The sequence below is a fragment of the Alligator sinensis genome, unplaced genomic scaffold, assembly GCF_000455745.1.
Source record: "Alligator sinensis unplaced genomic scaffold, ASM45574v1 scaffold940_1, whole genome shotgun sequence".
Classification (NCBI taxonomy): domain Eukaryota; kingdom Metazoa; phylum Chordata; order Crocodylia; family Alligatoridae; genus Alligator; species Alligator sinensis.
The window spans coordinates 1,334,678-1,406,123 of record NW_005842177.1 but is presented as its reverse complement, the minus strand read 5'-3'; the positions used below and the strand labels follow the sequence as shown (position 1 = coordinate 1,406,123).

The 71,446-nt window shown below is 42.5% G+C and overlaps 2 protein-coding genes across 8 annotated transcripts in view; one reads left to right on the top strand and one right to left on the bottom strand.

Moving 5' to 3' along the window:
• Positions 1-20,166, top strand: part of TEK (TEK receptor tyrosine kinase) — a 73,596-nt gene extending 53,430 nt beyond the window's left edge. For 2 of the 3 annotated variants that reach the window (XM_014521053.2, XM_025206968.1), the window contains 12 exons: positions 3,497-3,784; positions 5,018-5,317; positions 5,992-6,149; positions 7,180-7,390; positions 8,325-8,435; positions 9,017-9,207; positions 10,889-11,002; positions 12,174-12,244; positions 14,784-14,824; positions 16,201-16,297; positions 17,723-17,822; positions 17,914-20,166. In XM_014521053.2, the coding sequence (XP_014376539.1) occupies positions 3,497-3,784; positions 5,018-5,317; positions 5,992-6,149; positions 7,180-7,390; positions 8,325-8,435; positions 9,017-9,207; positions 10,889-11,002; positions 12,174-12,244; positions 14,784-14,824; positions 16,201-16,297; positions 17,723-17,822; positions 17,914-17,988 (1,757 nt within the window). In that variant the 3' untranslated portion in view covers positions 17,989-20,166. The remainder of the gene's footprint in view (positions 1-3,496; positions 3,785-5,017; positions 5,318-5,991; positions 6,150-7,179; positions 7,391-8,324; positions 8,436-9,016; positions 9,208-10,888; positions 11,003-12,173; positions 12,245-14,783; positions 14,825-16,200; positions 16,298-17,722; positions 17,823-17,913) is intronic. The other variant, XM_025206966.1, reaches the window with a different exon arrangement.
• Positions 20,167-24,376: 4,210 nt separating this feature from the next.
• LOC102374570 (RNA exonuclease 1 homolog) lies at positions 24,377-56,711 on the bottom strand. Of its 5 annotated transcripts, none has more exons than XM_025206956.1 (17): positions 56,624-56,711; positions 56,058-56,300; positions 50,237-51,675; positions 49,169-49,264; positions 47,220-47,424; positions 44,801-44,937; positions 43,909-44,046; positions 42,324-42,438; positions 41,551-41,613; positions 38,022-38,168; positions 36,849-36,962; positions 34,369-34,442; positions 33,852-33,962; positions 32,763-32,878; positions 31,215-31,353; positions 30,327-30,447; positions 24,377-24,726 (listed from the first exon to the last, which is right to left on the bottom strand). In XM_025206956.1, exons 3-17 carry the CDS (start codon positions 51,659-51,661, stop codon positions 24,635-24,637), a joined length of 3,093 nt encoding a protein of 1,030 aa, XP_025062741.1. In that variant the 5' UTR covers positions 51,662-51,675; positions 56,058-56,300; positions 56,624-56,711; the 3' UTR covers positions 24,377-24,634. The 5 variants fall into 5 exon arrangements, with proteins under 5 accessions (XP_025062741.1, XP_025062742.1, XP_006026138.1 ...); XM_025206957.1 differs by having other exon boundaries at positions 56,058-56,217; XM_006026076.1 differs by lacking the exon at positions 56,058-56,300 and having other exon boundaries at positions 56,624-56,630.
• Between the last annotated feature and the right edge of the window lie 14,735 nt (positions 56,712-71,446).

The window sequence follows — 71,446 nt, the reverse complement described above, 5'->3', positions numbered from 1 at the left end:
CTGAGAGCTGCCTCAGGAGCCCCGAATCTAGTTCTTCCCCTTGGTATGGGGGTCTGTAGCAGACCCCTACCACCAAATCCCTTTCTCCTTGACCTCCTTGTCCTTCCTTCTATTGCCTATGGGCATGTGTAGATGAAACAGGGGCCCTAGATGAAAGTGGTGGGTTTTAAAAAACACCGCTTCAATTTAGGGCTGATTAAACCCCCATGTTGTGCACACACCCCACTGTCTTACCTGCCTCTCAGTAGGGAGGGGAGGGCAAGCTGCTAGGGGGCATAGCAGTTCCTGGGCTGCAGGGAGGGAGTGGGGGGTGCTTCCCTCCACAGCAGCTGTGGCCCCCGCCTCCCAGGCAGCACCCACCTGCAGGCACCCAGCTCAGGCGGTCCTGGGGGGCACTGCAGCTGTGGAGGGAACCACCAGGCCCATGCGCAGCTCAGGCAGGCAGGCAGGCAGGCAGGCTCCAGAGCGGGGGTAAAAAAAGATCAGGCTTGTTGCTTTTCTTGGGCAGAGATGTTTTCCTGGGCTGCTGTCAGGCTGTCTGCAGGGCTTCCTGCAGAGCCATGGAGCTGCATGGAGCCCAGGGCTGTAGGGACAGCAAACTAAAACTCCTCAAAAGAGTTTTAGTTTGCTGTGCCCATGGCACCCTAACCCCCACCCCATGACCAGTCCCACCAAGCAGGGCTGGGGGGGGGACCCTGCAGCTGATCTCGCTGCCCGATCTTGTGACAGTCGATCGCTGTTGCTGATCGCTGCAGCCGCTTCTGGGAGTGACTGCAGTCATCAGCCAGTAGTTGCAGGGGACATACTGACACTCCTGCCTCCCCCCCCCGCCCACTACCTAAGCAGTGAGCGCAGCCAGTCACAGGGAGCACCAGTGCTGTCAGGGTGTACCCCCTATGCATTGCCACTGGCCACGCCTCAAGTCATTTAAGGCGCATTCCCCCACCAAATTTCCTACAGTGGCTGGAATTAATGCACAAAACACTGCTGAGGCATTCAAACACTGACACCATTAAAGCAGTGCAAAAGCATTTAGCCCGCTTTAAAGTGTAGTGCACACACGCCTCTCATTTCATCTACACACAGCCTATGTGATTTCCTTTTGATTTTGAGGCATCCAAAAAAAGTCCTTGGGTCACCAGTCAGTCTCCTGCTGTTCTCACCACTTGGTCTGAACATGGTACTGCAATAGCAGTCCTCGCCTTTGCTGTGACTGGATAACTAGAATTATGGATAGACTCAGGCCTTGCTTGGAAGTGTAAACTATTATATGAGTGATCAGTAGGGCTGTGCAAAGCTTCAGATCATGATTCAGATTTGGAGATGATTCAGATGATTTGGAGGCCGAATCTATGAATCTGAATTGAATCCCAGGAAGCTTTAGGCCGTCCAAATCGATTTGGAGCTTCCGAATCGATTTGGAAAAGATTCGGCCATAGGGTATAATGGGGAATCAATGAAATATCTATAACTTTGTTGTCTATTGGCTGATTCAGCTGAAACATGCAGGGATGGTAGCTTCTGCTGAGAGCAGGATGCATGCCAAGTTTCAAGGTGATAGGTGCAGGGGTTTCTGGGAAACTTCACCTCATTGTGGCTTAACACACACACGTGACATGAGTTTTGCTTTCAGAACCTTGGGGTACAAACTGCAGGGATGGTGCCTCTTGCTGAGGCCACAAAGCCTGCCATGTTTTAAGGAGATAGGTGCGGGAGTTTGGGGGAAACTGCACCCCAAATTCTTGAAAGCAAAACTCATGTTACACGTGTGTGTTAAACCACAGTGGGGTGAAAGCTGCAGTGATGGTAGCCCCTGCCAAGGCCACAAAGCCTGCCAAGTTTCAAGGAGATAGGTGCAGGGTGCCCCTCTGGCTGCTAACAGGCAAAACTCGTGACATAGATGATCCTGTGTGTGTTAAGGCACAGCAGGGTGAAAACTGCAGGCCTGCTAGCCGCTGCTGAGGCCACAAAGCCTACCAGCTGTCAAAGAGATAGGTGCAGGGGTTCTGGGTTCTGGGGCCCTGCACCCCTACCTGCTGACAGGCAAAACTCGTGACATGTGTGTTTGTGCAACTGTGTCTGTCTTGGGGGTTGGGGGAGGTCAAAGCTACCACAGGCCTGTCTGCTAAGCTACTGTGTTACCAATCAATCATGATTGACTCAGGGACCACCTCAATACAAAGTAGCTAGCTACTAGATAACGAGTTAATGAGCAAGGATTAACACCTATAAAACCACAGACTAAGGAGAGGAAATAATCAATACAGAGACAAACTGCTTCTGCTCCAAGACGGAGACAATCAGTTGCACAAGCACCCATGTCACGAGTTTTGCCTGTCAGCAGCTAGGGGTGCAGGGCCCCAGAACCCCCCTGCACCTATCTCCTTGACAGCTGGCAGACTTTGTGGCCACAGAAGGGCCTAGCAGCCAGGCCTGCAGTAGTTTCCCTTCCCCCATGCCCCAAGACAGACACAGTTGCACAAGCACCCATGACACAAGTTTTGCCTGTCAGCAGTCAGAGGTGCAGGAACCCAGAACCCCAGCACCTATCTCCTTGATATCTGGCAGGCTTTGTGGCCTCAGCAGGGGCTAACAGGCCTGCAGCTTTCACGCTGCTGCGCCTTAACACACACAGTGTCACCCATGTCATGAGTTTTGCTTGTCTGCAGCTTGAGGTACAGTTTCCCCCAAGCCCCTACACCTATCTTCTTGAAACTTGGCAGGCTTTGTGGCCTCTGCAGGGGCCACCACCCCTCCAGTTTTCACCCCGCTGCACCTTATCTCACACAGGGTCATCTATGTCATGAGTTTTGCCTGTCAGCAGCTTGAGGTTCAGTTTCCCGCAAACCCCTGCATCTATCTCCTTGAAACTTGGCAGGCTTTGTGGCCTCTGCAGGGGCCACCACCCCTCCAGTTTTCACCCCGCTGCACCTTATCTCACACAGGGTCATCTATGTCATGAGTTTTGCCTGTCAGCAGCTTGAGGTTCAGTTTCCCGCAAACCCCTGCATCTATCTCCTTGAAACTTGGCAGGCTTTGTGGCCTCTGTGGGGGTTACCATCCCTGCAGTTTTGACCCCACTGTGGCTTAACACATACACGTGACATGAGCTTTGCTTTCATAAATTTGGGGTGCCGTTTCCCCCAAACCCCTGCAGCTATCTCATTGAAACTTGGCAGGCTTCACGCTCTGAGCAGAGGCTACCATCTCTGCAAGTTTCATCCAAATTAGACAAAAAAACAACAGTTATAGATATTTAATTGATTCCCCATTATACCCTATGGCCGAATCTCCGAATTGAAGCGGGAAACCAATTCAGAGCTCCGAATCGAATAGCTGGCATCCAAATCAGTCAAATCTGAACCCGAATCAAATAGTTCCCTATTTGCACAGGCTTAGTGATCAGACCCAAATTATTAGTTTCATACTAGCATTTATTTGTAGGCAAATATGCAGAGGACATAAAATAAAGCTCTCTTTATCTGGATTTTTCAAGGTCTGCCCCCACCAGAAGGTCTCTCCCTCCTTCCTAAGAGCAGGACATCTCTGAATTTGTCATGGAACCCAATAACACAGAAACCAGAAGATGACATTTCAATTGAAGTGGAAGGGAGGAATGTGAATGACGACAGTGACCATATTGTCACCAAAGTTCAAGGAAATATATCTTCCGTGATCATTGATAAATTAAAACCCCGACAGCAGTACATGTGCCGGGTGCGTGTGAATACCAGGTCCCCTGGAGAGTGGAGTGACTATCTGTATGCATGGACCTACAGTGACAGTAAGTATCTGGATTCACTTCTTTCTTTTTAGTCCTTTATCTTTTCTCTAGTAGAATTTTGATGTCATCAGAGGTCTCCATAAAAATATAATCCTCTGCACTAATAGGAAAGCTCTTATGGTACATTTGTGTCATTGTTAAGATGAATAGCTATTTTTTATCCTAGGAATTTGCATAGACCAAGGAAAGGGTATCCAAAAAATTTGCAGTGACTTGAGAATATAGGTCTCACTGCCTTCTAGTGGGGCTTGTTCTTCTAAATCATGCAGGTACTTTTGAAAATCCCACCTTCATGGCCTGTTTCCCAAAAGTGATGAGCACTTACAGTACTTCTCGTAGCAAGAGGCTTTTCTGTTACTCAGCATCTCTGAAAATCAATGCACTGTCTTTGCACTATCCTGAAAGCAAAATCTAGCTGAGTCTGTCATACTGCTGCCGATAGAATCCTTAAAAGAGATTGGAAGGATCAAACCAATGTTAAAACCATTTCCTACCTGCTCCCTGTTATGGTGTCAGAGCAGACATACTTCAGGGGTGTTCATAAAATCACCATGCTTTTATGGGCCACTACTGTCAGCTTTGTGCTAACCCCTAAAGATCACAAAAGTAAGTGTTCACTCGTGAGGGCTGCAAAACTTGATCCTTAAATGTATTACAGGAGTGACAGTGCTTACAGTTGGAGGCAATATTTTCTTAGTGTCCTATGCTGATCTGCTTATAAGAATATCACTAGAATTATGTTATTCCAAGAGAAAGCTATGTTTCCAGCTGTTGCTCTAGACCCTACTCAGCAGCTCAGCCCTTTTCCTCATGAAATGTCAAAACATGAGTTTTGACACTGAATTTCCCCTTTCTGTTAGTCTTTGGTCTGACAAGGGAAACAGCTCCTCTAGCTAAGGTAAGTAAGTGTTACTGAAACCATAAAGGATCCTGATTGAGTGGGGAAGTAAAATATGTTACTTTAATTCAAAAAGCATATGGTAATACCTGACATATTCTCTTCCCTCTTCTAACCTGGCCAGATGCATGCCAAATGGCAGAATGACCTCTTCTGAAAGAGGGTGGTACTGCAATTTCAAATTTACAGACAACCTGATCAAACTTCATATCCTGTCAACCAGATCCTTATTATGTTTAAGGCAATGGGAGCAATGGTAAAGGTCTTGGCTATCTGGGTACAGGAAAAAGGATTGATGTAAACTGGAATGGTTGTTGTTTTTTTTTTATACACAGCATTCCCTCCTGCCCCCAACAACATCAAGACTTGCAACATTACAGACACCTCTGTTTTAATATCTTGGTCAACTGCTGAGGGAGAGTCCATCTCCTCCATCATCATCAGCTACAAAATTTGTGGCAAGGCAGAGTACAATCACATTGATGTTACCATCAGAAACACCACCATTACTCAATACCATCTCAAAGGCCTTGAGCCGAACACCGTATATGAGGTTGAGCTTAGTGCCCAGAACAACGTAGGATCAAGTAGTCCTAACAATTCTGTTCAATTGAAGACTCTTCCAGAAGCAAAAGGTTGGTCAGTCCACCATTCCTAACTCACCCCAAGCCATGTGAAGGTGGTCGGAGGCATTTTGTAGATTAGTGAGCTAAGGACACAGCAGGGGCTACTAACACCTGAGCTTTTTATTTACTAATTTCCTCTGAATTATTATCAGATTTTAAGACAAATGTGCACAATTTATGTAGAGACTCATGTTCCAGAATTTGATTCTCAGCTCTGCTATGGGCACATTATGTGTCTTGGGAAAAATCACATTGGACAAAATTTGCCAATGTCTCAACTGACTTTGTAAGCTTTAACTATATTAAGTTCCCAACATTTCATAGATATATAGGGTTTAAGCAGAGAGGGGTGATCACCAAGTCTGGCCTCTTGGGTACCACAGACCAGTGGTTTCATCCAGATGAGGCCCCAGCATCTTAATTTGAAAAGATTCTGAAGTCCTCCAGCTCCACTTGGAATAGGTGAGAGTAGGAGGTTCTTAGTACTTTTGAAAATCAAACCCCATGTGGTTAACATCAAGCATCAAAATATTAAATCGTCCAAAAGCAGTATTCACTTTTAGAAATCTACTCTATTTGTTTTATGTTTTATCTGTAAAATGGAGGTGCTTATATTTACCTATCATGGGATAGTCATGATTAATTGGATGCTACTAAATAACATTTTTTCCCACTTTTAACAGCTCAACATGAATCAAAAGGAGGGAAAATGCTGCTGATTGCTATTCTTGGCTCTGCTGGGATGACCTGCCTAACAATCCTCCTGGCCTTTCTTATCATGCTTCAGCTGAAGCGTGCTAACTTCCAGCACCGAATGGCTCAAGCCTTCCAAAATGTGGTGGTGGGTTTTTTTTGTCAATGTTACCATTCATTTAGGCCTCACCTATTATCTTTTCCCAATAGGCCTCACCTTCTCAACCCTGGAGTTTCCAAATAAACCCTCCCCCCCCCACATACTTATGTAAGGAGCAATTTATAAAGCTCACCTATTACTGACCCAGAGCTGAGGAAGGGATAACAGTTGTGGAATATGAAGTAGAAGGTCCACTACAAGAACAAGGCACCTGCACAGTACATCTCCCATTCTGCCTTGCTTTTTCTAAGTCCTTTCCACCACCAGGTTACATGTTCTGATATGTGCAGTGGCTGAGGGAATGCTAGACATGAGGAAGGTTAGTTTTAACTTCTCGGGCCAATTCTGTTTCCGGGAAGCTGTATTTTGTGTTGCAAAATGGGTTTAATTTGAGAACCAGTAACTGCTGCTACACAACTTTCATATGTGGAACACTAGGTCAGGAGGCAGCCAATGGCAGCCCCACACCTTTGCCAGCTCTGTGTAGGGATGAGGATTGTACAAAGCCTGGTTCTGATATACAGAAGGGAGATGAGCTATAGGGATATCTCCTGCTAGCCTACTATAGCCTCAGTATCTCTGTATTTGGCAGGCCACACCTTTTCTGAGAACTGTATCAGAATAGACCTCACCCCTGGTATATGAGAGAGAAGGACCCATGTATATATGCTGAGAGGGCTGTATAGTTGGGGCCATGAGTTCTGTCTGCATTGCTCACATCTACATGAGCTGCCCACTGTGCAGTTGTTACTGTGCAGTCATTTAGTACTTGCATAACCAAGTACTAAATGACTTCGCAGTAACCAGTATTACTGTGAAGTAGCATCCTGGCACATTTGCCTAGTGATGCTTACTGCACAGTAGCTCATTACTACTGAGCAGTAGTGTCATGTCACAGTTTGTGCCCAACAAGACAACTGTGCAGTAGTTATGAGCTACTGCACAGTAAGTGTCTCATGTAGACACAGCTACTGTGGTATAAGCCACAGCTAATAACACTTGCCTTCTGTTTGTACAGAGAGAAGAACCAGCTGTCCAGTTTAATTCAGGGACACTCACTCTGAGCAGGAAAGCCAAAAACAGCCCGGACCCCACTATTTATCCAGTTCTCGAATGGAATGACATCAAATTTCAAGATGTGATTGGGGAGGGCAACTTTGGCCAGGTTCTTAAAGCACGAATTAAGAAAGATGGCTTACGAATGGATGCTGCCATTAAAAGGATGAAAGGTCGGTGATATAAATATGTGAAATTTCTTTAAAATTGTAGCTTTTTTGACACAGGGGCATGAAATTTATCCATGCCTGTAAAGCATCTGGTGCAAGAGAATCCTGAACCTAGAGCCTTCAGGCACTACTGAAACATACATATTACTTCATATAAATGAAAAGTTAGATCATTTCTGCTGTTGCCTGGGCAATATTTGCCTCCTGGGCAATTCAAAAAGCCTGAGGCGGAATCAATATACATTTCTTGGTTTTCTGTAAGCAGCATAATTTATCAATAGCAAACAAAAGACCCCCCCCCCCGCTTGGGAGCGGGATGGTGGGGGCAAAGGGAGCAAATCCTAGATTGGGTTCTGCTATCTTTACACCAGTCTATGTGTGCTGAACTTCTGTTCTGTTACGAATATAGACCAGTTTCCAATCACTTATGCTGATAAAAGAGTAATGTCTGTACCTGTGCTAAGTTAAAAATACCACTGGTGTACTGATCTCCCTGGCCTAGGGATGGATTTTGATGTGAGTTTGCTTGCTTCACTGCTTTATTGCCCTTGAATTGGATGCTTTAAGGAATACTGGTATTTGGGGGCTTCAGCATGAAGATTGATGACTAGAGTCTTTCTGGTGACCATTTTCTTAGGCTGATGAATCCTTATATGTGTTATAGAACACATCTGGGCTTGCTATCTCCCCAGACAATAAGACAATGATTTAAATTTTGCAGTAAATTCTCTATTTGGTAAAGCTATGGAAAAAACAGGTGCCTCCTGTTTTTGGACTGAAGAGTGATATTATTATTCAAGTGAGCACCATGGAGTTTCCCTTTTTACCAGTAATTCCCCAAACAGTTCCAAAGTCTTTTCATAATTAATAGTAGCAAGCATGTGGTTACAACTGCAATTCAAAGGACTATATAAATAAATGCTTATTTGATTTCCAGAGTATGCCTCAAAGGATGATCACAGAGACTTTGCTGGGGAACTTGAGGTTCTGTGTAAACTTGGTCATCATCCTAATATCATAAATCTTTTGGGAGCATGTGAACATCGGGGTAAGATACTCTTATTTTCTGAGCAAGAGTCATTTTAGAACTATTTTAAAAGCAAGAAACTATAGAATTAGATATTTTTCCAATCCAAACATTTTCCTAGTATTAAGCAAGTTATTGCCCTCAGACCAGTTAAGAAAAAAATCTTCTTTAAAACATAAAATACAAGCAGAGGTTAAATAAAGTTAATGCTTGTAATAAACAAAAAGCCTGATATATCTAAAACAATAGTTGGTGGTATAGGAGGTTTAAAGAGTGAATCTTTTTGAAAACCAAGCAATGTGGTCATTCGATTGAGATGGATTCATAAGAGAACCTTACATGGGAGGTACATCAATTTATACCAGTTAATTATCTGGCCATGCCCTCACCAATGTGAACTGATGAATTGTACCATGTCTCTAATGAAAAGCTGTTTTTGAGCCACAGAACCACAAGAATTCTTCTGAAACTACTACATTAATCAACCTTACCTCATTGTCTTTTTCTAAATCTGATACTCAGCGCCATCCATGGAAATGCACAGACTTTGTTACTGCCCATTTTTTTTGCTTAGTAATAAAAAACTATCTGGTTTACAACAGGGTATCTCTACCTTGCTATTGAATATGCTCCCCATGGAAATTTACTTGATTTTCTGAGGAAAAGCAGAGTGCTGGAGACAGACCCAGCATTCGCTATTGCCAACAGTACTGCCTCCACCCTGTCCTCTCAGCAGCTTCTGCATTTTGCAGCAGATGTGGCCAGGGGGATGGACTATTTAAGCCAAAAACAGGTCAGTTCTGAACTCCTTTCCTTTTAAACATAAATAGTTGATTTGGAAATGCTTTGTTCTATTATTTGTTACATATATTCAGTAACGTAACAGTAATATGTGTGCCATGACTAATTGATACTTGATGGATTTCTGCAATTAATTATTTGTTCCTCCAATTTATATTTCTTTCTTTTACAATGTGAATTGATTTGACTATTCTTCTACCTGTCCACCTCCACTTATTTATCTAGATGGGTCTTGTCACTGCATAATTTGGGAACCCATGTAGCACTTCAAAAAACATGGTAAATCAAAATACGATTGAAGATCATTCCCCAAGAAGGCCTTTGGCATGTACATTTATCTCCAGAATTTGGTTTATTTTATTTTATTCTTAATGTGTATTATAGGCCATTTCATCCCACCCAGCTTTGTCTTGTAGTTCCAAATGAAAAAAAATTATCTAATGAAAGGGATATTTCCACATAATTAGGGACCTATTGAGTTCATGGCAGAAGTGGGATGCACTGTAGCTCCTTTAATCTTGCAGTTTCTCCCATGTCCCTCTCCCATGGATTGGTGGAGGGGCCCTGCTTGTGGCTCATTCTTGATCAGCAGGGAAGCAGAAACTGCAGTTTTAAATCTGGCAACATTTTTGCTTTTGCCACTGATTGGCTGAGAGGCCCCGGACAGCCCTGATGTTTGTTGCCGACTGGCGGGGGGCAAAAATGGCTCCATGTTTAAAACCACAGTTTTAGTCTCCCTGGTGAACAGGAGGGAGCAGAGTGGTCCCCTGCTAATCAGCAGCGAGGAAGGGGGGCAAGGGGAAAAATGCGCGTGGGGGAACATGCAAGATTAAATGAGCCGCCACGCACTCTACTTCTACCATGAATTCAGTAGGTTCCTACACATAATAATGTATTGCTACTTACAACTGCTTCACTGCTCCTTTGCACACTTGTCAGGGTTGTTTCATGGCCATGAATTATCACCTTTTTGCAGAAGTGTAACAAGAAATTTCAGCACCCTGGGCAAAGATCTTGTGTAGTGCCAGAGAATGGAGGCAAGGGTAGTGGCAGGAAGAGGAGTGCAGGCACAGAGCCCTGCAGGTAGCTTGTATCAAACCCCACCACCCACCCTGCCCCAGCATTTCCAGGGATCCTCGTCTGCACCCCCATTCTGACCCCCAGAGGGACTGTTATGCACCCATGGCACTAAAGGATTGTTAACGTATAATCAACCCAGAGTTTAATGCGGAATAGCCTCACACAGTTCCACTGAACTAAAATCTAACTTTTATTAATACATTAAATGTTATCTTAATAACTTTTGCATAGAGAGAGAAAAACACTACATGACATCAGTCGTAACATGAGCTCATACAGGTTGCTACTTCAGCCTATACGAACATCCATTTGCTAGCCAAATTATGTTGTGGCTCCATAAAAATGTTTCGTCAGGGAGGGTAAGTTACGAGGTGGTAAGAGATCTGCTGGTGATAGCACAACTGTCTTCCGCCTCTTCCTTATTAGACCAAAAAGTTTAAAAGAGATTTTCTTATTCTGTTGTCATGCCAAGAGTTTCCTTTGTCAACTCTTCTGCATTTCCGCATGTGGCAATAATTTTGAATGTAGCACATAGTATAAAACAAAACTCAAGGGTCATGGCTCACATGGGAATTTCTGCTTGTTCTTTTTAGTTTATTCATCGGGATTTAGCAGCAAGAAACATTTTGGTTGGAGAAAACTATGTTGCAAAAATAGCAGATTTTGGATTGTCTAGAGGTCAAGAAGTTTATGTTAAAAAGACAATGGTAAGGATTGAAACAAAGTTGTCTACTTAGTCATACTTTCTCAGGGGTCATCACTCTGGTTTTTTTAAAGATTAATTTAAGACACAAAGTTGAGATATGAACCTCCCTTAAAGTCCAAGTAGTGTTGAATTTGGAGAGACATGCAAAGTTTCAGGATGTTTGGATGCGGGGTTCTGGCCAAGGCCTGTCAGTATCCTTAACAATAAAAACTTTCATTACAGCTATATTCAGGGTGTGTATGGGTATATGTGGGGGTGCGTGAGCAGAATGAAATAAAAACTAGATTTGGGGGCAAATTTTCAAATGGCCTAATTCTAGTGATTTATGTAGTGCTATGTTGCCTATGGCCTCTCCTGTGCAACAGGTGTGACAATTCAGTGTCCGGAAAATTCAGATTAGACATTTGAATCAGGGTAAATTTTGTTATGTATGACATTACTACTAAATAAGTGTTCAATGTTTTTGGGTGTAAAAAGTCACATGAAGGACAAATAAAACAATCCTCAATTTTATTTTAATGATTATGAGCCCACAAATGCTAAGATGTTAAATGAAATCCAACAGCAACAAAAAATGGGAACGAGAAGAAAGCAAAGTTGCCACCAAGCGGTAGCATCGTTCCACAGCTAATGCAGTGACCTATTAAATAAGTGTGTGCCAACCACAGAGAGCAGTCCAGATGGGCTCATCATAAAGAGGACCAAAGTAACTCTCTATATTGTTTGTTAATTATTTAATGAAAGAAATATTTGCTTAGAATTAAGTCATTTACACATACTATTACAATTGTGAACGTGAATCCCTGTGGAGTAGGTTTCAGGTTGGTCATTTTGAAACAGAAATGACAACTATTATTAGTGTAATAGCCATAGGCGATGCATGGGGAGCCACAGGGGGCATGTGCTTCCCCCCCCAGATTTCTGTGATGACAGTGGGGTGTGGGGCTCCAGCCCAGCCCAGCTGAGCCAGAGCCAGAGCTACAGTCTGGCAGCAGCAGGGGCAGCGGCGGCATGATTTCTGCACCTAAAATGGGGCACGGGGATGCAGCTCAGCCAGAGCCAGCACCCAGCAGCAGCAGAGGTAGTGGAGTTGGTGTGGAGTTGTGCCTCCTCCACTGTCAACCTTTACTCATTGTCTATGGTAATAGTCTCTAATGCAAATGTCTTTCCAGGGAAGACTTCCAGTACGATGGATGGCAATTGAATCCTTAAATTACAGTGTGTATACCACAAACAGTGATGTGTAAGTGCACGTTTTTAGCCATTTTTCTAAGTGACAATAACATTACCTCTGCCTAGAACAGTGGTTCTCAACTTTTTTCCTGCCAGGACCCATTTGTAAAGATCCATAGCCTGTCCCAACCCACACGCCCCTGGTGCTGTCCGTGCCTGACCCCCAGTCCCCTGCCCCGCCCCCCGCCATGCTGGTGTACCTCACACCCAACCTGCAACCTCCCCTCCCCACCCCCACCGTTCCTGCCAGAGGGGACCAGATGCTCACTTCCCGCTCAGGCCAGAGCACAGTGGCTGAGGTGGCTCTGGCTCACATGGGCATGGACCCTTTTGGGTCATGACCCGCGGGTTGAGAAACACTGGCCTGGCAGAAGGTGTTCAGCCAGGGTATTAATGTCAGTTTCATAGTCATTACTTCGTGCAGCTCAAAAGATATAGAAGTGTCTATTGGCACATGGACAGACAGCTGGGGTGGACCAGAATGGATAAGTGAAGCTAAGGTTTGGTGTGAATCCAGATCTGACCTTCAAGGTCCATGGGATGCTTAGATATGGCTGCATTTCAGTCTGGATCCAGAGCTCAACTGTATTTTTGCAAGGCCCACTGGGGCACCAATCTCAGTCAGAAAACTGCGAAGAGAGCAGTTCTGTGGCAGCTGAAACTGGGATTTGATGGATGCCTGAAGCAACATTGGTAGGCCTAGGCTCTTCTTATAGGCACAGCACTGTGGCCATTTGAGGGATTCATGGCTTGAGGTAACATCATTCCCCTCTTAAGACCACCAGGAGGGATTGACCTAACTGAAACTGAATTAGAGGTGTGCTGACTAGCTTGCCATATTGTCAAGCACCTCTCCCACTCCTCTTGGGGATACTGGAATTGATGGATGTAAGAGTTGATATTGGTGCTGCTTCAGCTAATTAAGGGCTAGACACCATGATCATTAGAAAGATTCATGATCTGCCATCATCCAGGCCACCATTTCCCCCTTAAGGTCACTGGGAGGGATAGACCAGACAAAACCTGGGCTAGAAATGATGCTGTATAGTCAAGCACTTGCCTTGCTTCCCTTGGTGACAGGTTTCCAAACCAAGTTCATCTATTCCTGGCTGTGCTTTTTTTTCATCTCTCCTAACGTTTCATGTCCAAGTTGCTGTCCCCTCTGTGCTGCTTTTCTTTACAGTTTAGGTTGTAATGATTACAAACCTCTATGTCAGCCAGTTCCATGGCTGATTATGGTCTCATGACAATTGTCACTGTCCCTACTGGGTCAGATGGGCCACCTAGAACTCCAGCTCTGAATAACCTGAAAAAGGTACCCCTCAGGGTATGATAAATTGATCTGACCAAGGACCATGGCCTTGTCATAACAAAGGACACACCTAGCTGTAAGCGCTCTAATAGTCTCATTGAAGTCAATAGGACTACTCATGAGCTTTAAAGGCACACCCATGCTTATGTTCTTTACTGGATCAGAGTTCCTGGGGCAAAAGGAGAAGGTAATGTTGGAAGACATGACTTACTGAGATGTTTATATATAGATGATAGAGTTCATTTCCTATTAACGGCTGTAGTGTTTAATTATTTCCCAAATCATTTCTTTTGAGCTTGCATCCGTAAATCTTTAAATGAAGAGGAAAAAAGGAAGCACAAGATAAATCACCTTTGAATAACAATTTTCTTTGGAGTCAGATAAATGAAATAAGAGAACATAAGTAAAATTATAAAACCCTGAAAACATTAATGGGACCCATTACAGGCCAGTTTTTTTCCTACATGAATAGTTGGATTGAAGTCAGTGGGTTTGGTTCTGTCCTCACGTACGTGGTTGTAAGCCAGGAGTGACTCTAAAGGCAATAAAGCCATTGTGGATTTCTCTTAGTGTAACAGAGCAGAATTTGGGACCAGAGAACTTCATAAATGATTAACATGATCAGGATTCACCAACAACTTTGGTCAAAGGAAAAAAAGCAAAAAACCAGGGGAGAGGGGAGTCCTAAGCAAGCTGAGGCATTTAAAAGAATTCAGAATTAGAGTTCATTAATAAGAAGGAACAAAATGGGCGATTCTCTGGAAGACTGAAGTGAAACTAGGCTCTTTGGATTTGAATTTCTCTCTGGCTTCTAGCAATGGAAACCTAGGGTAATTATATTGACCTCAGCAACATTGCCCTGCATTTACACCATAAAACTGTAAGAATTTGGTGCCTGCACAGAGCGAGGGAAAAAAAAGGATGGAGTTTACAGACTGGACCTTTGGATAGCATAAAGTGGTCCAGCTATACTAAAGTCAATATTGTTTACACTGATTTAGGCCTGCTGAAAATCCAGCCCCTTATGTTAGGAAGTCCAAGTTCCTGCTATTAAACAGCAAGTTATGTACAAATAATGAAAAGAACTAATCACATCTTGTGTTCTTTGTGTATGCTCAAACGTGTCATTGACATTTTATGTTTGAAAATATAATTATACTTAAATTATGTTTTTAATAACAAACCTGCTCATTGTTCCTGTTGAGCTCTGAATGCTTTTCCTTCCTCCCTGTTGTAGGTGGTCATATGGTGTCCTACTATGGGAAATTGTTAGTTTAGGTAAGTATTGATTTTTACCAGCATACAAATAAATCAGCTTGGAGAAAGCTGGGAGAGAATATTCGAGGCTCTCAGCTGTGGGCTTAGCCCACTAAGCAGTTCCTTTCTTTCAAACATTTTCCAATGTTTTCTTTTGATTCATTAGCTAATCATGGTACCCTTATAAAACAGACATGATCACATTTCCAAGTCCTGTGCATGCCCCATGTTACAAAAGTAAAGATATGATATTTTCACTTTCAAACATTAAAGAATTTAAAATAACAATTTATTTTTTAAATAACACACTTTAAAAAGTAAATCAATTTGGAATCTAAAAAAATAAGCATATCATTTGACTTAGAGCATGATCAAAATGCCTTTGCAGCTGATGGGCAGTATTCTATGTTACATGGGCTTTAGATCAGACTCTTTGAAGAAATAAAGACAATTATTACAGTTTAAGAAGTGTTACATTTTACATTTAGAGGGTTTTTTTTACAGAGTTGTACTTCAATTTAAGCTCCCTTTCATCTTTTCTAGGAATTTTAATGGACAGCTTCTAAAAGTATTATTCAAATAATATTAAAGCCTGAATCCACAAATACTTAGTGCTTACAGGGACCCACTGTGAATGGTCACACTGGCTCCCTGTCTCAGGTGTGTTTGTTGGTGTGCCCTCAGTGCCAATCTAAGGCCACCATGTTACCTCATTTCCATGATTTGAAATGGAGGGACTGAAAAAAAGAGGATAGAAGAGTGCTGAGGGAAGTGCTACTAGGTGTGGCACTAGGCATGTTTTAACAGAGCACACATAATAAATACAATATTTTTTATTTAGTATGGTTACTCAGTGCATTTTTCTTTCTGAGCTGGGATAATCAGCATTGCCTGTCCTCCTCAGATATTTCATCTTGTGCTCCTCAGGACTCTGGCTGATGTGCAAGTAAAGGTGGCATGGGATCTGATGCACAATCTGCACAATAACGTTTCCTGCTATGTCTCATGTGCATGGCAGGAGGCATGATTATGAGACTGAGCATCAGATCCCATCACCTTTTTGCCAGTGCAGAGAGAGCCTGGGATTTTGATCCTGGGCTCCCCCTGCACCAGCAAGTAGCAAGCTCACACAGCTAGGAGCCCCATCAGCTGATGGGTTTCCCAGCCACAGAGGGAGTCTCTGCCTGGCCACACATTCAATTAAGGGCATGATAGGAACCAGCCACAAAGTTATTACACATTTTTTGACATGTGACCAGTAACAACTTAAGATATGATGAACTGTTTAATCATGTCTTAGGTGTAATGTATGCCAGGGGCCTGAATCACAAGTTTCTTTCCTTCATGACATTACAAGAAGAATTTGCTTAGCATAATATTAAAATTGTATGTTTTAGGTGGAACACCATACTGTGGAATGACGTGCGCTGAACTCTATGAGAAATTGCCACAAGGATACAGACTGGAAAAGCCTCTCAATTGTGATGATGAAGTGTAAGTAAACAATCTCATGTAACCTTTTAGGATGCCTACTAAGGGTGACTGGTGCCTTCTGACTCGGGGGGCACCAGCAGCCAATTGCCAACCGGGGGGAGTCCCTCAGCGGCTGATTGCCAACCTCAGAAGCACCGCTGGCAAAACTGGAAGTACTGCTGGTGCTTCACAGGGGGTACCGGCTGGCGCTTCCCACTCCCTGGCCAGTGAGGGCCAAACTCAGGGGGGTATGTGTCCCACCCCTGTGCCCCCTCTATGCATTGCCTATGATGCCTAGAGATGTTCAGGCACCCTCTCAAACGCATGGTGCTTTATATAAAGCACCATAAGTTAGAGCCTGCCCCCACCCCCCAGAACCAAACAGATGTTTGCCTGTTGGGTCAGGGGGGGATTGAGCCTGCCTGCATGGGCCCTGGCCAATAGGCGGGGGTACTCCTTGGAGGATGCCAAACTGGAGGTGGGGAGGATGGAATGGAGCCCCCTCATGCCCCCCTCCCCCCCCCGACTATAACAGCTGGGGTAGTGAGGGGGAGCCAGCCCAGGCCTGTGAGGCAAGGGCTGTTCCAGCATGGCTCAACATGCTGTGGTCCTGGGCACATGTGCAAACAGTGCAGGCAAGGGCAATAACCTCCAGAATGTTTATTGCTTCATATTAATATGCATGTGTAGACATGCCCAGGTTATGGTAACTATTGAGGCCTTTTTCATACAGTAAGTACGGATGGTTGGAAAATTGTAGTGACACTTCCCCACTTCTGAAGCATTCAACTTATTATGAAGTATGGGTTGCCTCCATTTTGCAAAGAACTTAAGTTTTACAAAACAGATGCCATTTCAGATAGAGATCAGCCATTGGAAATTTAAGCCCAAATAGAAAAGTTCCTGAAATTTGACTGAGTAAAATAAGGAAAGCTTTAATTTAAATGTGTTTATAGCAGAAATGAGTAATGCTGGTGCCCAGTGTAATTATTACTGCAGTGACTGAAGCAATGGAACAGATCATTAGCCCATATATATGCCACACAACCAACCAAACCTAGCAGAAGTCTCAGGTGTAGAGCTTCTGCAGTAACTGTTATGTCATTTTCCTCCTGGCCTCTGGTACAAAGGACACAATTTGCTTGCAAGAGGATGGCTAGGAAGTTCCAACACTCTCCTGATCTTTGGATCTTAGTTGCCTTTTTGTGTATAAAGGTCTTATGTTTGGCTACTTCTCTTTCATTTCAAAATTGAGCTTTAACCTCCATGTTAGGTATTTGGGGGTCAGCTTTCCGAAGAAGCCTAAAGGACTTAAAATCCTTAGTTTACTTTGGAAATCCCAACCTGCAACTATATGATATTTATTCTATTTTTAAGATGAAACCCTCATTCACTGTGCTGAGAGAGGGGCTTCCAAGTCATAATGGGTTTGCACCTGACTTTTAGGTATGACCTAATGAGACAATGTTGGCGGGAGAAACCATATGAAAGGCCATCCTTCGCTCAGATATTGGTGTCCCTGAACAGGATGTTAGAAGAACGAAAGGTAATAATGTACCACTGGATAATTTCTCTACAGCTTGAGGAGCTTAAGAAACATTCATTCCATCTTACCTTAACCTCTCTCATTGTTTCAGACCTATGTGAATACAACCCTGTATGAGAAGTTTACCTATGCAGGCATCGATTGCTCTGCTGAAGAAGCTGCATAAGACAGAAAATCTTCATGTAATGATTATATATTAAACAAAATTCAAAACCAACAGGAGTCTAGAATTATGATGTGCCGTGTAGAATTGTGTATAGCTCTCTCTGTATAATATCTGTAGTTGTTTAACTACAGATACCAATGTGCATATCTTCCCGGAAATTCTGCCTCCATAAACTGTAGGAGTGTATATACTGTTTTGACTAGAAATGAACTCGAGTAATGAACTCTGATATGTTTCATCCACAATGTTTTTTTTGGAAATGTGATCAATTCTGTATGTTGCTCATTGGACACAATTATTGTAATGCATTGTGCATTGCCTCCTAATTTTTTTATGTGCGCCAAATTAATAATAAGAATTTCAGTATCTCATAAGTGTTATCCAAACTTTATTGTGATTCAAACAGAAATGCTTTATGTTTGGTACCAGTGATAAAACAGTTGCTTGCCTACACAGTAGCAATTTCAAAAGATAATTAGTTATTATAACTGCTCTTTGAAACTGGCAGTAAAAGTGAGCTATGAAAATAATTTGTTACTACAATTTTTGAACTAACTGATGCCTGTGAGAAGAAGGTAAATGCTATTTGTTCTTTTGTTAAGTTTAACAGTCAATGTCTGTATTAAAATATCAGTGTTTGTTTAACTTGAAAGTATATATATTAATGAGTATGTTGCTATTTTAGGAAGAAAGATGGCATTTATGGACATTTATAAATATGTTAAACAGTGTAGAACACATTAGTCTGGGTAGAAAACTTCTTCATTTTCCATTTGAGTTTAATAACGTAACGTATAGTTATAGATTACTTTCCGATTATAAACAGGTAAGGTTTACCTAATTTCTTCTCCCTTCCCTGTCCTTTATGGGAAAGGATATAATTTGCTGTGTGGCTTTTAACACATATTGTACTAACTTGTTGTACCAGTTTTTCTTCAATGATTTTATATAAAGGTTTTCAAATCTAGACAACGATCAGTTAGTGTATGTAATGTTCAGGAAGGCAGGACTATTTTGCTCTTCAACAAAGCAACTTTGAGAGGTTGTGTCTGACAACTGAATCTACTAAATAGGCTCTCAAATAGATAGATGACTGACAGTAAAGAAAGAAAGAAAGGGCAAGCTACCATATAGTGTCTATGACAACATTGTTGTCAATAGTTGTATGAGAAAGGTAAATTTCAATACTTTTAAGAATATGGGGGAGAAACTATTGGTATTTACGTGACATGTATTATTTGTACTTTACATAAAGGTCCTGCTAAGAGCAGCTCTTCATTGTGTTAGGCAGTTTACAGACAAGTAGCAAGAGACAGCCCTATCCTGAGGAGCTTACTAACTAATTGGAACATACAGACCAAGGGTTTGTAAGTCTGCCCTGTAGTCAAAGCTATGATTACACCTCATGTAGAATGGAGGCATAAAGATGAGAGTAACAAACTTACAGAGGAAGCCTGCAGCTTATCTAGAAAAATGATCCCAAACTTCCTGAGGCCATAGTACCATACAGAAAAGACTGTTACCATGACCTGATCAACAGACCAGTGACAGAGCACATGGATAGCAATGGGAAGTCCCTCAAAGTCACCTTTTGAGCTTGTGTGCCAAAGGAGGCAAGACTGTGATGTTTATGGAGCCAGAAGGAGTTCCAAGAAGCAAGTCCAGGGTGAGACGACATATTCACGGGGGCCTGGTACCTACAGCACCTGCTGGCATATTCCATTTTTTTCCCTTTGAGCGAAGTCTGTTGAGTGTAAAATGCCAACTATGCTAGCCTATTTCCCTTAAATGTGACACTATGGCTTTGGTTGCCTCTTAGGCTTAGATGGCCACTGACTCCCCACACCTCCAGTCTACCCTTTCCAGTTGGACTGGCCTGAGGAAGAGCATGTGACTGGAGAAGCAGCTGCAAATCCAATGACCTCCTGCCATGAAGAAGACTCAAACCCACATCAGTTTGCTCCCAAGTATACAACTAGGCCATCAGATTACAAGGGCATACCCAACAAGTTCAAGCCATGCTACTAGGCTTGGAAGTCAGGAGGCCAGAATGAGAGCAACAGCAAATAGCCCAGACTATGGTCTAGTGGTCTGGCCCTTCACCTGACAGCCACATGTCCAACGGTCTGTTTTTCGGCCTGCCTCTCTGCTGTTTTGCTAATGTCTATGCAAGGTAAAAGACACATTTTACTACTGTTTCATATCTGGGTTTTCCCTCGCTCTTCTGGAAAATGTGGAGTTGGCATTTACCCATGCTTATGTAACAATGAACATGTAAGGAGGATTTGAACTCAGTACTTTAACATTCAAGGAGAGGGCCCCATCCACCAGGTTATTGGCCGACAGAGACTTTTCCAGGCTCCTCTTGCTGCTCTGCTACCGTGCAGGTAGGCATACTAGATATGCAGGAAAGAGACAGGCAGCAAAGGCCGTTACCTCTGTGGTCCAGCAGCCCAGCCCTTGGCCTTTCAGCAAGGCGCTGACTGCTGCCTCAAGGGCTTTGTTGTTGCTCGTGCCAATTGTCCAGAGGTCCCTTCCAGCTCTCCACTTCCACGATTCTCTGAAGATGTAGCAGCTGCTAGTTTATCTCTCTGTTGAACTGATTTACACAGAGGGCAACTTCAACAGTTGGGAACCCCCATTGTATTCATAGTTTCATAGTTTTAGGGTCGGAAGGGACATAATAGATCTTCTAGCCCGCCCCCCCGCCAGGGCGGGAGAACAACAACAAAAAAAACCCCCTAAAAACAAAAACGGGACTCAAATGAGTCCAGCCAGGTAGGTATCCAGCCTCTTCTTAAAGATCCCCAGGGTAGGGGCCAGCACCACCTCCCTTGGAAGTTGGTTCCAGCTCCTAGCCGCCCTAACTGTGAAGTAGTTTTTTCGGATGTCCAATCTGTACCTCCTCTCCATCAACTTGTGCCCATTACTCCTTGTTATGCCAGCGGGGGCTAGGGGAAACAGCGTCTCCCCCAAACCCTTCTGGTTCCCCCTAGTGAGTTTATAGACGGTCACCAGGTCCCCCCTCAGCCTTCTCTTGTGGAGGCTGAATAGGTTCAGGTCCCGCAGTCTCTCACTGTAGGGTCTGCCCTGTTGTCCCCGGATCATGCGGGTGGCCCTCCTCTGGACCCTCTCCATGTTGTCCACATCCCTCCTGAAATGGGGCGCACAGAACTGGACACAATACTCCAGCTGCGGCCTGACCAGCGTCGCATAGAGGGGGAGGATCACCTCCCTGGCTCTACTCGAGATGCACCTGTGGATGCACGACAAGGTCCGGTTAGCCCTGCCAACCATGACCTCGCATTGTCGGCCCATGTTCATCTTGGAGTCAATAATGACACCAAGATCCCTTTCCGCCTCCGTGCTCTCAAGTAGGGAGTTCCCCATCGTATAAGTGTGCTGCTGGTTCCTACTACCCAAGTGCAGCACCCTGCACTTGTCCGTATTGAAACACATCCTGTTCCTGTTTGCCCACCCCTGTAACCTATCCAGATCCTTCTGCAATCTCTCTCTCCCTGCTAGCGTGCTCACCTCCCCCCAAATTTTGGTGTCATCAGCGAATTTAAACAGGTTGCTTTCCACCCCAACATCAAGATCGCTGATGAAGAAATTGAACAGCGCAGGCCCCAGGACCGAGCCCTGGGGGACTCCACTACCCACCTCCCCCCAAGTCGAGTATGATCCATCCACCACCACCCTCTGAGTGCGACCCTTCAGCCAATCTGCAATCCATCTGACTGTGTAGGCATCTATGCCACAGTCGCCTAGTTTATTAATTAGGATGGGGTGAGAGACGGTGTCAAAGGCCTTGCTGAAGTCCAGAAAGACTACATCCACCGCGACACCTGCATCCATGGCCTTTGTGACCTGATCATAAAAGGCAATCAGGTTGGTCTGACATGATCTCCCCCTAATAAATCCATGCTGATTGCCCCTGAGCATCATTTCTGATGCCGGCCCATCACAAATGTGCTCCTTGATGATGTTCTCAAAGAGCTTCCCCAGGATTGAGGTAAGACTGACGGGCCTATAGTTGCCCGGGTCCTCCCTTTTCCCTTTCTTGAAGATGGGGACCACATTAGCTACCTTCCAATCGTCTGGCACCTGGCCCGGGCACCACGATCGCTCGTAGAGCCATGCCAGGGGCCCTGCAATAACCCCAGCTAGCTCCCTCAGCACCCTGGGGTGGAGAGCATCCGGACCCGCTGACTTGAACGCGTCCAGCCCTTCCAGAAGCTCTCTAACCCGGTCCTCCCCAACCTGAGGTCTGAAGGCGATCCCCTCGCGTCCGGCTTCTATCACAGCAGGGAAGTCCCGGTCCCTGCACAAGAAAACGGAGGTGAAGAATTGGTTAAAGAGGTCCGCTTTATCCTCCGACACAACCACCAGATTGCCCAGCATATCCTGCAGGGGCCCCACATTACACGGCGCCTTCTTCATCCTCCCAATATATTTGAAAAAGGACTTTTTGTTATCCTTAATCCTGGACGCTAATCCGAGCTCTATATCCGCCTTGGCCTTCCTAACAGCCCGCCTGCAGGCCTGAGCAGAGGAGGTATACTCCTCTTTTGAGTATATAGCCTGCTAGCTACAATACCTGCTTCCAGCACAGGAACGGTGCATATTTAAACATAAGTCCAATGCAAATGACACCATATGCATTGAGGTATTGGCTATAATGCAAAGGGAAGGTGGCCTGGCCTTCATCCCCTCCTCCCTTAAAGAAAAAAGGCTTATGTGTGCTTAAAAGCTTAACTGCAGAAGGGTTGGGGAAACAGGGGCAGGTTCCATGTTTGAGGATACCAAGCAGAGCAAGATGCCTCTCTCCAGCCCAGACTTGAGCATTTGATTACCTTTGGGTCATGGGGTGGTAGGGACAGAAGACAGTGTTAAATCCCATCATGCAACTTGCTTCACAGGCTGGGTCCCAGAGGAGTAACATAACTTTTGCTACCCTGAGCAAACCTTTGCTGTGGAGGGAGGAGTGACGGGGCAAGACCAAGTACTCCTTTGTCACATCTGGAGCAGGCCTCAGCTCCATGGCCATAGGAGCCAAGCTGAAGCAGCCCCATACCACCCAGCTCCAGCACAAAGCAGGAACAACCCTGTGCCCTACAGCCCTAGAAGCTGAACTAGAGCAGCCCTGTGCCATCTGGCAATAGCAGAGTCTTATCTAAATTGCAAGACACCCACTGCTTCTTACACCCAGTGCCTATGGTCAGGCAGAGCAGGGCTTCTGCAGCTCAGCTCTTCTAGCCAGAGCAGGGCAGGGTTACTCCAGGCACAAATAAGACTCTGGGGGAGGTAGGCATGATTCCAGTCCTACTTTTAAGTTAACTCCAGTGCCAATTCCCTCTCTAATCCCCCACACCCCTTACGCTATGGCTGGGTTTCATGTACCCTATACTTATACCTCTAACTGTGTGCCTATAGGTACCCAACATGCCTAACTTAGGAGAATGGTTAGGCTAAGTAGTAGCATAGATGTAGAGTTAAGAATTGCAACAGCTAAATACCACTGCCACATATACTGCTAAGTTAGTGAACACCAGGTAAAAGTACGTATTGTCCTGTAGCATAGCATCATTACAAGGGATTGGCATGGTTATTTTCATCTTGGGTTTAGGCTGAGATCAGTTTGCCATTTTCTTCTTTATTCCTTAACACCATGAACTTACTAATGACAGCAAGTCTAACCTTATTTTTTTTCTTTACATAGTATACATTCAAATAAAATATATTTTCTCTCCCCCCTGAACTAAAGGAATAGACAATATGAACCCTGCACACAATAAACAAACACATTTTACTCTTTTTTTTTAAGTTCCTATAGGCAGCTGGCAAAATAAGGGGTTTCTTTCCCTTTGTTTTTTAAAACTCTTCTTAATTACAAAATGAACTTACAAAACATCTTTGCAAGGTAAAGTTAACAAGGTGCTAACTAAACAAACATAAATCACTAGAGTACAACTACATCATACCACTTTAAATTACCTTTAGAAACAGCTTTGAGGTAAGTAATATCATAGAATTCTTCCACTTTTTTTCTGCTCGAGGTCTTTATTCCACCCTGTAAGAGAATGTATGAGGGGAAGGGTCCAAAGAGTTGAAGGGAAACCAATTCATCTGCTGCCTAGACAGCAATGATATTCTGAGGTTAAGAGCAAGGTGACATGCAGTAGTGTATGAAAGAGTTTGGGACAAGCTTTCAAAAAACTGAAAAACACAGATATTACATAAATACTTCTTTTCAGTTTCTAACTTCTGACTGGTTTAGATCAGTAACAATTTCAGCATAGATTTTTGTTTAGTTCTATCAGCTACACTTTCATGCTAAAAAAAAAAAAAAAAAAAAAAAAAAAAAAAAAAAAAAAAAAAAGCGCATTTCCTTAAGAGTCAACACCCAAAGCTTTAACATTCTTATACAGAAGTACTTATAGATACAATGAGTAAGTTACACATGGGATATGAAGCATAATTACAGCATTTTGGTCTTTTAATACAAGTTTCAAATGTGAACAAGTAACAGAAAAAAAGGTTCTCCTAGTATCATCTGTTGCCCATTGCATGAGGGAGTGGGACTGGAAAGTTATGGAAGAGTAAGTAGTTTCACATTTCTTCTGTCATTCTTGAAGTGAAGAGATCACCACTTTCTACCCTTATTATCTTCTTTTACTTTCCAAAGTATTAGTTCCATACAAGCAGCAGCATCTTCACTAGAATCATGACCACCAACTGGTAAGAGACAAAATCATATTTAAAGGGAGAAAACCAATATTAGGGCAGCAATACTTCTCCATTAATGCCATCATAAAAATCAGGTAGGTTAGAGGAGGAAGTTAACTATTACACTTTAGAAAAGTTTAGAACTGACCAAGCAAGCCTGGTGACTTATGGCATGGTAAAAGTAACACCATACCAGACTACAAGTTTACTGTAACTGGAATATCTAGGAGTATACCAACATTGCATTTAACCCTAATTGAGAGTATAATACAGCTGTTGATAAAGACCAACCAAAAAAGCAGGGGGTGGGAGGGGAGAAAAAAAAATCTCAGGGGAAACGGGGTGGGATCAGATTATGCAAATGGCATATTTCTACCACATGAAGTTTAGGATTTGTAAGTTTGGGGACAACAACTGATGACAGACTTTCATTTAGACACTATTTTCCTACTACACACAAGGTGTCATCCCAAAACATTAGTAGACCCATCGGGGACATGAAAGTCACGTTGGGACAGAATTGAGGAAATTAAGTACTAATATTAGAGTCATTGTACTTTGAAAATAAGCCTTGATTTTTTTTTTGGCAAAATTCTTAATGTGTTCACATAACTAGTTTATGTCTTTTTTTTTTTTAATACACATTCAAATTTTAAAAAAAGAAGCAAAAATCAAGTGGCTTGTAAGAAAGCATGTGGCCATTTCTTTGAATTTTCTATTTCTAAAGTTTGCATAAAAACTGTTGGTCAACTGTGGCAATTGCATGAGGGGAGCCAGACTTTTGAAGCAGTATTAGGCTGAGATTTATTTTTTATATTCATTCATTGAGAGAAGTTTTACACAGGTGCCTATGTATTTTGCTTTTGACTTCTATACAGGTATATTCATCCTAGAAAGTTTAGCAGAACAATTTATTAAAAAGGCACCCTGCAATCATTTCCCCACCCCAGGATGTAAACACAACTGATGAATTCCTGATAGTCAAAACTAATTTGTTCCATCCCTGCTCTCACAGCTACTTGTGCTGTTGAGTTATGCAACTCCATTGTAAAATAAGATTCAGCTATGAAAGAAGAATAGGGATTTCACTGCTTTTTATAGAGCACTTAGTTATCCCCCCGCCCCCCCATTCCATATAGAGAAAAAGAAAATCTGTAACCAAAGTTCTTCTAGATGCATCATTAGACAGACAGACTCCCTTCTGAGAGTATGCTTAGGTTCCAAGTCTTTGGTTTAAAAAAAGACCAACAACAACAAAAACAACCCCCCCCCCCAAACCTCAGGCTTTCACAATATTCAGAAGCTGTTTTCATAGCAGTTTTCCATCCTTCCGATACCAAAAGATAGTGGTTGTGCATACATGTTGCTCTTAAGTTTTTCCTCAACTGCAAAGTCACTAGAACTTAAGACTGAGAAAGATAAGGGAGAGGGCATGGTTCAAGTATGTATGGGGATAACAAATCTCACTTGTGGGTAAACCTACACCTCCAGAGGTAGGTCTTAGCATGTGACTGGTGCCTCCTGGGTCTGGAGGGGGCACCTGGGGTCCCCCTGCAGCTGATCACTGAGCTGAGGGGGTGCAGGTCCCCCCCCCCATGCTCCCTGGTGGACCCAGAAATGCTGCAAGCACATGGGGAGCCCGCCCCGCGCTCCTGTGGGATGCTCCATCTGCCGCAGCATTCATGAGCCACGCCTGGTGCCTTGAGGTATGTAGAAACAACATTTAAAGTTGTGTCTATGTCTAAATCAGCATCAAATCTTTAGATTTGGATTCAGCCAAAATGCATCAGGGACAGTTATCCAAACTGCTGTCCCCGATTGGGGCCAAATCTGAATTTAATATGGCCTGTTTTGCACACCCCTGTTGTATGTCTGTGCAAACAACGTTTATCCATCCAAACCTACATTAGCCAGCACTTGAACTGTCATTCTATTCCTCCAAGAGGAAGAATGTTCCTACATGGTAGGTTGGGGTGGATACTTGAGACACACATGGTTTAGATACTTACGTGGTGAGGGTTTATTTCAGAAAATGTTAAGGTGTGTGATGCTTTCATCACACACCTTAACACACCTTTTACTCTTCAAGTGAAGAAGAAAAAGTTTTTCTTCTTCTTCACTTCCCAGGCTAATGCTTTGCTTAAGCATTAGCCTGGGAAGTGAAGAGGAAAAAATTTTTGGCATAAAATAATAGCTTCCAAAAAATTGAAACAAAATACTGGACACATTTTAGAACACAGTACCATTAGATAAAGAAAGCACAGCTACAGAGAAGACGGAATACAAGAGGTTATCAGCATATAAGAGTGTAATCTAGCTTCCTTTTGCACAGAACTGGTTCAATTCACTGAAGCCAGTGACACAACTTCTACCCACTTAAAATGAAAATAGAACAAGATCTTGTGGAAGCAGTATTCCATTCCCCATAATACACAGTATTATAAATTGGAGCCAGCTAAGGTAAAATACAGGGCATTAGTAACTGTATGAGTCCCAATGACTTCCAAAGAAAGAAAATGCATCTCAGATGATGAGCCAAAATATTAGAGGTCTTTCATAGCTCCTCCACATCACATGTAAAAGCATCTTTATTTAAATAGTCTTCATCATTTGGCAGACATTACAGCAGTATTTGAACTACACAATATCCTTCCATAGATACTATGTGCTGGGGCCAGGAGTCTCGTGAAGCTGACCCATTTCTTATTTTTCCAGTGTAACAGTGGTCTGCTTCATACTTATGACTGGAAGGTATGTCAGGCACTCAACTAATAAAAAACAACCTTGGCAATTACAAGCAGTGATACAGGCAGCAGAAACTCCCAACTAATCCCTTTCCTGCAAATAGAGCTCCTAGAGAGAAATGCTTACTGACAAAAAAAAAAAAAAAAAAAAAAGTGCGCTTCAAGCTGATACCAAAGTTCAGAGTTCTTATTCACCTCCACATCTGTATACAAGATTTTAAAAAAAGGTTCTCTCTCTACCTCAAGAAGAGTCAGAGAAGCTGGGCAATCCTCCTTCCCATTCTTTTTATTTAAAAAAAAAAAATCTAGTAAGGAATGAGTTGAGACAAAACGATTAAAACTAATTTAACTTTGTGCAATAAAAATGAGTTCTTGTTTATATTCTAAAAAAAAACCTGTAGTAAAAGCAGCAGGTGTCCATCTCGCAAGATTTACATTACTAGAAAGTTTAAACAGGTGTTTTATTTTAATTACTTTATTAAAAGTGTTACTCTAGAATAGCCAAGAAATAGTTATCCCAGCAAAAACAAACAAACAAAAAAACCCACACAACCCTGGGTAGAGCAGAACTAAGAGCAGCTAGAGAAGCAAATGAAAGAATACACCTTGGGGGAAAAAAAAGAAAAGAGCTGTAAGCCATGATAAGATTTAAGTGGCATTAATTAATATGCAACTTGGAATGTTGCTAGCCATCACTATTTATCAAAATACAAGCATTTAGTCTGACTCTACTGAAATCTCACTTTTGTCAGAATAGTAATAGAACCTTTGATACTGAATATCAAACTACATACAAACTGTTCCAAAGTAGTGAAATTTATGTCCATATCTTGTTTCCTGCACAACATAGCAGTTTCCTGTTCACATTTATAGCCTCCCTGCTTAGGTTAGGTATACACTTTTGAACCCCATGAAAAGTGATTTGCTCACAAAGTCTATTCTAAAAATGTGAGCTGTCTGCAAGATTCATTAAGACTTCACTGCAGAGTCAATTTTTTTTTTTTTTTTTTTTTTTTTTTTTTTAGCAGGGCAGGAGTAAGGGAAGCAGGCCCTTACCATTTGACTCAGGGGCTGCTACTACCTGAGCACAAGCTCTGTGAACACACTGCAGCATTGGCATTAACAGTGGAGGCTCCCTGGGGACTGCCATTCTGATACCCTTCTAAAAAAATCAGCACCCAGGGTTGGTGCCCTCTTTCTCCTCTCCTCCTACCAAGTTACATTTTTTCTTGCTTATGAAAATTTGCAGCTTCAAAAATGAATTCATTTCTAACCATTTTGACTTTTGCTGGCAGTTTAACTGGCAGGGACTGTAATCAGCAGGTAGTCTCTGTAAAGGCAAGTAAAGAAGAGCTTTAAACCTCTAGAACAGAGCTGTCCAACTTCAGAGTAGCCAGGAGTTGCACAGGCTCCCTGGGACCCCTCCAGTGTACAGCACCCACCCCCCTCCCACCGTCATGTGAACCTCTCCCCGCCTCTAGCAGCACAAGGTCTCCTTCCCCCTCCCACTGCTGCCCCCACTGCCACTGAGCAAGCTCCAAACCAAAGCCTCTGGCTAGCACTGGCAGTGAGCTTGCTGAGCCAGCCATGTTGCCTTGCTACAGGCACCTCAGCTGCCACAATAGTCAAAACAAATCTTCCGTATAATATGGCTAAAGCTTGTATCTAGTTCTACTTAAGATCTTTTTACTTCCTTAAATCCCTCCCAGCACCCTTGTTTTTCATTAAAAAAGACTGCCAAAACACAGGGGTGTTCAGTCCCCAGTGCCATGTCATCTGGCGCACAGGGCTTCTCATGGCTCCAAAGCTGGGCGGAGGCAGCACAAGGGCCCTAAAGCTTGATACTTGCTTGTGTGGCTGGGCGAGGGAAGCGCAGGGTTCCCAGAGCTTGATCCAGCCCATACTGGCCCCATAGCCTTTAGCTGGACCATAGGGTCAAAAGGTTAAGCACCCTACCATAGCAAACAAACAATCCAAGGTTGTTACAATGGGTACATGGTGATGTAGTATCTGATGCACCCAATGCAATGTAGGCATGTGGCATATGCTATGCAAGCTAGCCTGGGGAACTGGAAGCAGTCTGTGTAAAACAGAAGTCTGCATAAAGCTATTTCACTTCACTGAAACAATCTGGTTTGAGTGCTGCAAAACATGATAATATTATTGCTTACAGGCATCTACACATTGGAGACAAATTATATGAAATTAAATTCTAAAAATTTACTTTAAAACTGAACCCTGGAAAAGGAAAAATACCAACTATTGGATTAGAAGCAACCATCTCAAGTAATATTATGCATCAGAATGACTAAAGCCTAGGCACAGAACCTGCACACACACACAAGAATATATAAGATGCTGATGAGAGTACTCAGATCTGTACTCTTTAGGCCACTCCAACAAATAGTTAACAACTTTAAGAGCAACAACTTCACCCCAAAAATCAGTGGTTCTCAGCCAGAGTATTGGGGCACCCTGGGGTGCCACCAGATCCTTTGGAGAATGCAGAAAGGAGGAGATAAGCAAGGTGGATAACACCAGCACAGGATTGTCACTGCCTGAAGGATTTCCTAACCTCTCTGCTCAAAACACCTGGAAGGAGATAAGGACCATAATATATAAATCTGTTTTTGAAACTGGGTACCACTCAATTCACAAGAGTTATGGAGGGGTGTGTCTTGAGTCCAAAAAGGTTGAAAACTACTGCCCCACATCTTCATTTTCAGCATTCTTTCCTTACTATGGAAGAAACAGCAGAGAGACAGAAGTACTTACGACAAATGACAAGCTTTTATATTACTCAATTAATTTAGTACTTTCCCTTCATTATGCATACCACTTATATAAAAAGTCAAAGGCTCTTACCATCATCTTGAATAATTCTTCTGAGATAGTCAGCCGTTAGATTTTTAAGTGCTCTTTTATGAGGCAAACCTAGCCGATGAGGAAACACTATCGATGTGTCCACAACAGTGTTATGGAATAGCTAAAAACAAAAACAACAACAACAAAAAAAGCAAAGAATACCTTGCATTGGCTTGCAAACAGTATGTTTTCAAGCTTAGAGTGTTTCATATATTTCTTTCACTATTCAAATGCTTATGGAATAGCAAAAGGTTCCTGCCTTGCTAACATTGGATCTATAGTGTGATAACTTCTCCATTCCATGGTAACAGACAGATGATGCACTTGTCCTGGGATAAAATGGCTTATCCAGGGACAAGTGCAACTGTTCAGGGACCCATAAATAAGATAAATGAGACATCCAAAAAATGGTTCATGGGATAAGCAGCACAAGCAGTTTATCAGAGGACATTGCAGTGTGCGCCTGCCTGGTTATTCCAGGATTACATAATTGAATCAGTGGCAGAAGAGCAGTAGTGCATTAGATACTTGCTACAGCCTAGTTAGAGTGATGCGTGTACTCACCAATTCCAGGACATTTCTGTCCTAGGACAAACAGGCATAACTTGTCCAGGGACAAATACAATGTCTGCTCCTAGCTTATATTAAAATGATTAAATGGCTTGAAATAGTCATGCTATATTTTATTATATGTTTAAAAGGTATAACATGGGCAGTTTAATCTGAAAAAGTGGAGGTGCACGTTTTTGGCCGATTTTTAACTGGGCTATAGTACACACTGTAATAAATTTTCTTCTTAAAAACACCCAAGATAGAAGTTAAGAACAGAACAAGTTTCCAACAATCTTGGAGACCTTGCTTCACAGAACTGATCCCTGCATGTCTTACCTTAACAGCATATAAATCACTTTCCAAGCTGTGACCAATTAAAATAGTAGCTGCACTGAACAAGTTTAACAAGATGGCCTGTACATCCCGAATAGTTGTTGTAGTGTTCTTCAGGTCCTCTTCTGTGACTCCAGAAAATCTCGGATTAAACACAAACAAGCAAATCTCAATAAAGTGAGAAAATGTACAACATATCCAATTCAAATGCGTGTGGACAGCTAAAATTATTCAAGTCAGGTTTGGAAGCACCATACATTCATTTCAGACAGACAAGTAGATTTTTTTCTTTCCTTTTCTTCAGGGATGAGTTCCACAGGAGGCATAACTAATCAGGGGTTGTACCCTAGGCAGTGGCAGCAGCAGCAAGGGCTGGGCTGGCTGCAGCTGTGGCTGCCATTCTTGGACCCCCACTAAATGGGCATCTGGGGCTGCTGCCTTGGTCACCCACCCTTCATTATGTTACCGTGCCACAGTAGATGTAGAGACCTGGGTTTCAGATCACCTACTGAGGACAATTGACTCGAGCTGGTTCTCATGAGCCCAAGACTGATCAACTAAGGAAGTGAGTACATAAGCACTATGGACAGAAAGATGTCAGAAGAGCCAAATTCTGAACCACTTCCTCCTTTTTATGGTGAAGCAGCAGCTAAAAAAAAAAAAATTAAAGGCCTTGAAACTTATGCCCTGCCCAAACACTTACTGCTTCCTCAGCGAAAAGAGTAACCAAGAATGAGTTGCATGAGGAAGTGGGAGAGCATGAAAGCCAAATTATTTGTATCTAGAGTATACACCTCGTGCCCAAGTGACAGCTACAGTAGCTATTAGTAAGTCTTGATAAGATGCCTGTATTTCTGTATGTTCTAAAATACTGCACACTGCCAAAAAAGAATGTTGTCCAAAATGACACTACACAAATCTCTCTCTCATATATACATATACGAGAGAGTCTCCCTCTCCCTCTTTAAATAAGAGCTAGGTGTGAAAGAGCAACTCCCCCATTTGGGACATCTATAGATGAGGTTTTACCAGCTTAATAGCCTAGCCTTTTTTTCTGCATTGAAATATCCATCCAATGGCCAGGAAAAAAAAACCTCTTGGAAGTATAAAAATAAAAGTGTTGAAGTGATGTAACTGAGCATCTGAGAAATTCAAGCAGTAGGAATGTGTCAATGGTATCTCTCAGACCAAACCACAGTTGGGATAAACTGTGAGACCCAAGGAAGGGTATTGTGATATTCAGAAACTTGCCTAAAGTATCCCAACCAATAAGGAGAGAAATCAGTCACAAGAATTCTTGCCTTTCAAGATAGAACATACCTACTTAAGCTATGAGCTCTTTGAGTCAGGGTGTATATCTTTTTGATCTGTATTTCTATAGTGCATGGGAATAATGTGGTGGCATGATTGGGACTCTTCAGCATCATATAAATACACAGTAATGTAGAAGACAGTCTCAAGAAAAGTTCATTCAACTATAGTCAGTCTTACATAATAAAAATTGCACAACTTTTAAAAAAAGAATAATGATATTTTCAAATATATGGATACCTTGTGTTGTAGTCTATGATGTCATTATCAGGTTTAACAAATGTATTATAGGCAACCTGTAGGTTGGGATCTACCACTGTCACTCTAGTAAGCTCCAGGCCTTGTGTTGTGTAACACTAAGAAAAACAAATACCACAAGTGGTAAAGAAAGATTCAACATTACTGTTTGATCTGTTTATATGGATCGCTGGCATGAAGGACCACACAGGCACAATAGGTCCAAGTGGTTTGCGTTTTAGTGGCTCCCAAAAGAGTACCGTGACAGGGGGCAATGAAGGATGCTCTAAAAATCAGTGGTGTTCAACTTGTGGTCCATGGACCCCTGGAGGTCTGCAAATGATATCTAAGGCATCCCCAAAACATGACTTATCAAATCAAAAGTATGTGACCACCCAGACTTACCATTCAAAGGGGTCTGTGCTTCCACACAGTTTTTTAGTGGTCCGCAAATAAAAGAAGGTTGAAAACCATTGCTCTAAATATTCAACTTTTAGGAGTTATTCCTGTATACTATAGTAAAAGTTATTAAAAAATAAAAGCAAAAGTAAATGTAGGTTTAAGGTAGCTCTCTAAATGAGGTCTGTACAAAAGCTTTGTATTTGCCTCCTTTTGGGGGTGGGAGGAGGGAAGAGAGACATTGACAGCATACAACTTTGGCAAATCAGGCAATATGCTTCCCTCTGTTGGAGCCTATAGTAGCAGCTATTCCTCAGTTCTAATATAGTGGAACAAAGGCTATTGATCAAATTGTCCAACCTTTCTGACCGTTATATTTAGTAACGGGTATACCCCAGAGCAGGGCTGATTTTCCCCAAAGGAAAAAAAGAGCAAACTAATAAGAAAATTCACCAAATATTACTTTTTAAAAATTGTAAATAAGGCTCTGATGTTGTGAAAGCAGGTAACTTTTAAAGTAGCAACCCTCAGTTTACTGCGTTCTGTAGGAGAGAATACAAGCCAACTCTTAGCCTAAATATCTTGTTGGTAGAATGGATTTTCATGTTGCTACCAGCAGTCAATTTACAGTATTTCCTATGAACCTGCACCCATCTTGAAATTAAGTTCAGAATATGAAAGAGTTAACCATACCATCTCACAGTCCAGTGCATACACCCCATGGTTCCCATCAGGTGGAGGTGGTTTGATAAAGGTCTTCATAAAGCCTTCTAGGTTTTCCTTTCGCCCATCATGGACATGGAGCTGTAAAATTCCCAGTAGTGTTAAAAATTGAGTACAATAGTATTTTATCCAAATGGCTGGGTGCTTCAGTAAAAAAGCCCACCAAAAACAAGTTTGGTGAACAAAACAAAGGAAGACTACTTATTAAGTATTGTTCATGCAACCTATTACATCTAATATAAAAACAGGAGGTTCTATAATAGACAATTATTTGACAAACTCATTTTCCAAAAATGTATTAAAAGTAACTAAAACCATATAATAACTTCCAACTATTTTCATGAAAGCAACTGTCATTGTCACAGGGTTGTTATATGATCATTACTAGAAAGTTATACAGCGTCTCAAGGCCTCGCCTGTTAAAGTATGATCCAATACCGTAAACTACTGCAAAACCATGAGAGGCCCTATTACAGAACGTTCCTACCTTTACAACTTGGCATCCAGGAGACCCCACAACTCCTTCACAACAACTGTAGCGGGATTCCATGCCACCAGGAACTGCCATACAAAAATTAAAACATTTTAACGTATTCTACCAGTCACTAGAAAGTTTTAATGCTTGTAATTAACTTTAAATGCAAGTAAAAAGCTGCAAGCTAAAACATTTTTAACAATATTGTCTGTCCCTAGCCAGGAAGTCATTCACAAAGCCTGAGCCTGAAATGATTCAATTTTTGCAGGTTAATCTAACCTGACTAAGCTGAACTGGTTTAAAACTGGACAGACATTCTCTCCGAATTGAAGAAATGCAGGCACATGCCTGCAGTGTCTCAGGCTAGAAGCTGGGGAGCACTATAGCAGCCCTCCCTTCCACAGGGAAGTGAGCTGAGGGGGGTTTGGCCAGGCCCTGGCAGGACTCTCTCATTAGTGAGGTCTGCCCTCACGGTCCCAAGCTTCTCTCTGCTGGCTGCTCAAAAGGGGGGGGGTGGGAAAAAAGATGTACAGTGCATACATCTGTTGATGACACTGAGCTTTTCAATCTCCTTCCCTGCTTCTTTACACCGTCTGTAGCAAACTGACAGGCAAGCAAGACAGCCAGGAACCAATAGGAGTCTTTAAATCACCCAATTAACAAAACAATGGCCTCTCTCCATTCGTTCAAACTTCTTAAACAGCTTACTGGGTGATCTGTCAATTAGTTCCAAAAGCCCTAAGCAGTCACTGTTTTGTCTGCCTATCCTAGTGAAATCGGAGACACACACACACACCTCTCTGTATTAGCTAGCATACCACATGCTGGCTATGGTCCCTACTGTGGCAGAGAAGAGGAAGGGATCCCTGCTTAAGCAGCAAGTGGGGGTGGGGGGCACAGGAAAAAAACAGCAGACCCTGCTGTGTCTGCTGTGTCTAACCTCCAGCTAGGAAGCAGAGGGGGGGCCCAGCTCTGCTGTGGACCAGAGAGCCCCACCCAGCCCAAAGAGCATGCCAGGATGCTGGGGGAGTCCAGTTTATCTTAAACCAGAAAGGGGTCTGGGACAGACCTTGCATAAGCCAATTTGAGCCAAATCCATTAAGTCTGATACTACATTCAACCAGGTTTCTCTCAAACCAGTTTCATTTGTTTTGAAACTGGTTTATGTGCACTGAACACCTGTTCTGTTACAGGTTTAAACTAGTTTCTGATCACTTAAACCAGTTTGTGTGTAATATCTGTCCCTAGCCCTTATGATCAGTATTGGGCACATGATAGAAGGTTTAATAAATTTTAATTTCTACATTGCTATCTACAAAAAGCCCACTTACAGCATTTTAAGTTGACAGATCATGGAATGGCAACAGGTAAGTTTCTTTTGAAGTCTTAAGTCTGCAACCTGGTACATTCAGTCTTGCTATACATACGTTCTACTAGCTTTTAACTTTGGGAGCAATTCAATTTGCAATTTAAAACTGCATTATTTAAGATAGTAGAATATTTCAGGAAATAGTGTTTAAAACTACTCAACTAAATGGGTCACTACCAGCTCCCCCTATAGTGACACTGTACTGAAGCCAACTTTCCCCATTCCAAGGGAAACATTAAGAATGCAGCTGGATTTTCTCTCTAAATAGGAGAATTCAGAAGAACATAGTAGGGCTGTGTGAGATGGCATTGTTCCATTTTGACAGAACATTTCATTTTGATTTGAAACTGCTGTTCCGTTTCATTGAAACGGTTTTGCTGTTTCAATGTTTTGTCCATAGGCTATAATGGGAAGCTCAAAAACAGCCTATAAAACTGTGTCATTTCTGGACCAATTTGGATGAAACCTACAGGGATGATAGCCCCTTCTGAGGGCATGAAGCCTGCCAAGTTTCAAGGAGATAGGTGTAGGGGTTTCAGGGAAAGTGCACCTCTGGCTCTCAACTGACCTCAAGGCACCAAGCAGGGCAGTTCAAACAATGTTGCCTTTTATGCAGTTTTTCCATCCCTCCCCCAGAGCACTGGGATTGGAAGAGATCTCTGGAAAGGATGACAGTCATTGTCCAGCTACATAGTCACTAATGAGAGTAGTCCTTTGCCCCCCCCCCAACCTTACTTTAGCTTCTGTTTCCCTATAGGCAAGCCCAGCTCGAGCTTCAAAATGTTTTCAAAAATTTTCAAATGTTTTGACTTGCCTCATTTAGTTTCAAGGCTGTTTTGAAGCTCTCCGTCTTGAGCTTGAAACGAGTCAAAACAAAACTGCTGGCGAAATTTCGCACAGCCCTAGAACATAGCTTCTTTAGGAAGAGAGGTTGATAGATTGCCAGGTAACCACAACCACAGAGAACAGAAGACAGTCCTGGTTTTAACTGACTCCTGGCGAGAGCAAGACTTAAAAAGGCTGTAAATAAGGTCAGAACAGTTAATATTCAGTAACTGAAAGCAAAGTCTTCCCTTTATGGATTGGTAATGATGGCCTATTACACGTCAACAAGTATACTTGCCTTTATGCCTCTGTACTCTACCAAAATGGTAGTTGCATTCTTCTTTACGAATATGCTTTCCTGAAGAAGTTACAGCATATATTTTTCCACATCTACAGCATGTTCTTTTGCAAGCTGAAACAAAGTATGATAATTTCATGATCAAAGTTCAGCCTTAAAAAAAAAAATAAATAAATAAAATAAAAAAAAAAAATTGTACTTTCCACATGGTCAGCCAGGAAGAAGTTATTCAACCTGAAGAACTGAATTAATTAGATTTTTATCATTAGGGTAAACAATGAGCAGGTAATTACTCTACTTAAACAAATATACACTCAGTACTGTTTGCAAGGCTTGTTGAAACTATGACAAAAAAGCAATCTGTTTCAAGGTGTATACAATACAAAGGTATCATTACAATATGAATTCTTATATCAATAGTGGCATCTACTAGAAGCATTAACATTTTTACTCCTTACACAAAGGGCCTCATCCAGATGAGCACAGTCACGTGGTATGTGGCAGTGCAGACACATCTGCACCACTACATGCTGCACATTCGAATGTTCTCTGCACTGCAAATGGAGCAGTACAGAGAGTTTAAGAAAACCCATGGCAGGAAGGGGGTAGGAAAAAAAAAAAAAGGCAGAGCGGGGCTGGCTAGAGCCACGCTGCAGATGCCAGCCAGGATTGCTGCTGCTACAGCCCTAGAAGGCCCCTCCACCTGAAGGCTGCTGGGGCCAGCCCAGTGCTGGCCCCAGCCTGGTAACTTGATGTGCGCCAAAGCACAAATGGCACATGTTCCTCAGGGACAAGTAGCAGCGGTACACCCTAGCTGTCTCCAGAAACTAAGTGTCTACACCAAGGTCTTTCAAAGATACAGATGACATTCTGCCCAAATCCAAGTACTTGGGTCAGTCTTGAAGCTTTCTGGTAAGCGGCATCAAAGATGTACACAATTCTAGTTCTAGAACATGCTTAGGTGTACTGAAATCAGTTTGTGAACACTAGTTTTGGAAATGTTCGTAAGGAAATCAGGGCCTCAGTAGCAACATGCTTTATCATAATTTAAGCAGTTTTTACTTTAGCAGATGGGAAAAATAGAAAGTCCAGTGTAAGAGTGTTCTTTGAAGTTCTATTCTTATTTTAATTGTTCTGGATAGGCATTCAGAAATCCTAGTCTCATTTACTCACAGTCAGATACAGCTGTTTTTGTAACTCCGTTCAATATAGCACTGCCAGGCTTTTCAGGATTTGGTTGAGGGAAATGATTTACATTTAGTTGTTCGTCAGTCAGGATGTAGTCTTTCAGTAGTCTATAGAGAACAATTCCTGTAAGATCTAGTAAAAAACGTATAAATAGGTTAAGCATATATAGCCAAAATGAGCTCTAAACAAGTGTGTCACTTAACCATCTGCATTGTACATTTAAGGTTTTACTTCAATTGTGGTATTGTTTTGCAGTTCTAAGTTTACTTGATTCACCAGGGATCCTGGCTTCCTCTTTAAAAATTCCAAATTCTCTAGCTAAAAACCCCAACATTTACTTTTTTGCAATTAAAAAGAAAAACCACTATGTATGTATGTATTTCATGCAATGTTTTATTGATATACTTAATATTTTAAAGCAATTTGAAAGCCTACCAGTGCCTTAATCATAATAAAATAAATTCTAAACACCTATATTTTAGATTTTTTTTGTTTGTTTTTATCATCATGGAAAAAAATCAGAGCTCCCCTTGCCCCCTTCACTCACTAGGATGTGGGTCCAACTGCAGCTGCATCTCCTGCCATACTGCTTTGTGAAGCTATGCAACTCTGATGCGCCAGTGCCCTACCCCTGTACGTGCTATTGCCCCTCACTCCCAATGCAGTTCCCTATTACACCCAGCCCTGCCCTTGACCCTCACTCCCAACCTGCAGCCAGCTTGTTCCCCCCAGCCCTGCCAGAGGGGGCCTGCAGCTGCCCCCACCCTGCCAGGTGATGGCTATGGCACTCCCTACCCCAGGCTAGGGTTCCTGTGCTGTACCAGGTAGCCTGGCCATGGTCTCCCACTTCAGGGCAGCATCTCCTGGCCACTCTGCCCTTGATAGCACAGGCACTCGCCCCTGGTGCCAGCAGCCTGCCCTGGCAGCTCCCCACCACCCCCATAAGATGCCCCTGCCCCCTTGCCCCACTGGTGGGGCAGGTGCCTCCAGGTAGGGCCTGCTGGCAATGGCACATTACTGGGATCACTGGCAGCACCAAGCACTACTTCAGATCCCTGCAGCCCCAGCACCCAGACACCTTCTCCCTCCACCCTGCCTTCTCAACACAGTCTCTGACACCCACAGCCCGCCCCCCACCCCCGATAGTGCCCAAGCCCTGTCCCTCCAACTCTCCTGCCACACCAATAGACTTACCTGTATCCAGCTGCCAGAGCTGCTCCCCCCACCCTGCCTGGCTGTATGCTGGTCATGTGCATGTACATGGTGTCCCCTGCCTCCAAAAATCACCCTCCCTCCAGCCCCAAGCAGCTACCTGCAGAGTGAAACCCCCTTTAAATGAGAAAATCCACATTTTTCCACAGCAAACAAAGCCCAGATCCCTGTTGACTCATTTACCTTATCCATTTATAGTATCTCTGACAACAGCCAAAACAAAAGAACGGCTCAGTTTCAGATATAAAAAATACCTCAAAGTGCTAAATAAATTGAACCTAAATTTGAAGACCATACTGAAGAGCATTCCCTGTACTAGAAAGTCAGTATTTTCCTTCAATTTGAAAAGAGAACATACTTATTGTTAGCCAGATTTTTTTAAAGATTTGCTATCTATATGCACATTCCTATAGTGTATGTGCATGTACTTCAAACACTTGGGCTTACATTTTTACCCTACAGATATCCTTGGAGAGCATCTGCACCTTCTGCTGACATTCCATGCTGAAAACATAAAAGATGCCTCATCAGTTTTGATGCTGTGTTGGCAAAATATCACTTTTAAAACTTTACACGAGTGGCACGCTTCAATAACACTTTTGAGAAGAGTTCCGTGTCCTGCATTGTATTCACGAAAAGACACCTTGTACTAAGGTTTTAAAATTACAAGCCATGCAAAGTCCAGCTGATACCACAACTTAATCAGTGACTGTCATGGTCACAAACCCTATCAAGTCTTAAGGCAGGGGGAAGAGTTCATGGGGTGTCATGCAGATTTTCTGGCATTTGTTGTATTGATATGGCATGTGTAGTCTCCTTGAAAAGCCCATGTTATGGTCTACCCATTTATGTTGCTTTCATCTCTATATGGGTTATGTTACATAGTCTGTATGTATCTTTATGATTTTGGGCATGGTTCAAAGGAACAGAGGGATGCATGCTTAAGAAATGGAGTAGATAACTGCTAAGTATCTCTTGTCATTGTGTTGTTAGGCCAAAAGCTAAACCACACAGACATTTTTGGGATAGGCACCCCAGTTATTATTTACTTGTAATGGGAAGAACATCTGAATGAAGTGGCAACCAGATGTCCTAGGGAAATAAATCTCTGGAGGATTTTATGACTTGGGAGCAATTTGGACAATGCTGATCGGAGGCAGAGGCTGTATTTTATTTCAGAGGCTTCCTGTGTGACAAGCCTGGTCTTCAGATATTCCTCAGGCTTTGGAGGAGGCCTGGTTCCCAGCAGTCAGGGTTGGTAGAATGAGCAGGAAGGCTGGTCTCAGAAGACACTAGCAGGACTCCCAAGGGGCTAGGTGGTAGCCAGATGAGGGAGTAAGAAACATTACTTGTCATTTTGTTCCATTTCCAAACTTATGGGCTGTTTTTCTTGTTTTCCTTTATCCTATATAATAAATGCTTTTGTTGTCCGTCTCCTTGCTGACTGCCTGTAATGAAGAGTGATCTCTGGGTGAGTGATTTTCCAGGGGGCCCATTCTCTAAGGAAGAAGGACCCAAAAATCTCTTTTACAACCCAAGTGGAATCCACCTAGAGATTGCCTTGTTGTAGCTATAAATAAGGGCTGGTATAAGGCCAGTGGAGCTGAGGCTTGAAGAAATAAGGAATTATCCCAGGATAAACCTTAGTCTGTTCCTTGGGACAAGCAATAAGACTGCCAGGAGAAACTTAAAGGCTCTGGAGGTGTACCCCATGAATGGGTCTATAACCATTATGAAGAGTGAAGAGAGAAGATAAAAATGGAGTCACACTCAGCTAGAGAAAGTGAGCCATTCAGGCCATGAGAACCTCAAATATTCCTGAAAATAACTGTCCCTGAAAATAAATAAATAAATAAATAAAATAGTGTGCAAGGGAGAAGGAAAAGAACATTACCCAGAGAAAGAAAGAGACACTCTAGGGCAAGGGCAAGCATGCAGTCTAGAACAGACACTACCCTCTGGTCAATGTGATTGAAGGGAAACTGAGGAATGGGAACCTGCACCACCTTATACACTCAATATGAAAGGAAGCATGCATTCAAATTGTGAGGTCAACAAGTTTTCCCCATCTCAAAAACACTTAAGGTATGTTTGTACCCCAAAGGAATGTGGACAAAACCCTGAAGAAAATAAATAAATAAATAAATGTTAGTCATGAGTGGTATTTGTGTGCAACAAAAACCATCTAAGAACTTAAAACCAGAAGTTAGGAAAGAAATGGCTTTCACCCTGAAATAAGGTTAGCTTATTTTATACAGATATATGGAGGTAAAGTAAGGGCATTCAACACAACTATTTTTACCATTTTTCTCTTCTGACTTTCCGGATCCATTTGCATTGGTAGATCTGCTGCCACTAGCTTGCCCTAAACATAGAAACATTTAAAAATATTTTTCTAATTGCATTTGCCAAACATCAGATTTCCTGTAACCCAAGTTTTAAACATAAGGTCTATTGGCTGACTGACCCATGAATCTCTAAACAACTCCATACACTGGCCCTGGCCTTACATGGCTTGCCTGTGCTGGTTCTAGGTCTCCTGTGCACATTGGGTCAAAACAAGGTGCAGACTGGTCACAGGCTGGACTTGGCACTGCATGCAATAGGTGGTCCAGGGAAGAGATCAGCTGCATGTAGCACCCCAGGCTGACCTCCTGTCCTACTTGCAGTGTCAGGTCCAGCCTTCACACTACAAGCAGTGCACACCCCATGCTGGCGGCACATGCACAGCAAGCTTTGGGGGCAATGCATTTACCATGTGGGCTAGATGTGGTACCATGGGCACTCCCCATGGGAATGGTCCTGGTCTGGCTCAACAACCAAGCCATGGGGCCAGATGAGTTTGAAACCCATGCTGTAATCGTTACAGCACACACATGCTCACTGTAAGGATTACAGCGTGGGTAATCTTTTATATTACAGCATACATATACACACACGTCATACACTACATTAAAAGGAAAAGTTTTAGAAATATGTTTACTCCAGAAGAATGTAAAAAGCAGCATAATTTCCCCTACTGAAGAGAAACAAAACAATAATCAGATATTGTTCCTTCCATCTGAAATGGCTTACCATTGGAAGAGAGGCTACCGTGATCCCTCAGCTTTTTAAGCGTGTTCACAGTAATATTCAGATACATATTTTTACTGCCACAACGGTCATAAATTGCCTTTTCCTCAGCCAATGCCTAGGTTAAGAGGGAGAGATCAATATAAAACAAGAAGGAAAATGACAAAAAACAGTTTAAAACTACAAGCATTAGAAGACAAATCGAAAGTGAGGAAGACATTATAGCCAAGTACAGACAATCAAAAAGCCCATGAATGGATTCAATCTTTGCAGGTCAGTCTAAGCAGTATAGATTGAACTGATAAGCAAGTGACATTCACTTTTGATTCCAGAATTGCAGCCATGTGCCTGCAGTAGGCCAGACCAGAAGCTGGGGGGAACTAGGGCACACCTCCCTGCTTGGCTGAAGCAGACAGCTTGAGCCAAGGTTAGCCCACCCATCCTGTGAGGTTGTTTGTGGGACAGGTGCAAAGAATCCTGGGGGACTGCAAGTTAACTGATTTAGGTTAAATCAGTTTATTGAACTTCTGTCCCAGATCCTCTCCAGATTCAAGTCAAGTCTCATACTAGATCCATCCAAGTTTATCTTAAGCCTGTTTCAGCCATTTTGAAAGTGGTTTATGTCTAGTGAACTTCTGTTGTTACAGATTTGAACCAGTTTCCAATCACATACTAGTTTGTATATAATTTGTCTCTAGCCTAAAAAAAAATAACACCACCACCACACAAACAGTAAGGATGTCTGAAAGAAACAGTATTACAAGAAAGTGATTGAAAAGGTAACAGAGGGAACAGTTATTGAACAATTAAAGAAATATATATAGTGGGAATACACACTGAAAAAAGAAATAGACTATCTTATATAGTTTGTAAATAGAAAAAAAAAGTAAAGCAACAACAAGCAAATAGTTATTTCATTTAAGGGAATTAAAAAAAAAACAAAACACCCTATTAAAACCTTTAATTAGAGGTCTTAAGGTTTAGTTAGATATTAAAATTTTCAGGCTTTTACTTGTGAACCTCCCAAAAGGTCTTCATAGAACTCAGTACTCAAGACATCTGTTCAGACTTCTCATGCTTGTCACTCACATGGGGAGACTGTCAATTAAGACAATTATTTGGTTTGATATAAACTGTAAATAAGCCTCCACTGCACACAATCAAGTGTTGTGGGTGCTTTCCAGGGGAAGATACATTTCCCCAAGCAGGTGATTACAAAACTTCAAGTCAGCAGTCTTAAATTTCTCACCAGACAATGAAATAGTCAAGAAGAAAATTTTCTTGACTACTTCAAAATCAAATATTTTGGCAAAGTCCTTTTCTTTGGGGGTGGGGGTTGCACTGGAACAGCAGATGGGAAAGGGAAAGGAAAGGGAAGAGTAAGAATAAGCAGTTGTAAGGTTTGCCAGCTCTTTTTTGTCAAAGTAGCTCATCAGCATTCTGAAATTATTTCAACTTTATTTATTTATTTTTTAATACACATGATATTTACCTTAATTATGTATACCCCTGTATGAAGAGATTTGCAATCTGTATCATTCTTTGCATTTACTTCAAGAACAAAAAAAAAACTGAAACAGTTACAAACCTTGTCAAATGCTTCATTTACTGTTCTACAAATTTTCATATATTCTTCAACAAAGAAGTTGACATATCGTTGCCTTGTGTCATGTGATACTTTGGATCCGGATTCTGGAACTACAGAAGGCCGCCTCCGTGTAGAAACCTTAAAAAAAAAGTAGATTTTTTTAAAATTATTTTTTGGTAACATGCTGCATAAAAGGGTTTGAATAACTTACAGTTGAAACATTTTTACTTAACCTATAAAAATGAATACCTTAGTCCAAAATTACATAGAAGCTTTTAGATCAGAGATGCATGGGAAAGAGGTAGGAGGCATCAAAAAGCCAAATCAGAAAACAATAGTGTGTTCAGGTCTCCAAAGCAGGAGTTCATATTAACTGCTATTATTTATAGTCAGTAATTTGCCTCTTTGGCCTTTATCTTCCATGTATTTTTTATTCCACCTGGGATACTGAATTGGATTTTTTTAAAGGGACTTGTTATTTTGATATATTCTCAAGATTGTTACTTAGAACAGAACAAAACAGTTTGGTTTTATTGTGTGTAAGACTCCACAGGTTTCCTATATATTTAAAAAAAATTTTTAAAGTTCTATTAAAAATATTAGCTCACAATTTCCTTCTCAATTTTTTTTCCTAGCTATGACAATAAGAATTCTCATCAGTATATTTCAAAATACTGCTTAAAGTTGTAGTGCTGAAAAATGTGACAAAATAATATTAACTTACTGTTATAACAAATTTCAAAGTAGCATACATAGTACAAGAGGTTATTTAAAACATGGATTAATATTTATTATTAGATGCCAAATTATGCAGTATTTAAAGCAACAGCCTTTTACATGGCAATTACAGAATTTGGGCGCACAAATGCTTGTTTTCGTCCTGCTACAGTACCTTCATAGGCATGGGTGCAGTCCTTTTTACCGAGAGAGTAGAAGATCTGTATGGCATTCCCATTACAGGATTTCCTTGTAGAACCACATTCAGTTGACTGGTTGCAACAGGCTGAACTTCAAGCATATTTAAAGAGACTGAAATAAGAAGGAAAAACAAAACAAAAAAAAAAGAAAAACTGTTTATCATGGTGAAGAGTTAAAAGTTACTAGCTCAATCTACTCCCATTGAAGGGAGATGCACATAAAAAACCCCCCCACCTTTCCTTTGCTAACCAAAGTGGGTTAGCCAAGCTTTAGGAATAGCCAGGGTCTAGGTAGCATAAGAAGGACTTTACACTTGCTCACTAAATTTTATATGGAAGATATGTAGATATTACAGTAATATCAATGTTTAAGAGAAGTGACTAAGTAACTGGATCTGAAGATTATTTTAAAGCTTTTAGGCAAGTGCATGCTCAAACCGTAAAGTCCAGTAGAAGAAAAAAAGTAGGAAAGTAAAGAAAAAAAATCATTCAGTTATATCTTAACTTCACAAACCTTTTACACAAATTTCACTCAAAGCACTTTCCAACCACTAATTCTTTTTAGTAATATGAAGCAAGTAAAATGCAACCTCAGAGACTAAGGAAACAAGTTGCTAGACACAAGCCTTTTAATTCAAAACACTACACTCTGGACATATCCATTATACTTAATACGAGGGCTGTGCGAAGCTTTGGTTGCTGTTTCTATTCAGCCCCATTTGGCGGCCGAATGTCTGACGTGAATCAGGAGACCCATTAATCTCTCCAAATCGAATCAGAGGCTTTTGAATCTTTACAAATCGACATTCGGCCATAGACACAGCTTAATGTTTTTTCTACATACCAAAGTACCAGGTAGCTCATGAATGCCAAGATCGTGGGGCAGATGAAGCATCCCATGGGAGTGGAAAGGGGGTCCCCAGTGTGCTTGGTGGCGAACTTGGAAGTAGACCAGAGGTACTTCTGGTCCACTTCTGGGTCTGCTGCAGAGCATGCGGGGGCCCCTCTCCCCACCCCCTGGCTCAGTGACTGGTGCCTCCTGGGCCTGTGGGGGGGCACCCAGGGTCCCCCCCCCAGCCAATCACCGAGCTGGGGGACATGGGAGGAGGGGTCACCCCATGTGCTTGGCAGTGGACCCAGAAGCAGATTGGAAGTTCTTCTGGTCCACTTCCAGGTCCTGCTGCCAAGCATTTGCCGCCACCCCCTCCCCTTCCTCTTGTGGGATGCTCCATTCACCCGACCATCTAGAGTGTTCATGAGCTGCGCCTAGTATCTTGAGGCCTGTAGAAAAGAAAAACTAGATGAAGGTGCGTCTATGGCTGAATCGCTGTTTCTCTGAATCAGCATCGAATCTTCAGATTTGGAGTCGGCCGAATTGAAATTGGGACAGTGATCCGAATCAACAAGTTGAATCACTGTCCCTTGAATCAGGCTGAATCAGAATTGAACACTTCGCACACCTCTACTTAATATGTATGCTTGGCACAAGCAATGTACCACTTCAAAGGGGAAAGAAAGGGAAATAGTTACACAACATGAAAAAGTAGCTCAGTCTGTTCTGAGGCTAGTTTGGTTTCCCCCCCACCCCCTTCTTCTCCACACCTGAAAACTCACTAAACATTACTTCAAATACAGAGTAAAAAACAAACAAACCCCAAACTAGGAAAATAGTAGTTCCCTCCCTCCCCCATAGTTACTTATCTAAAGTGTTTCTTGAGTGTTTTTGTTTTGTTTTTTAAGCCAGAGTAGTTAATGCAGCTACTTAACTGTTGTGGAATGAAAGGGGGAAAACCCTCACATGCACAGAAAAGGGGACTGTAAAACCACACCATTTATTTACATGATTAATTGAACTTTAATCTTTAAACAAAGTCACTAGACTTGTAAAACTATTATAGCACTATTTTAGTTCCAACATCAGCATGAAAAAAAAAAAAAAAAAAAAGATAAAAGGTGTTTTTGGTCTTCTGTCTTCTTGCAACAGAGAGAGTTGTAAGGAAAAGAAAAATAAATTCAGAGGGGGAAGCAGCAGAAAAGGAGGTATCATACTACATGGCTTTTCTAAAGTCCTGCCCACTTAAGTGATTACTTGCAATTGGTCTAGATTGTTTCTTCTTCTAAAAACAGTTTCTAAGCATTTTAGTACAAGCTTCAGCTAAAGACAAATGCAAGAACCTTTGTAAGAATGCCATTATCCTGACACTTAATATCTTGATTATGGGTAATATTTTAAATAATGAAGTGAAGCAAGAGAGTTCACTGGAGCATCTAACATTCAAAAGTACGCTCATTTAGGAGAAAAATTTTCATAAGACAGATTTCAAGCTGATCCAAGTGAAAATTGTATTAAAAATAAAAAGAACTGGTTTATCTCAGTTTCTCAAGTTCTCATACCCATTGATCCTACACTTTGACTCTGAGTCATTGATGATCCAGACACATTTTTCTTCTGCCCAGAAGTTGCAGCAACAAAAGCTTGGCCACTCTTAACAGCAGCTATCATCTGCGCTGCCTGGTGCTGTACCTGCAGGATTCTGGCATTGGCCTGCTGTGGAGGAGGTGCTTTAAAAGGCACAATTATTTCTTTGCTAGTTTGTACCTGGTAGACATGAAAACATTAGAAGTTAAATAATTGATCTGTATATTCTATCTGTCAAACAGAGTTTCAAGTTACAAGGATAACTAGTATGCCACATATTTACAAGATGTAAACAAATGCCATGCTCCCATAATCATATTCCTGCTCAAAAAGGATTAAAAAACCCCACAAGACCATATCTTCAACGGGCATAAAGTGACATAGCCACATTGATCTGAGTGGAGATACATTAATCCATATTAACCGAGTTTCAGACCCTACAGACTTCTTTTTTTCTTTTAAGTGCGTTTCCCCGCCCCCTCCACTCAAGCAACTGTACATTCTTATTATTTTCATCCTTATCCTCATCCTCTCCTCCCACAACACTTTATGTAGTTAGGATGACAACAGAAGATTTCTAGGCTCAGTATGTACAGACAGTCAAAAAGCCCAAGGCTGAACCAATTCAATCTTCACAGGTTAGTCTAAACTGCATAGACTGAGTTGATAACCAAGTGAACAGACACTAACTTTTTATTCTGGAAATATAGCCACATGCCTGCAGTGGCCCAGACCAGAGGTCACTACAGCATATCTCCCTGCTTCACTGGAGCTTGGGCCAACACTAGCCCACCCATCCTGTGAGGTGGGGCATGTGGGAGAGATGCAAAGCATCCTGGGATGCTGGGCAGCTATGAGTTAACTTGAATCTGGAAGGGATCTGGGACAGAAGTTCAATAAATATCATTTTAACCTAAAGCAGTTAAGTCTGATAGTACATCCATCCAGGTTCATCTTAAACCAGTTTCTGCCATTTTGAAAGTGGTTTATCTGCACTGAACTTCTGTTGTTAGATTTGAACTGGTTTCTAATTACTTATACTGGTTTATATGTAATTTCTGTCCCTAGCCATAAAGATTGAGTTCCTACTCTGAAACCGCTTATTTTGTGAAGTTTTCCATGTCCACATAAATGTTATAAGACAGACATTTAACACTAGACATCTAAAAAAAAAAAAAAAATATACAAAAGCCATGTACAAAATAATCCTATTTTGCATATTGCATAAAATGTAAATTAAAGAACAGCTTAGAACCAAATGCATTTCTTCCATAAATGTTCAGGTACTGCATGTTTGTCAAGGGTATATAAAAAGGTAATATCTGTTAAAGCTATCGTGATAGACATTTTCGCTTGAAGAATAATTTAATTTATAAAATCAGGGCTCCCAGCACTTCAGATAAAGGATGACTGTTCTGCGCTTTGAATTGCTAGTTAACATAACTGATCTCAGGCTTATACTTAGACAAATCACATTCACTGGGACCACACTCATTTGCTTACCATTTTGCAATTGACTTAATTTTTAGCTCAATAATGGAGGGGGGAGGGGAAGAGGGCGTGTATGCAGTATTTTAGAAACAGCTGTACTGAAAAAGGTAAAAAAGTGATTCATTTTAAGAAACTCTACTAGCTCACTATGGACTCTTGCTTTATTGAAATGGAGCAAAGCTTTGAGTCCTACTTTGTTATGGTGAGAGTTTCATTACTGAAAAGTATCTGAATAGTACAGCTGTCCATCATAGAACCTTTCCGGCACAAATGAGAACAGAATTTAGAAAAACTGAATGAATCTATTAGTTTAATTTATATCTCACCTTGCACCCTAAAAGGTATTAACCTACAACGAAGAAGATAAACTAGCACATACACACTTAATATGAGCAAAGCGCAAATGCTCTTAAAAGTTACCAGATCAACTCACATCAAACTTTGCAGTATGAGCAATTCTTTTCTTCTGCCCAAAACCTGTATTTGTCTTGGAATCCAATGCCTCAGCTTCAGTATTTATTCCATGGGCCTATTAAAAATAGGAATAAGGAAAACTTTTTTTTTTTTTTTTTTTAATTACAGGAAGAGTGTACAAACCCATATGAAGTCCCTAAACTCTGATAGCTTGCTCAATTTCCTACTCATAGTTGCAACAAATAGAAAAAAAAAAAATCTGGACATACAAAAAAGTCTAAAGGTACCCTAGGCAGAAATATATGCATTCCTGTATCATAGATCCATGGTGAGAAATTCATGTTTATGCTTATGTTCAAGAAAAAGTAGAACATTTTCAAGGCTTAAGACATTTCTAGATATGAAATACCATGAACATAAAAAACTTCAATTTAATTCATACTCAGCTAATTGCCAAGTTTGAGAAAAAGTCATTTAAAAAAAAAAAAAAAAATACACAATAGCATAGTCACAATGTAAGGTCGCCATATATCAAATTTCAGCTCCAGTGCCCAAAGGAGTCATTTAGAATTTTTCTTCAGGTTTGCTAATAGACACAGCTCCCCATGATTTATAGGAGATGTAGACATATCCTAACAGTACACAAGTGTTGCCATGAAAAGATGCCCCGACTCTGTCCCTTCCATTCAGGCTACATGCCAAAACACCTAGTAATGTAGCTGCTGTTAGAACAACATCGGGTACACAGAAATAAGTGTTTCTGAGATTGCAAACAGCATTGGGTACTAAAGGCATTTTTACATGTGCTCTGGGAGGTTGGGGGTGTGGGGGAAGAGGGGTGCGGTGCTTTAATTAGAGTAGCTGTGAGAGCCCACAGCATCTCATGTATCAGCATCTCCATGCACCTTTGAGCATTTGAATGTGTTCATCAATTCTGAGCACGGAACGCTAAATTAAGGTCTGAGAAATATACAGTTGGACACTAGATCAAATTACATGATTTGACATAACATGGAATATATAGATGATTCTTCTCCCTCTTTTCCCACTCACTAGCACCACAAAGTGTGGAAGCAAAGGAAAGCACCTGGTTAGCCATCTTCTCCTTCAGTGCTTCACTTTCAACAAACTCATTGAAAATTCTCCGGCATTCTTCTGTGGGATCATCTGATTCAGAGACTGATGAATCCTCTTCACTATAATCCATCTCTTCAGAAGAAGAATCTAATACAATTATTTCACTTTCTTTGATGTTAGCTTGAATCCTACAACTATCACTTCCTTCCTTAAAGTTTTTAATTAAGACACCTGTATCAGGACCAGTTTCTTTGAACAAATGTAATTTATCAGATGGATGGCTAGATATGTTGTCCAGCAGTTTATGTCTCCCATTTTCCCAGCTACGCAGAGCTTCATTTGTATTTTCTGATAATTTCTTAGGAATACCCTGGTTTACTGCAGATTTATCTTTTAAAATATCTTCAGAACACCATCTTCTCTGCACCATACTTCGGGTGCTTGGGAAGTTGTAATTAGTATGTTCTTTAACATTAGATGTTTTCACGGATATTTCAGTCTGTGTGTTACCTGTATTCAATGTCTCTTTCTGCATTCCTACCACAGTATGATAAAGTGAAGGCATGTTATTTTCAGTAGAATTAGTAAGAGTGTTTCTGTGTTCCTGGAGGTTATTAGAAACCTTTAAAACATCGATTTTCACATCCAGAAAGTTTGTGCTTTGAGTTTTTGATGACATTTTCAGTGTTTCTTCAGTGTGGCCTAAACCCTCGTTATCTTTCTGTAGACCTCCACTGCCCAATGTTCTTTTTTCTTCTGCATACTTGCATTCTTCTGCTCTGTCTCTGTTCTGCAGATTATCTGCAAGGGTTACAAAAGCACATTTTTCTTCCCATTCCAATTTTTTATAGCTCCTACTTATTTTTGGCTTCTTAGTGAGAGTCAATGGAGGAACATCAATTACAAGAACATCATCATCATCAGATTCTTGAAGGTTTATTTCAAGTTTTATAGGTGAAGAGCTCCTTGCTCTCTTCTTTGGAGAACCAGGTTTGTTTTCAAATACAGTCTCCAAAAACATCTGTTGATTGTCACAAGGAGATGCTTTCACTTGCTGAAATTGCTGTTTGTCATTTTCATCCTCTTTTGCTAAAGAAGAGCTAAGTAAGCCTGCAGAATAATTTAGCAATGGATCATATTCAAGGTCAGTTGCTGGACAACTATGGTCAAGAACATATTTACTGGATGCAAAAGGATAGGCATTATTAGAATGTTTAGATGATGAAACAGCAGGCTGTTTAAGTACTTGAGGAGGGTTACATTGATCATCTTGGTCAGAGGAAAAATCGTTTCCCTTAAGATCTTTTGGAATCAAAAACAAATTGTTTTTAGACATTTCATCTTTTAAGTTATGTTGTAAGAATCTCTTCTGTTCGTCTTTAAGTTCTGTCTTCACTGACTCTTTCTTTTTTTTAGTTCTTTCCAGTCCTTGCATATTTTCACCCAGCCCTGCTGGTGGAAAAAAAAAAAAAAAAAAGTTTGTATCACTCACTGATCTCACTCACATGAGTATTAAATTGTAAACTACAAGAAGTTCACCTGAAAAATACCTTCTAGCTCATGAATGACATGACCTATGATAAGACTCTACAAACTCAGGTTTTCCGTGGGCTTGGCAACCAATTTTATCTAACCATTTACTCAATCTTTATTTTGACAATGGCATGTCATAAAATAATATTTAAATAGTCATATTGTCATCAGTAAAATAACTTCCAGATAGTTCTGAAAGCATGACTAGTATGTAATTAACATAGTTTACACAGATAGTTTGATATACTGATCCTTACCTTTTGAAAAGGAAAAAAGAAGAGGGCAAAGGGGGGTAAAAAGAAGGTACCAGGTAACATGGGGCCTCTACAGGACACGCTAGGAAATCTGGTTATTGCACCAGACAGCAAAGCTAACCTATTTAACAATTTCTTTGCTTCCATTTTTCTGAGTAGGGACCTGGTCATCCCCACCACTGGGACCCCCGTAGGAGGCACACCCAGACCTAGGGTCAGCAAGGACCTAGTCAGGGAACTTCTGGAGGGACTGGACATATTTAAAATCAGCAGGTCTTGACAACCTCTACCCCAGAGTGCTGAGAGAACTAGCAGAGGTTATTGTGGGACCTCTGGCACAGCTTTACGAGCATTCACAGTACTCTTGTGATGTGCTGGAGGACTGGAAAAGGGCCAGTGTTGTTCCCATTTTCAAAAAAGGGAGGAAGGAAGACCCAGAAAACTATAGGCCTATAAGTCTTACCTTGGTCCTGGGGAAGCTTTTTGAGAAAATATTCCTGGTACATGTCCCTGAGGGGCCAGCATGGGAGACTATGCTTAGGGGCAACCAAATGGGTTCATTAGAGGCAGGTCCTGCCAGACCAACCTGGTGGCCTTCTATGACCAGGTCACCAAATCCCTGGATGCAGGTGTCACAGTGGATATAGCCTTTCTGGACTTTAGGAAAGTCTTCAACGCGGTCTTTTACCCCATTCTCATTAAAAAGCTAGGAGACTGTGGTGTTGATGCCTACACAGTCAGATGGGTTACTAATTGACTGGAGGGCTGCATCCAGAGAATGGTGGTGGACGGATCTTATTTGACCTGGAGGGATGTGGGCAATGGGGTTCCCCAGGACTCGGTCCTCGGGCCTGCACTGTTCAACATCTTTATCAGCGACTTGGACAAAGGGGTAAAATGCACCCTGTTTAAATTTGCAGATGACACTAAAAGGTGGCATGAAGTGGGCATATTAGAAGGAAGGAATAGGCTGCAATTGGATCTGGACAGGTTACAGGGGTGGGCAGATGAGAACAGGATGAGTTTCAACACTGAAAAGTGCAAGGTACTGCACCTGGGGAAGAAGAACCAGCAGCATACCTACACGCTGGGGAACTCCCTTCTCATCAGTGCAGAGGCAGAAAAGGATCTTGGTGTCATTATTGAGGCCAATATGAACATGGGCCAACAGTGTGGGGATGCGGTCAAGAAGCCAACCGTACCTTGTCATGCATCCACAGATGCATCTTGAGCAGGTCCAAGGAGGTGATCCTCCCCCTCTATGCAACATTGGTCAGGCCGCAGTTAGAGTACTGCATCCAGTTCTGGGTGCCGCACTTCAGAAGGGATGTGGACAACATGGAGGGGGTCCAGAGGAGGGCCACCCGCATGATCAGGGGGCAGCAGGGCAGGCCCTACGAGGAGAAGCTATGGGACCTGAACCTGTTCAGCCTCCACAAGAAAAGGCTGAGGGGGGAAAATCTAGTGGCAGTCTACAAACTAGTCAGAGGGGACTAGCAGGCATTGGGGGAGTCCCTGTTCCCCCAAGCACTCCCAGGAGTGACTAGAAATAATGGACACAAGCTGGCAGAGGGTACATTCAGGCTAAATATCAGGAGGCGCAACTTCACTGTCAGGGTGGCTAGGATCTGAAACCAACTTCCAAGAGAAGTGGTGCTGACTCCTACCCTGGGAGTCTAAGAGGAGGCTGGATGAACACCTTGCTGGGGTCATTTGACCCCAGTGCTGTTTCCTGCCATGGCAGGGGGTCAGACTTGATGATCTGCTCAGGTCCCTTCTGACCCTACCTACTATGAAAAGTTGTACTGCACTTAAGCAGAGAAAAAAAAAAAAAAATACAACTTTGAAACTGCAAAACACTTAATGTGCTGCAGTCATTACACTGACATCAGTATAATGTTTCATAATGCATGTGAGGGGAGGGAAGTGGGGAGGAAAGTCACCTTAACATTTCCCTGGAACTCTATACTAATCATGAGGGTTACCAAGTTGAAAAGAAAGTTCTCTCTCCAAATTAACTGACTCTCAGAATACAGTCTCTGATATTAAGGTTTCAATATAAATTGGGGGCATTTTCCTCAGAAAACAGTAATGTAGGAAAAATTAAAGCTAGATTGACAATTGAAAACTTCTAGGCCTCCCTCAGAAAAGGAATGTTCCACACTTTAATGTATCAGATGTAAAAAACTAGTTTTAAAATTGAACTTGGAACTAAACAGCTAGTTTAGTCCCTTTATGACTGGGATTTGTGTATTATTCCTTTAAAAAAATAAAATAAATGCACAAGGAATATAAATGTTAACCCCAAATAAGAGTGCATTTAGATAAGGGAGCTGGGGGGGGGGGGGGGGGGGGAAGGAATCAGCTGTTCATCCTCTCCTAAGGAGTGACGCTACAATCCATACCCAAGAGTGATCAATTTATTTTACTCAAGAGTGAAATAAAAGCCATCACAAAATACTGTTTTGCCACAAAACACTCAAGATTATTCAGCAGCCCAAGATATGGGATTTGAGTCACAGAAATAACAATCAGTGCAGGTTTTGTGGTTGCTGCTGGGTGGGTAGTATTTTTAGATCTGACAGAGATCAATAACCAGTTTCACAAAAGTCATAAATCATTGCAATACTGCAATGTATTAAAGTCACTGTGGGTTAGGGGGATGTTATACGTTCACTCACAACATCTGCAAGTCATTGGGATGCAGTGACCTATTAAAAGTGAGGACATGTTAAGGAGATAATCCTTGACTGAAGGGGAACAATTTTGCAACACTAAGAGGGCACTTAACAGGTACCAGACTGCTTTAAATTTTGACTGCTTGAGTTTTCACTGCACTTAGTAATCATTAAATTGATCGTATGAACACCGTGCTAAGACTGGTATTCGATTAGAGTTGTGAGGGAGAAGTTTGACTTGGTGGGAAGACTGTTCTCTTCTGCCAGCCCACTCAGTATTTAACTCTAGTTAAAAGTTGCTTTAATTCTGTTGATTGGCTTCTGCTGGGTCTTGAAAGTGGAAAGAAAAAGAAGTTTCTACTGTGTAGAAAGAGAGACTATATGCAGCATGAAGCCACTGCTGTGTGACACTAAACATGCCTGGAATTGCAAGTCATTTAGGACCCCAAATTAGTTCTCTTTAAAAACTAAAGACCCAAAATGGAATTGAAAAAGATAGAGCTGTACCTCTTTTATTTAAACACTGGTTAGTATCAGCAACTCTTAAACAGGTAGATTTGAGAACAGGAGAGATTTAGCAAGATATGTAGTAAAAGAATATAAAATATTGAAGACTACAATATAGAAGACTATTGATTTCACTATTTGAAGGTCAGTTATAGTATAGGTCTTGCCAGCTTTTCACTTCAGTTTCTTATCCAATAATCAGCTATAGCAAGTGCCAGATACCCTAACAGGAACAAAGCTCATTGGCAAGAGATGCACCAAAAGGAAAAAAAGAAAGATGTGACAGTTCTTAGAAGTATCACTTGATATGCTCCTAGAAAACACTCCTACTAAGGGATGAGAACAATATGCAAACAATATGAAGCCACATGCCTTTCGTGTTCTACTGAACTTCTAAACGGACACATCTCCACCCTCTTTTCTAGACAGGAACACTTATTTGTAAGACTGGTAACATGTAACAAGAACAACTCCAAGGACCAGCATGGGTTTAAAAAGTGAAAAGACAAACATCACATTTTAACATAACGCCTTGAATCTGGCAGCCTGAAGTTTCCTCGCTATACCAAGAGCTTCAGAGATTGAACAATTCTGAAGAACAGCTTGTATTTCCTGAGCCTTGTTGCATGCATCATTTCATGCTAAAATAGCATTTCTCTCCCACCAAAAGCTAGCTTACACACACATTTTTAAAAAGTGCTATGAATCCCCCCCAATAAAACAATAACAAAAAAGTCAGTTTATATTTCATTTCATCCTTTAAGTCTTGTGCACAATGCCATAACATACACAATACTGAAAAAGTCAAATCTATTTTAGCTTCCAGACAGAGGTATTACTTAGTATAATGGAAACAAACCTGTGGGTCTCCTTGCAACTGTTTGACTTAAAGGCCTACTTCACAAGCAGTGAGAAATGCTAGGTGATCACCAGCTTACAAGGGCCACCTGCAGTTGGCTTGTGTAGAGGCTGCAAAGCTTCCCGGCCCTGTCAGCAGCTGTAGCAAGTGGCTTCTCTTACTAGAAGGAATCACTCCAGCTCAGCCCCTAGCCCTGTCCTCAGACAGACACTTCATAGGTGCTAAAGGATCCAGATCAGGGCACTGCTGTGGGAGGGACTGATTCACTCATGTTTAAGGAGTTTAAGAAGCAGAGACCACCCCCAATACCTCCTCTCCTTATCACCCTATCTTGCCCCCTCCCCATCCAGTCAAGCTATGCTCAGTTCTTCCCACTGAAGACCTGCCCTCCCCCCATCCCCTCCTCACCCATACCAGGTGGGACACTCAGGAGCAGCTTGCTCCCTGCTGCCTCGTACTTGTGCTGGCAGCTGCCACCTGAGGTACTGTCAAAAGGGCACAAAAGGTCCCTGCAGTAACCAGCAGAGAACAGCATTCACAACCCTCCCTCCCCCTAACACACATACCCCAGTGACTGCTAGGAGGCTATGGACCCCAATGCCTCACAGCATGCCAACCCCAGCACATGGGGCCAGTCACCCCCACCAGAACCATTTCCACTACTGCCAGAGGAAGTAGTGAGGCTTGCAGTATTTATAGCAAGCTCCCTTTGAGGGGTGGGGCTTGAAGTTTCCATGAAGCCAATGGCAGGGCAGGATTCCTAGGAGCGAGGACTGCCTGAGAGGGCTCTGTGGGCCTCCTAGGTATGACCCCTAATGCCATGTGGCTGGCTAGTGCCTGCAGCATCAGAGTTAAGATTTGTTTTTGTGGGGGTAGTGCACAGTCTAGCAGTCTGTAATAGTAGTAGAGGCTCTTATGGATTTGCTGTTAGGCTCCTATTTCCAAATTATTTTTATTTACTGAGTTAATTTTTGTGTGTGTAGCAATATGAAGGTTCAGGTGTCTGCCAAACACTGCTGTTATTATTACTATTAATGTTGTCTGTGACTGCTATTTTGCAGCTTCCTGTTCGATGATGAAGCTGGGTACTCCTGATTCACTGTTTCGTTCAGGAAGGAAACTGAGAAGGGGCTCTTGATTCAGTGCTTAGAATTAGGTTGGCCCTAATGGGGCCTGAGGAAAGTGCTTGTTATGGCAGTTTAGATATTTGCTGCCTACAGGCCACTAGCTGGGAGAAAGATGGGCTGCACAATGTTTGTGTTGTGGGGGCACGGTATCTCAGGACCAAGGGTTATTGTCACTAATTTGCACTAAGTAGTACTCTAGGGGGTGTTGGTTGTAGCTGTGTTGGTCTAAGGACATAGGCAGACAAGGTTCTTTGGGTAAATCTGATATCTTTTATTACACTAGCTAAATAGCTAGAAAAACTTATTTGCAAGCTATTGGGTACAAACACTTTTTCAGGCAGAGGGAGAGTTCGCAGTTGTTTTGTAATACTCTCAGCATTCAGGGCTGCACTGTAAAAAACAGGACTAGTTTTTAAAGGTTGTTAAGACTCAGATAGACTAAGTCTTGGCTGGGATGGTCCTGCTTTGAGCAGGGGATTGGACCAGATGACCTCCTGAAGTCTCTTCCAACCCTACTATTCTGTGATTCTCTGATTTAGCAGTAAGGTGCTAGCTCCAGGGAGGAAGTACTGTAGAGTTTGGTCCTCAATTAACAGTGAATGTGAAATACATTCTTTTGCTCAAATGTTAGGTCTTGATTTTTGGATGTCTTCTAGATAAGTACTGAATTAAAAATTGGGAGTTGAAAGAAGAACAAGGAATATGTGGGATTTGTCTTAATTGTGCATGTTTGCTAGCAGCAAGCCTTGCAGAGAACGGTCCATCCGGTCTGCCAGTCCACACAAGTTAACCACAGGCACGAGTGTTCAAAATGGAAAAGAAGGAGAGGCAAAGAAACATCACTTTCTGCATGTTTAAACTTTGTGATGCAAAATATTTTACATCCCATTTAATATTTATTCATTTTTATAAGTAATTAATGTTTAAATATTACATTTACTATTTTAAATATTATTTCAATACTGTTTAACCATTTAATATTTTAATATTACATTCATGTAATATTTAAATTAATCTGGGTGGCTTTATGCTCTAGGAGATGATTCAAGGCTCACTGAACTGAAAAGATTTTGATAGACTAAATTAGACTTTTGATCAGGCCGGATGTGCTGTTGTCAAACTATTTGTTTTAAAAACTTGTTGTTTTGCCTTCAAGGGTTAACTTCCATGTGGGGTTGGTGAAATGCTGAGCCTTTTATGCCTCTTCCTCAAAAGTTCTGTATGAGACAGCCTACACAAAGCAGAGCATGCCTATGTACTTGCAGTTGCCCATGGCACTTCTCAGCCCCTCTTCACAGCAGTGTCAGTAATAGCAGCTGCAGGAAACACTACTTGTTACTTCTAATTCGCTTCCACTCATCAGTGGCTGGCTCAGCAATATGGGAACAAGGGGCAAGTAAAATGATGTTCACAGATGTGGAAGAGAGGCAAGAACAGACTGATTCAAGGAAAGGGAAATTGGCTCAGTGGCAATGCCTGTTAATTTGGGGACCAAAAATGATTTGTGGTAAAATCTGTCATTCTCTTTATAAGTCTTATTAACGTAGTAGGTTTTTTTTTCTCTCTTTCTCCTTGAAGAGTAATACATATTAAAGATTTATCATTGTGTATAAAGAGGCATTTGAAGTCTAATTTACATCCTTTTCAGAACATGCTTTTTAATATTTTAAGAGGGCTCTGGAGAGAGAACCTTTAGCCGTTTTATAGTTCAACATTTGAAAATCTGAGTTAATTTGGTGTGTGAGTGAAAGCACGTACATACACACACACACACACACATGCACACACACACACTGTCAGAAGATCTGACAAACTGCACTGTGTACTTAGCTTTCCTGATTTTAAAAAATGGGTATTAAGAGAAAATGTTTTATTTGGAGGATCCCAAAATGTGTTGACACAAGTATAGAACCCACTGAGTCTAGTGAAGCTGTACCTGCAACAGGGGCCTAGATACAAAAACCCTTCCTTTACTACTGAGCTACAATCATAACTTAGAGAAGTGTTAATTGAACCTGGATGTTCTTATGTCTTAGATTCAAGAGGTATTTTACCAGATTCTCCAAAATCTCAGAAATTATGTTAGACCAACAACTTTAACTGAGCAACTATTCTTCGAAACATTTTTTCTGAAAGATTCTTTATTTCTAAAAGATTACATCACTACAATGTTTTACAGTGTATAACCCTAAAAATCAGATTGCAGTTCTCAATGTCACCCTAATGAACAAAAGTTCTGGAGAAAGGCTTCCTAGATCTAACTTTTACTTCTGTAAAGCAATGTGTATAACATTTAGTTCCGTTCACCTTTGATTAGGAAGCAGGTAATATATGCCTGTAAACATTTATGAATCAGATTTGGTTTCAAGTCTCTTTCATGTTGGAATTTAAAGCTTGTTCTGCCCCTCCATGAAATTGCAAGTTGTAAAAATAATAGATAGCAAATGCATGTTATTTTGATGAAAATAGCTGAAGAATTTTTATTCTAGCAGCATAGGGGTTCAAGCTCCTGTCAGATTATGGGGTGTGTACAGAAGTGTTCCATGCATGTTTTATAGAGCTGTAATTCAGAACACCTTTTTTTAGCACTAAAAAGTTACAGTGCTCTTAAACATGACAGAAGTGCAGTGTTTATTGGGGGGGGAGGGGGGAGCTCTGATCCTCTCTGCATGTTCCAGGCTAGGGGCAGGGGGTGCTCTGCAGCCTCCTGGGGCTGCAAGAGACCGTGGACAACAGCAGACCAATGGAGAAGGTGAAGCTGGGCACAGAGTAGGGGAACTGTAGGGGCACAAAGAGGGAAAGGAGGGCTGATAGAAGTGGAGTAGGGGGTTGGGGGGCAAGAGGTGCCATTTCAGCCCTGGATCCCCCCCCCACTGCAGGTAGTGCCCAGGCGCCGAGCGCTGTGCCAGGCTCCCTGCTGTGGTTGCTCTGGGGCTCTGTGGTCTGTGGGTGTTTAACGAATGTGTGTCCCCCTCCCCACCAAACTATGCCAAGCCCCCACACTTCCCTGACTCACCCAGGATCACAGAGGTCCTTCCCAACTGTAGCATGCCAGGAGTGGGTCCCCAGCCGGGCAGGACAGCATGGAGCCAGTGCCACTACTCTTCTCCCGCTTGGGCTGCACAGAGCTGAACCCACCCCCTCTTCCCCCAGCGCTGTGCAACCCAGAGCCTGCTCCAGCTGCAAGCCCCCCAGGCACCGACCCAGCCCTTCCGGCTGCAGAGTGAGCTGTGCTCCTGGGGGCCAAGTTTTCCCCCCCCCCAGTCCCATCTAGCCCAATCACCGCAGTCTCAGCTGGCTGGTGGGAACAGGGTGGGTTGCCGGCTTTTGCAGGCTTGGCTAGTGCTCCCAGCTGCCTTTGGTGGTGCCGGGGAGCACTAACCAAGCTCGCAAAACCCATGGGATACTGCCAGAATCGCCAGAAATTTGACCAGTGTACAGAAGTTATTTAAAGCGCTGTAGGTTGTTTAAGTGCTGTAAAATTCAGTGCTTCAAATTTAATACCTCATTTAACACGGGTTAATTTAAAGTACTGTACCCATTTTTGAAGTGCCGTAAAGCCATGCACTTTTGTTAAGTCATGGCAATAAAGCACTTTAAATGGCAAAAAAGCAACTTCTGTACATAACCTTGCTCTTTCCTGACTGGTTTACATTTCACTTTAGTCTATGTCTGAAACGTTAGGTAGACCTACAGACCTTATAGTGGATTCTGGTTTTGTTTTTGTGTGTTCAAGTGCTCCATATCTCTGATGCTGTTTTTAGTTCCCATAAACTGCTGTCTCCAGCTGTGACAATGTGTTTTATTTTTAGGGTGTCTTTCAGCTCGACACCTCTCTCCACTTTTCTACTGCTTGTCTACTGAGAACAAATTAATATTTTCCTCTGGGCTAGTCCAGGAAACCTTAGTTCTACTTGTCTCAGTTTAGGGTTTACAGAGGTACCAATTGCTTTGAGATCACATTTACCACAGGCAATCAGTAAGGTTACACAAGCAAGACAGATCATACAAACAGAAATAACTGTAGTTGTTGTGGCAGGTTATGGGTTTTAGTGTAGTATTTCTGTTTCAAATGTGCTCATATGTAATAATGTTGTGTGCCTCAGTTTCCCTGACTAAACTGTACCCAGGGAATGAAGGGTTAATAAAGTCCCTAATAGGTCCCAGACCTTCAGCATCAACAGCAACTTCAATAGCTTTGTTGGTACTTCATTAAAGTTGGGATTGCAGGTGACATTTGGGAGGGCCTAGGAAAGAGAGAGAAAAGTAGGATAAGGGAAGAATCAGAAGCAAGGAAACAGCCTTTGGGGTACCTGGAGCTGCATGGATAGAGAGAAAACAGCTGAGCTAACTTTGGGGCACCCAGAGCTGTGTGGAAAGGACTGGGGACACAGGGACTGCTTCCCCATTTTGAAAATGGTCTTTGCCCCCAAATCTGCCTTTACTAAAGAGAAACAGTTTGCTTGGTTGCTTGGAAATCTGGGTTGCCCTTCTCCTGATCAAGGGGTAAAGTCCCTCTTTAGGAGCTAAACTGGAAAGTAGCGCTCTCAGGTAGGGCCAAGTAGTGCAACTAGGGTAGGATAAGCAGGGTGTGAACCTAACTTAGAGGAGGCACATCACAGGGAACCCAAACCCTGTTACCTGTGTGCAATGGAGGGAGGGGATGGGAGCAGACCCCCTCCTGGGAACAAAAGTTTTGGGACTCACAGGGGAAAGGGGGTGCAGCAGGAACCAACTCTGTGAAAAGATCTGACAAACTGCGCTGTGTACTTAGCTTTCCTCATTTAAAAAATGGGTATTAACAGAAAATGTTTCATTTGGAGGATTCCAAAATGTGTTGACACAAGTATAGAGCCCACTGAGTCTAGTGAAGATGTACTTGCAACAGGGGCCTAGATACAGAACCATTTCCTTTACTACTGAGCTACATTCATAACTTAGAGAAATGTTCATTGAGCCTGGATGTTCATACATCCTAGATTCAAGAGGTAGTTTTTTTACCAGGATCCTCCAATTCCCTGGCCTGGCTAATCCGAAGGTGATGATGTTAATAGCTCAAGGCCAGCACATGTGCAGTAGGACAATGTTTTGCAGTGAACTTTTCACCTCGGAGGAGGGGCTGACCTAAATACACACATTAGCATGCACAGTAGAGACCCGGCAACAGGGATCTTGGTGCCAAAAGTGGTGACCACTATTCCTTGAGGCAGAGTGGATGATGATTGGTCAGAAGTGTGAAAAGTAATGTTTGTTTCCACATGTTGATTGATGGATGTGCCAATTGGAAGAGTGTTTGAGTGAGAGGTACGTTACAGATGTGACTGGATTGTGAATGTGGGGTAATTTTGAGGGTTAATAAGGACCTGTGCTCCGCTCCGGGTGGGAAGTGTGAGTCTTGTGTGAGTTTGATGCACGTGCTGAGAATTTGTGCGTCTCCGAGGAGAGAGACTTGAGTTTGAGGCCTTGCATCTGAAAAGAGACTGCTTAGGTCTAGGGCAGTGGTTCCCAACCTTTTTTTTTCTGCACCCAGCTGCTCGGAGTGGACTGCGACGGTGGTGGTAGCCTGGGGGCGGGGGAGCTACCAGCACACAGTGCTGCTCCTTTTTTCTGTGTGGCCCTGCCGGCATTGCCCCCACAAATCTCATTTGATTTGCAACCTAGGGTTGGGAACCGCTGGTCTAGGGAGTCTGAGACTGGATGAGATTAAGGGTGTTTGGTGAGTGTCTAGTCTCTCTGGAGCAATTGGAGGTGAGTGTGTATCCCAAGTAGAGCAAGACCCCTGGTGATCCCTCTGGGAGCGCAATCATGGATAAGCCTGCCAGTGGCCAGCACTCATGGTAACGTGTCACCCATTCTCTGGACTGAAGGGGAGAGAGTACCCCAGAGAGGAAGATCTGCTGGGCAGGTGGGAAATCTGCAGGTCTCATTGTCAGCACGGGGCCTGCGCGCCTGTAACAGCCAGGCTCTCATCTGTACTAGTGTCACTTCCAACATTGTTTGCAGCTCTCGTAGGGAGGGTCTGCACTCTGCTCTGTTTTGGTATCTCTCACTGGTTTCTTATGCTTGTATACAATCTTGTAATCGTTGCAAATATTGTCGTTGTCTGTTATCATTAATACAGTCCTGTAGTTTACAGTTTAATTGAGGAGTCTGCTCCTTTGTTTTTGTGGCAGGGTAGCGCTGGGCTGCAAGCGAACACCCTGCTTAGTCGCCCGCTGTCTTACAAATCGATTCCCTGGGCTGGATTCTGAGAGGAGTAACGCCCTCATTTGCTTAATGAAGAGTCCTTAATTAAAGTCTAATAAAAGGTATCCTCTCTGAACCAAGAGTTTTAGACTTTTGAATTTCTTTTTGTCTCAGACTAACACACCTACCAAATACATCCCCAATTAAGAGTCCAGCACTCCACAAAGCTAAAAGAGACTCGAGGCTAGAGTGACTAAGGAGCTGGGAAAGGCTGCAGAGCAGGGGTGGCCAGGCAGCCTATTAAGATAAGTAGGGACACCTGGACAGCCCTCTTCCCCAAGGCAGCGGCCAGTGACAAATGAAGGCAGTCTTAGGCCCCAAGATGGGAGGGAGAAAGGTTCTAGGCTGCAGGCAGAGGGTGTGGGTATAAGAGGAAATCCCTGGAGCTGGAGAAGAAAACCTCAGCAGCTCCAGAGGAAGGCAACCTTTCCTGTGACCCTGGAGGGCTGGAGTAGCTGGTAACATGGTGATTAACCCTTTCTGTTCTGATTTGTTGTTTTGGATTTATTGCTTAAGGGCCAGAGGCCTGGCAGTGGCTGTAGGGGTGGAGGAGACCATGAGCAGAGTACCTGGCAGGCACCTTTTGCCTCAGGGCTGAGATCTGGAGAGCTAGGACCCAAAATAGTGGACCTGAGCTAAGGGGTCTCAGCTGGAGGAAAAAAGGGCCAATGCTGAAAAAGCCTGAACAAGGTTTGGGACCTGAGGGGCCCAGTGCCGATCATGTAGAGGGAGAGAAAGAGCCAGAGGGAGAGTCCCTACAATGGTGCAGATGGAGAGTCATCAGCAAGGTGTGGGCAAAGCTATGGGGGAGTGGGGATGGCAAGGAGGCCATGATAAGAACCCTAAGGCACCAAGAAAAGGATTACTGTAATCTCAAGGGCAGCTTCCCTCTGAATCCATACTGATTACCAGTAAGTTATGGCAGGCAACAAGCAGGGGGCAGACTAGGCTGGGGAATACGGACAGGAAGAGGTGGGGACCAAAGCCCAAACCTGTCACAGGGCTTCAGCAGCATTCCTACCCCCCACCAGCCATGTTGGTCCTAGGGTACACCTGGAGATGTTGTATTTCCAGACTCTCTCTCCTTCTCCTTTGATTGGCTGTATGGGGCCGAGCAACACCCCCGGCAGCCAGTTGAGCATGCATTCTCTTTCAGCCTTTTTCTGGTTCAGAGCAGGGCTGGGCTAGGGACTTTCCCTGTGCTTGGGGTTGGGACTGTATGGCAGGGAGAATGGCGATGCGATTGCCTTGTCCCTCTGAGTCTCAGAGTGGGCATGCAGGAAGGGAACCCTGAGGGCACTTGAGGCAGTGGGAGGTACAGACTACTCTCTGGGATCCTTGCCCCATTTCTCTGGGGAAGCAATAGGAGGCCAGGGAGCATTAGGGCTGGGATTTCAGAGTGGGAACAAGCCACAGTTTATCGAACCCAGACCTGGGCTGGCTTCAGGGGGTCATAGACTAGCCAAAGCTGCACAGGGTTCTAAGCAAGGCTCCCCAGCCACCTCCTGTGACAGGTGGGGAAGCATAATACAAGAAACAAATAGACAAAATGAAAACAAACTTCCCCTCACCTTTTTTAAAACTGTTTTTAACTAGACAGGACTCCTTAGAGGCTGTCTTCAGATGCATCTCCCAGACAGCATCCCTAGGTGTCAAATTACTGACCCAGTCTTTGCCTGACTGGGAGTCTAAGCCACTACCTAAGACTTGGGGACTTCTAGGAAAAAGAGTTTTCTTCAAGGCAACTCTTAAATACTTTGCTTTCCTGTTATATCCTTGGGGAGTACGTATACGTATGGACGACTTACTCTTCCCAGTTACACATCTGTCTGACAGGCCAGGTGTTATTCCTGATTCAGTACCATATCCAGGGTGGTCAGAGATATACATCTTTTATACCTGTCCTATCCTCCCAGACTTTTAGTTGTATTTTCTCAGTTTCACTTCTATTTGAGAAGTGGAAGATATCAAGATGCGCATGAGACTCCTTCCAGGTGTTTGTCTGCTGGAAACGGATACTTCTTTTCCCTTTGACATTTAAACAATTGTTGAGCAATAGGCCTTTGCTCACATATACAGGCCCACCTCCCTGGCTTGCTGATATGCAGAACAACTCAAGTGCACTCTCAGAATTGCACCTTCTTGGATGAGTAAAAAGTACATTTAATCTAACATTTTATGGTCTAATGCATGTCAAACCTTGTAAAATGGTAACATTACATTTGTACGCAAAACCATGATTCATACAAATATAAAAGTGATAAAACTGAGCACAGATTAATATTATATGTAAATAGAGACCAAACACCACAGTAATAAAGGGAAATACTTATGTAAAGAACATCTAGGATGAGGCCTGCCAGAGTGTCTTCTAGACCTCTTATAGTAACTGGCTGAACCTCTGAGTATTTAATGTCCAGAACTGATTTTAATCCTTTAATTCAGGTACCATTTCCACTTGTTCCTGTGTCACTGAAATAAAAAGAAGGATGCAATTCTGACTAAAACTCTGTAACTAATGTGTCCCTTTGCAGACTTGACATTCTATGGCCTGGGGCCTATTTGCTTTTGAACTGAGTTCTTTTGGTAACAGGACTGACATTCTTTATTTCAGTAGATGTCGTCCTCCTTGTATCATTTTAAACAAACTCAAGGAAAGGGGGAATACATCAAGGGGGCATGCTTTCTGGGTAGGCACTCAATATGTAAAGTGTTTCTAATAACAGAAATGGTGATATATTTTGTAGCCTCTTTATTACAATCTAGCTGTCAGGAATGGGGACAAGAGTCAGCCACAAAATCATTCCCTAAATCCCCCTTTTTTTAAAAATTATCATCAACATTTGCACAACTTTTAGTTATGGAATCAATTTATTCTCCAAAAATTCAGACTTTGACATGCAATAACCATACCTCATCTATTTAAAACAATACGTTTTCACTAAGCAGTTTGAGGTATGGCTGAATGCAGCTAACTTTTCACTTATGCAACTCACACTTTTCAGACTTGAAGATTTTGAGATTTGAATGAAGGAGAAGACTCACTGGGAGTGAAAAAGTTCCTAACAAGCCTTAGCACAAGTGGAACTACAAACTAACTGTGAATAGCCATGTGGAGGAAACAGTTTTAGAGTGCCAAGATAAGTAACATGGGGAATGGATAGATATTTTTTAATTTCAGTTTTCACGTAGTCCTTTAATCAGATACCTAATCTGTTTTCCAGATAGAGTCCTCTACTACAGCACTTCCATGTAACAACCTGCTATTAAAAAGTAAAAACTACTTTTTTGATGGCAGTTATATAGAATAAGGACCTTAGAGAACTAGGAATACTGTCATAGCACAAACTGCAGTATATAAAGGGCTAAGTACAGACAATCAAAAAGCCTGAGGCTGAATCTATTCAATCTTCTACGGTTAATCTAAGCTGTTTAGATTGAACCAATAAGCAAGTGAACAGAAGTTCATTTTTGATTGCGGAAATGCAGCCACATGTCTGTAGTAGCCTGAGCCAGAAGTCAGGGAGTGCTCAGTTGGAGCAGACAACTTGGGCCAATGCTAGCCCACCCACCCTGCGAGGAGGGAGGGCTTGTGGGGGAGATGCAAAATACCCTGGGGTGCCAAAGGACTGAGAGTTAACTTGAATCTGGAGTGGATGTGGGATAGAAGTTGAATATATCATTTTAACCTAAATCAGTTAAATCTGATACTACATTCATCCAGGCTTATCTTAAACCAGTTTTGGCCATTTTGAAAGTGGTTTATGTGCACTGAAACTTCTACTGTGTTACAGATCTGAACCAATCACTTATATTGGTTTATTTGTAATTTCTGTTCCTTGCCAAGGTGTTCAGTAGAAATAGAATGAAGGAGAAACTACCTTCTGCCAGTGTTCTGGAGCTAGGGATAAAACAGATATAGAAAAGGAAGAAAATTAAGTTGGTGCTTAATGCGACTCTAGAAATCTTGTTCTGTGGGAATAAACCAGGAGCCACAGAATCATTGAATCACAGATGCTGGAATGGACCTCCGTAGGTCATCTATTCCAACCCCTGCCAGAAGCAGGATCATCCCTGTTCAAACACTCCCAAGCAAATCCTTGTCTAAACTATTACTAAAACTACAAAGGTAACTCTTCCACAAAATTGCAAAGCATAGCACTCTAATCTGCCACAGCAGGGGGACAGTGTCCTGATGCTGCGAGAGTTATTAAAATACTCTTGAGATCCAAGGAAAAGGGTTACCTCTCCCACTACAAAGGAAGGCAAAAACCCTCACAGTTTACCAGTTTAACTGGGGGTAAGATTTCTTTCTGACTCCAAATGTGGTGATCAGTCTGACCCTGAGTGGAGAGACAAGACCCTCAAGCAGGGAAACTTCAGGCTTTAGTCTCAGCAGAAGCACTGGCACAACCCAGTTAAAATCCCCAGCCTTGGCTGCAGCTACCAACCTATGCTTCTGAGAAAGACAAAATATATATATACCTGTAGCTACAGGAGGGGGGTGGGAATTCTTCCCAGTCCCAACCAGCAAAGCCCAGAAGTATGGAAAATACTGAGCATCTTCCATTGCTCTGTAACCCAGGGGCAGCAAATATAACTTACCACATCACACTCTCTAACTTAGAGGTAGGCAAAGTCTGGCCCATGGGCCAGATCCAGCTGGCAGTGGACTCCATTTCCCAGCAACCCCTGCCCACCTGGCTGGGGCCAGTCTCCATGGAGACCATAGCTGCAGTGGAGTGCAAGGCTGAGGTTGCCATGGAGACTGGCCCCAGCCGTGCTGGCAGGGCATAAGTCAGGGCAGGGGGCTGCTTAGGAGCCCTGGGATCCTGCGGCAGGGGCCAGGGCAGAGTTGCAATCTGCAGCCTGCATGCTCAGAGCAGGGGTGTGCAGGCAGCGGATCGCAGCCCTGCCCTGGCTTGGGACCACACTGTCACTGCTGCAAGGAGCTGGGGCAGAGCCAGAATTCGCTGCCTGCACACCCTGCTCCAAGTGTACAGACTGTAGATCACGGCTCTGTCCTGGCCCCAAACCAAGCTGCCCCCCGCCATAAGATCCCAGGGCTCCAGAGCAGCCCCTGTCCTGCCCTGCACGTGCCTTGCCAATGTGGCTGGGGCCAGTCTCCATTGTAACCCCAGCCTTGTGCTATCTCAGAGTAGCTGCGGCTGGGGTCCCCATGGAGACTGGCCCCAGCCATGTGGGCAGGGGCTGCTGGGAAATGAAGTCCAACTGCTGCCTGGATCTGCCATTTTGCCCAGCCCTGCTCTAACTGGACAACCAGAACTCTCTTTTGTAGCCCCTCTGTAAATCTCATCCCCGCTCCTTTAATTTTCTTTCATAACTAAGACTGATTGTGGAGTTCTGCTTCATTCTCCTGCTGCTGGGCATGGTACTCTTGAATATCTACCTGCTTTCAGCCCAGCAATCCATTTAGCAGCATGTGGGGAAGCTCCTGGGCTTCTAACTCTTGCTTTTTACAGAGCACTCTAGTTATAGTTACTGAAGTGCATAGATTATCTCTGATCAGTGCTTATCTGGCCTTTCCTTGCACACTTTCAGTGATGGAGGTTCCACAGCTTCCCATGGCAGACTATTCCGCTTTTCGTTGTTTTAACATGGGAGCACTATAGAGCCCGAGATGTGAACAAAAGATATTTTGCCCAGAAGTAATTCATTCTTTGACAACCTTAATAAAAATTTAGGGTCCAGTTTCCTCAGATGTATGAACAGCAACCTATACAGGGAAAGCAAAACCTGTGAGTTTCGGTGTGTGTTTTTCCCATAGAATTCTGCTCCGGAGCGGGGTCTTGTGCTGTGGAAGAGGCAATGGTTTTCTTTCGTGGGCAGCACTGTTTCAGAAGCCAACCAGGGTTTGCTCCAGAAACCTCCTCAAGAGATGGATCTTGAGCAGGTAAAAGGAGAACCTTAAGTTAATGCAGACTTGGCCTGTAGATTCATTTAAAAAATAATTAAAATTTTAAAATACATCTTGGATTTAGCATGGCTAGTTTGATTTAAAAGACTAATAACTTCCCAGACCAGCCTTGTTAACAACAGCAGGTCCATTATTGATTTCAATAAAAACTAGAAAATCAGCTTAGAGCTGCAATTAAAAGGCCCTGTAGTTTTTATTATATCATTTTAGGAATGATAGTTGTAATGAAACCTTACATCACAGACATGTCAGCATTTTGCAGGTGAAAAATGACTAATGGAATATAATTCCCTTTTGCTTCCTTTTTTCTACATTAAAAAAATAGGATCCAGATTTTCATCCAAAATCTGTGATTCTGAAGGACACTGTACATCTCTTTGCTACATTAAAATGGTAGAAATTGTGGAAATAAACTAAAGAACAGCTAGGACAGCCAAATTTTAAGTTTTTATATTTTTAAAATGCCTATATCATTGGTCCATAAGGTTTTGAACCTCCAGGCCAGAACAACCAAGCTTGGATCTGAGGTGGACTGGTGCTTCAAACTGGCGACTGCTGCTGATTTTCCCTGCGGCTGCTTCTTCCAGTCCTCTGGCTTCAGCAGAGGTGCAGCTCCCTGCTGCCAGAATGCCACCAAAGCTGCTGCCACCAAAACATTGGCAAACACTCCCAATCTAGTGGCTCCATTGTCCATATGTTGCTAAGCCCTGGCCTATCTTCTGTCACTTCAGCATGAGCCAATGGTTTTATGGCATAGTGATCAGTGTTTGGTGGAAATGCTTGGGGAATGGATTGAACTGGTTGGGCTCATTAGGGGATGGATTCTTTGGAATTACTGGGGGGAAATGAGGGGAAATGCCTTCAATCTGTAGCTGTATCTAACTTTTAGATTCCCCTAACGATTCCCACCATAAACAGGTTGGAGAGATACCCTTAGATAGTTCCTACAGAAATAACAAAGCTAACAGGATTATTATGATGAGATTTATAGTGGAAAGCCATCCTCATTTTCCAGTCAATATCCTGGCTCTGTCTCTCAGTTTCCTTGGAGTCATCAGGTCACATTCTGAAGCAGATCATTGTGACAGCCCATTTGTTTTTAGGTGCAACACTGACCAATACAAGAAAAACATGAGTCAGAATATCTAGAAACATACCATGGATAACTAACCACATGTAAGATCCTTACATTTAAAGAAAAAATTCTGACTGAAGTATGTTACAAAACACATTGAACAACTATTTCCACAAATCTACAGTGTTTCAAGCAAAGGAGAAAGTCTGTCACTTCAGCTACTGATCTGTGATAACCACAGCCAAAAGCACCTGTTTAAGTGTCATCATTGAAGATCCTCTTAATATCCTTTTAAGAAATAAGGACAGCATAGTGGGCGTATCCAACCAAGTGCATACGTGCAGGGGTGTATGTTTGCCATGGCACCTATTTGTGCTGCTGCTTTATGCCCCAGGACGTGTCCCTGAACATGCCAAATTGACCTGGGTGGGGTAGGCCTCACCTGGGGTCCTGGGAGCCTCCCGGGACAGCAGTGGCACTGATCCAGCCACACAGCACCTGCCGGGTAGCCAGAGCATGGCTCTGGACAGCCAGGCTCTGTTTCTGGCAAATGGGGGCATGTGCACTGCATGCAGTTTGCAGTGCCTCAGACAGTTTTGAGGTGTCTCAAACTGCATGTGCATACTTGTCAGCACACACCCAGTGTGTGCAAGCAGAACAGAGGCCAAAAGAATTATATTAGGTGGAGGAAATGTGTTTTACTGAAGCATATGTATTGTAGGTAATGCAAATAGGTACCATACTGAATTCTAGTCCTTTGCTATGTACTAAACAATTTAACAAACCCTGCTCCGTTTTATCATAATGCTCTTTTTCACAGCATATACAGCTCAGACTTACATTAGAAATAAAGTAATGAAAGCGCTCCCTCTGCTGGATATAATGAGAAATGGAGAGTCTGCCTTCAGTTAGAATAAAATTTTAAGTGTGTGCTGTAAGGAAAGCAAGTTGGGAAATACATATGAGGTAAATGGAGAAGTATAAGCAGAGAGAGGAATATTCC

What these genes read in the sequence shown, in the direction of transcription:
- LOC102374570 (XM_025206956.1), bottom strand. Translation starts at nt 51,661, where the DNA reads ATGCAAGGACTGGAAAGAACTAAAAAAAAGAAAGAGTCAGTGAAGACA. An exon ending in CTCATACTGCAAAGTTTGAT is followed by an intron (nt 47,425 to 49,168) that starts GTGAGTTGATCT and finishes CATGTCTACCAG; the next exon opens with GTACAAACTAGCAAAGAAAT. An exon ending in TCAAAGTGTAGGATCAATGG is followed by an intron (nt 44,938 to 47,219) that starts GTATGAGAACTT and finishes TTCTTATTTCAG; the next exon opens with TCTCTTTAAATATGCTTGAA.